The 72,089-nt window shown below is 37.4% G+C and overlaps 1 protein-coding gene across 1 annotated transcript; it reads right to left on the bottom strand.

Moving 5' to 3' along the window:
* Positions 1–43,460: 43,460 nt before the first annotated feature.
* Positions 43,461–49,212, bottom strand: Ptgs2 (prostaglandin-endoperoxide synthase 2). The gene is made up of 10 exons (XM_026392882.2): positions 49,161–49,212; positions 47,859–47,975; positions 47,610–47,753; positions 46,850–46,993; positions 46,256–46,437; positions 45,660–45,743; positions 45,309–45,555; positions 44,728–45,014; positions 44,001–44,148; positions 43,461–43,870 (listed from the first exon to the last, which is right to left on the bottom strand). The coding sequence occupies exons 1-10, from the start codon at positions 49,210–49,212 to the stop codon at positions 43,461–43,463; spliced, it is 1,815 nt and encodes a 604-aa protein (XP_026248667.1).
* Between the last annotated feature and the right edge of the window lie 22,877 nt (positions 49,213–72,089).

The following is a 72,089-nucleotide window of genomic DNA, read 5'->3' as shown; positions in this document are numbered from 1 at the left end:
AGAGTATTAGAGGATTAGAAAAGACGGAAATTGAAATAAGGGTTATTGTTGATCTATGTACTTGGGTTCCCCCTACGATTCTGGGATAACATAAATAAATGAAAATAGAATTTTTGTTTTCCTGCTCTTTTTTGAACATAATGCCACTCCTGACTGAACCACACGGGTTAGAGTCTCCCTATTCACTATACCTTAGCTTATATCTCTTAGCCTATTTCCTGATTCCCATTGTCCTGAGCTTCACTGAATCCCTGAGCCTCCTATTTCTAAGTACAGATAGAGCTGACCCTTACCCTGATCCTGACCCTACCCCATTCCCAAGCCTTACTTTTTTTTCACAAATGTAATGTTGAAATTCAATAACACGGTTTAGATGGGGTAGAGAAGAAGGTATTTGTAACATAGGTTATTGAACAGGTTCTATAAATCATGTTCCTTTTAGGTTTTATCAAAATACAATCTAAAATTCTTGTCAGTGTATCCAGACTGCCACGTGACAATACTTATCTTTTTCTATTTCTGTTGGATTTCTTCACTTATTATCATTTCTGATGAATCAGGGATGCTTCTCTGTAATTTGGAATGTGTGGCTAAAGTAGCATTTCCTGAGCTCTCTGGATTTTACCCTTGGCCATTTTGATGTCATCAACAGTAAATTGGCCCAAGATTTAAAGCTTAGTAAAGAGCAGAACCATCAAATTAGATTTGAGGGCTGGTAAATCCCAGTTTAGTTTGGTTAATTTTTTAAAAAATAAGGTCACTTATTAATTCTAAACAAATAATACTAATGTTTTGGTTTAGATGTGGTGTCCCCCAAAAGCTCACATGTGAGACAATGCAAGATTTGGAGGAGAAATGATTGGGTTATAGCCTTAACCTAATAAATGAACTAATCCTTGATGGGATTAACTGAGTGGTAGCTGGAGGCAGGTGGGTTGTGGCTGGAGGAAGTGATTCGTTGGGGGCATGACTATGGGGCATGTATTTTGTATCGGGAGAGTGGAGTCTTTCCTTCTACCTTCTGATCATGTGAGCGGATTCCCTCTGCCACACTCTTCCACCATGATGTTCAGCCTCACCTGGTGCCCTGAAGAATGGTGCTGAACTTCTATGGACTGAGACCTCTGAAACCATGAGCTCTCAAATAAACCTTTCCTCTACACTTGTTCTGGCCAGTCCTTTTAGCCACAGCAGTGAAAAAGCTGACTAAAACAGTTAATTACAGCTAACTCACATCTGGGTTTTATATAGTCAAAGTTCAAGCAACAAAGTTAAAACAAAGTTCAAGGAATGGATTCAATAAAATTAGATTATTTTTTTTCATTATCACACAGTGAAAAGTCCTATATTAGGAAAAAGTCTTTATCGTTGTTTCCAGAACAGCCTGAAAAACCTGTTTCTCAAAGCTTTCTCCACTTAAACTCTCTCTCTCTCTTCTTTTCCCTGCACCCATTTCAAGAATAAAATTCTATGTAAGCTTCTTTTGAGTTGGTACCTTTTTTTCAGGGCTGGTTTTCTGTAATTATAATATGATTCGATTTTTAACCCTACCTAATTAGGGGTATTCAATATTGCCTATCCTTTTTGGGACATTCAGTAAAGCTGGTATGCGATTGCTATTTTAGGGCAGCCTCACTGGCAGTGGGGCAGTGTGTTTATACAGTCTACTTTGCTTGTGCCTCCATTAACAGAAGCCAGAACCACTCATGTGCTCCTGCAGGAGATGCCAAGGCCCTCTCAGCTCTGTTCCTAAACTTATCACCAAACAAATATAGACCTTTTCAGGGTAGCTCTTGTGGCTCTTTCATTTTTCAAATACTTTTCTGAAATTCTTTATCTCCGTGACACCAAAACAATCACACAGTGAGTCAGGAAATCTCAGGTTAGTTTTTACTTTCTAAATAATAGACTCCTCTGATTATGTGTTTCAGTTTTGAATCAAAATTATTGAAAATGTCCAGCCTGAACTGAAATCTATAAACCTTCATTATTCTTACTCATTGAAACAGGATCTTTTCACTTTTAGGCAACATGATTTGATAAACTTATTAAATTTTCTTTCAAACCAGTTACTTTTTTTCTCTTGAGAAAGACATTATTATTATTATTATTATTATTTGCTTAAAGATGATTTTATAGAAGTTAGTAGGAAAAAACAAAAATGTCAAAGTGTTTTTTACTAGTTTTTTAATATTGGGATCAAATGATATAGGTTCAATGTAAAATATAATTGAGAATAAAGCTGAGAATAGAAACAAGCTTTTATTCCAGGCTATCTACTGGAATGAAGTCAAATAAATAAAAATTCATAATGTAATTCAAGAATTAAACAGATTTCCATTCCTTCCTTCGTATTATATTATATTCTTGAGAAAACACTAGAAAAATAAAAGAATGAAACAAAAAAAGGGCTAAAATTTTTTTTTCCTAATTTTTATAAACTAAAAAAAAATGTTTTGAATGTTAGCAGGGTCCTTGAATGGGTCCCAGAATGTGACAGGGAAGGGACATTACCAGGACAAGGAGCAGGGTAACTGATGACTATATTTGCTGCTGGAATAATAGTGAACTTAACAGTAACTTAAACAAGCTCAGCTCATTTCTCTTTTTCCCAAGGTTTCAAGATGCAGATTCATAGCAAATAAAGCAGCTTATACTATGAAGTCACCCAGGTACCTGAGTTCCACTGCTGTGGCTTTCATGTTGTGTTCCAAGGTGACTTTCACATTTGACCAGCAGGAAATGGAAAAGTAAGTAGGTTGGATTTAGTCTGTTTCAAAAAAAAAAAAAAATACACCTGTAGTTTCACACATGACTTTGGTTTACATTCCTTAGCCAAAACCTAGTTATGTATCATACATAGCTAGAAAAGAAGCTAAGAAACACATTTTTCAGCTCAGAGAACATGTTCCTTCCATGTTCCCACCTGTGTCATAACATGGTGAAGAGCATTGCCTGCTGAGAGCAAAGGATGGTGTCACTCTCATCTTATAAAGCCACTAATCTCATCATGGGCCTAACCTCCATAACCTCATCTAACCCTAATTATATTCCAAAGGCATTATCTCCAAATACCATCAACATATGAATTTAGGAATTAAGTTTCCAACATAGAAATTTTGCTGGCACACTTTCAAATCATAGCAAAATGAAAAAAACTATCCATCAATTGATCTTTCTATCTACCTGCCTACCTAAATTTTTATCACAGTCGTTGCAGGTTTTTGAACAATACATTTCCCTCAAAAACTTGGTATGTTTCTTGTGTTTTCAGACAACCACAGACAAGCTTATCATGTGATTGAAATCTCTCATGTCATATCTTCTGCCTTTTGTGCTCTGTCCACATCCCACGTCTAAATTGAGGTTGTTAGAAAAAAATCTTGCGTGGGGATACCACACTCATCCAGTTTTGTCAGTGACAAGTTTTTCTGTAAGCAAGTTCCCATCATCAGCCTGAGAAATCTTAATGAAGATGATTGAGAAAGGTTGGGATACAGTTTATTTTCCTGTATGACACCTCTCTGGGGTCAGAACCACCTTTTGTAACTAGAAAGTGTTCGTGTCCCTCTTTTGACTTTGCTAAAAGAGGTAAGAAGCTGTTGACTCATAGTGATATGAGTTTTTCCAATTATTTCCACTTTTTGATCTCAAGAACCATACTCTTGGATTTCTTTCTACCTCTCTGGTCTTTCAATTTCAGTCTCTTCTGGGAGACTCTGACTTCTTTTTTTGATTATCTCTTCAATTTGGAATGCCTCAGTCCTCAATAATCTTTCACTGCCCACTTCCCTTTGATTATATCTTCTCCATTGATTCAGTTACCATCTTTTTGCCGATGATTCTCATATTATCTAAAGTTCTTTCACCCTTCACTTTTTGTGGATGATTTTCACTCAGCTTCTGTTGCCACATTTTTCCAGCCATGTCTTGGTACAGCCATGTCTTGGCACAGAGACTGACAAGTGACAATACTTACAAGACTCCTTTGCTTCTAGAGTAATTTATGTGAATTAAATTCCATAAAACAGATACACAAGCAAGAGATTTAGAAGGCAGAAGCGGTGATGACTAAATTCTTGCTGCTTTGACTATTTTTTCTGCAACATTGTGAAAATACGGCTTTTGTGCCTGAGCATTCCAGGAATATGGATGTTAGGTATGGCAACAGCAATGGTAACTTCCTGGTTGTGGTTTCCTGATTTCTGGATCACAAGTATGGGCATGTGTTCCCTAGTAGCAGCCTTGTAATTTCTTCATAATTTCTTTGTGATTTCTTCCTGTCCAAAGTAAACGATTTTCTAGAGGATCAATTCTGCCTAATTCTTCAACCCATCCAACAATTTGTTCAGCATGTAATTCCATGGGTTTCATCATTTTCTGCTTAAAATAAATAGAATGATTTCTGTTCCTTGCTACCCATCCTTTGCCCTGGTCTCTGTAGCACTGTGGATGGTGAGGCCTGAGATTAAGAGAAACCCACTGATAATTCCTCTGAAGGGTCTAGGGGTGTTCTATTCCAGGCTTCTCTCCTAGTTCCTGGTGGTCCCTTGGCTTATGGCAGCATGATCCTAATCTTCATGTGGCATGCTCCTCGTGTGTGTGTGTGTGTGTGTGTGTGTGTGTATGTGTGTGCGTGCGTGCGCGCCCACCCTTAAATCTCCCCTCTTTATAAGAACACCAGTCAGATTTGGTTGCCACCTAGCTCTGCTCCAGGGTGATTTCTTACTATCTCAAAGATCTTGTTTCTAAATGAAGTCATATTCTGAAGTCCTGGGGATTCAGACATATGAATTTGATGGGAGAGACGCAAACCTATAGCAAATATCAGTTAACTGCAAATAGAACATCAGCCATGTAGTGGAGTTATCTGTTAAGGATAATACCAATCTCCTAGGAATATCATGAGGATTAGAGGTATAATGTTTGTAAAACATTTAGAACAAACCCCAGAAAATGAAAAGTTCTCAGTAAATTAGTCAAGAATCCTAGCTGCTACTATAAAATAAGAACAACAATAAGTGTATTCAATTTATTCATTAATTCGTGTATATTAATGATCTCTCATCTGTGTTAGGCCCTGTGTTAAAAGCAGGACTATAAGTATAAAGCAAATTAAAAGTAAATATTTGTTGAATGAATGAGCTTACAGCTTAATGAGGCAGAAAGGCGTGCAGATAAGTATGGGTCAGTGAAGCAAGTGCCAATAGGCTTCCGCTTCATGTCCTATGGGGAGAGCTGGAGGGCCAGGCTTGGCTTTCATAAGAAAGGACAGCTGCATGTTGTGAGTGCTAGAAAACAGGCACAATGACACTGATGTCTTAAATCTTACTGTCAGGTTGGTCTCTCACAGTCAATCAAGCTGGAAGATTCTCAGATATAACCTGAAATACATAATGTATTCTGTGGATCCCGGGGAACATTGTAGGGCAAAAATGTGCAGGTCTTGGGGCTCTTAATGTCCCCATTCCTGCTCCTGCTGTACCTAGAGCTACTCTTCTTTCCTTTTGATTGATGATATTCTATGTTCTCTCTCTCAACTTCTGTCTCAATGACCAAATTCCTGCTTTAAAAATGTTCACCAACCATTAATATAAATCATAAATTAAACATGAAAGCATAATGAATCATCTTTATGAGTTTGGCTTCTGAGAGTTAAATTATGAAATCCACAATAAGAAGCAGTCAAAATTATTTAGAAGAAAGAGAGTGGTTCTGGGACTTGAGTAAGAATTTACACAGCCCAATAAGTAATATTAACACTTCTAAAGAAATAATAGTTTTCTCAGAAAAGACCAAGGAAATAACTGGTAGTAGACCATGGGAAAATGACAATCAGAAAACTTCTCTATCTCCAGGCCTGAACAAGAAATCTTACTCAAATGAATCTACCTGATGACAATTTGCTGGGCCCCAAATTCTTTCCTCTATTGACATTTCTATCTTAACCCAAAGAGAAGGGATTTTTCTTTTCATATTTCTGATTTCTTCCCAAGGAAAAAGAAATTGCTAACCAGATGGGCTAAAGCCATCTTTTGCTAGGGGACATATGAGGTCTTTGGAGTTCATTTCTGAGAGGTTTATTTGACTTGCATGTGGGCTCTCAAAGTTATCAGGTTGAACCATATGAAACTTCTGATGTTCAATCACTTTCAACTTATAAGAGTAGGAGTTCCACATGGTCCAATATAATACTTGTTAAAGGAACCGATGCTCAAACCCTGATTTATCTATCCCCCAAAGAAAGCACTGCCCATTCTGTAAAATGCCTGCAATTTATTGACTGAATATTTTTGAGAAATGTGTATATGGCTGGGTGGAGGGCAGAGGGAGTAAGATGATAGGAAATTAAATAGTGTTTATTGCAGTAAAATGGGCTGGAGAGATGGCTCAGTGGTTAAGTGCCCCTGGGTTCAATCTCTAGTACCAAAAAAAGAAAAAAATAAATAAATAAATAGTGTTTATAAAGACTGGAAAATAATGTGTAGGGTGGATTAGAAAGAGGCTTATCAGAAGCAGAGAGACCCAGTTATGAGGGGCCAGTAGATCAGGTACAAACCTTAAAGGCAAGGGTCTACAGAGACTAGGAAAAACTCAAGGGGAAAAAAGATCAGGAAACAGCTTTTCCACTCTGCTAGAAGACACTCAAAAGACCACCTTGTCTTTTGGATGCAATTCAATTCAGCCCTGTTTTTTTGTGTTTTTTTTTTTTTCCTTCCTTTTCTTCTTGTGATGCTGGAACCAAATCCTGGGCTTCTCATGCACGTTCTCTCTCACTGAGCCACACCCCCTACATTTTTTTTTTCTTTTATTACAATCAGTAGACAGATCAGAGAATCCCATTTCCTTACTCAGCTATTAAGTAATGAGAATGATTCACTTCTCTTCCATTTACATTTTCTCCCTAGGCTGTCTTTTCCAGTCCTGTTAACCTGCATTGCCAACTGAATGTCAACGACTAACAAATCAGCATTTCCCCGGTATCTCTTTCCTAGCCACAGGCTTCTTTCCCTTTACCTAACTGATAATAGAATAACTCCTCCTGGTTGTCCCAGAAGCGTCTCAAACTCAATATTCGCAAAGTTGGAACTCATAGATTTCCCCCACTAATTTGATCTTCCCTATATTTCTTTAATGCAGCATAGTAGGGATTCATCTCATAAAATTCCTGCTTCTTCACTCTGAACATTTAATATGTCCCTGTATCCTGTTCTTTTATCCCCTAAACATTTTCTCTATTTCTGTTGCCAAAGTTTAGTTAGCTCACTAATTTTTACAATGTCCTTTTTTATTTATTTCCTTTCTCTATTTTAAAATACACCGAATTAACCATTACCAATTCCTCCCTTAAAAATCATCAGAGGGGTTGGGGATACCGTTCAGTTGGTAGCGTGCTTGCCTTGTAGGCACAAGGCCCTGGGTTCAATCCCTAGCACCACAAACAAACAAACAAACAAAAAAGAAATCATGAGGGAATTAACTTCAAATTCCGTCCCATGGGTTATTTTTACCACCTGCTTACCATTTAATTGTTTTGATTCATTCCCTCCCATTCTCTTAGCTGAATTTTTTCTTTTGTGATTTCTATGCAAAAAGCATTGTCAACTCTCAAGTACACCAGACTTTGCCATGCCTCTGGGTATGTATATATATCTTTCCTCTCCATTTGCAATATTTCCTTCACCTCTGCCATACCTCATACCTGCCTTGTTCACCTGGTTCTCTTAGTCATGCTGAAAAAAAAAAAAAAGACAACTTTTTCCACCTTCTTCTTGAATCCTTCCTATAACTCTTCCTCCTTCCCCCACTATTTCCCTTTTCTATCCCGATGATATTATCTTACTATATCTACACTGTGCTAATCACCTTGTAGCAATACTTTGCCCTATAGATTGTATCTTTTGATACAATAAAGGAATAAAAGAATACAGGAGTCTGAGCCAATTTTACTTCCCTTTTACGATCTAGAACCAGTTTTAAACTGTCTGAACAATCAATGAACCTATATCAACATGTTATTACCCACAGTTCATAGTTCACATTAGGGTTGATGCTTTGTATTGTACATTCTATTAAGTTTGTTTGTTTATTTGTTCTTTTTAGATATACATCACGGTACAGTGTATTTTGACATATTATACATATATGGAGCATTCTATGAGCTTGAACAAATTTATAATATATATTTATGTACACTTTTGCAATAAATATTCTATTCTGGTGAGGGATGTTGATCAGAGAGGAGTCTAGGCAAGGGAAGAGACAAGGAACCTGTGGGAAATTTCTGTACCTTTGATTTTGCTGCAAACCTAAAAGAAAAAAAAAAACACCTTAAAAATAAAGTCTATTTTTTAAAGAAAGCTATGAAAAAAATTGAAGTGTAACCGATATTACAAGAAATATTTGAAATGCTCACAGTGTTATGATTCACAATGAAAATGAATTAAATAATGTCTGACAAACTTTATGTTCTTATTTTTGGTGTTTAAATAAGACAAGTGTTGGGTTTTGTTTTTGGTACTTTTCCTTATAATTATTGAGAATATATTTAATGTTCACAACAAAAAAGGTGAGAGTAAAATTGCCTACCATGGCCATATTTTAGAACCATGTATATGATAATAAGGTGGTTACTATGGTTTGGATATGTATCTCCAAAAAGCTCATGGGTTAGGCCATGCAGGAATGTTTAGAAGTGAAACAACTAGATTATGAAAGCTGCAACCTGGTTCATTCGTTTGATGAATTAATAATTCAATGGTTTACTGGGTGGTAAGTGTAGGTAGAGGAGGCATGGCTAGAGGAAGTAGGTCACTGGGGGTGGGGTGGGGGGTGCCCTTGGGGATTATATTTTGGTTTTGGCTCCTTGTTCTCTCTCTCTCCTTCCTAGTTGCCATGGTCTGAGCAGTTCCTTGGCCATCCGTTCTTCTATCGTGTTCTACCTCACGTCAGGCCCAGAACAATGGAACCAGTTGCCCATAGACTGATCCTCTGAAACCATGAACCCAAATAAACTCTTCCTCCTGTATTGATCTGGTTGGATGTTTTGGTCACAGTAACAAAAAGCTGACTAACACAGTGGTTGATTGGTCAGAAATTTGCAAGAGCATCAAGTGCCTCTGGTTGCTTGCTATTCTCATAGTTAGTCAGAGATCATTATGCTAACTTCACGCATTCAAAAAAAATGGACTTTTGTCCTTTCTTTCTAAAAAATATTCCTCTTTTTTTTAAAAAAAAAAATCTTTATTTTATTTATTTACTTTTAGTGGTGTTGAGGATCAAAACTAGGGCCACACATGTGCGAGGCGAGTGCTCTACTACTGAGCCTGAACCCCAGCCCCAACTTTTGTCCTGTTTTTTGAATTTCAAAGTTGCTGTGGAGGATTTCCATCTTTGGGTATACAGAAATATTTATTGATCATTAACTACTATATTTGATTGATTGGTTGAGAATTAGACCAATAATCAAGTTTTTTTTTAAATCAATTCATTTATATCATCCAGAACTCTTGAATCCAGGGAGAGATTTTTTTTGTTTTGTTTTGTTGTTGTTTTAATAAATGTTGGGCTTTCCTTGCCAGTTCATAAAAAGATAATTTGTTGGGGCTGGGGATGTGGCTCAAGCGGTAGAGCGCTCACCTGGCATGCGTGCGACCCGGGTTCGATCCTCAGCGCCACATACCAACAAAGATGTTGTGTCCGCCGAGAACTAAAAAATAAATATTAAAAATTCTCTCTCTCTCTCTCTCTCCTCTCTCACTCTCTCTTTAAAAAAAAAAAAAAAGATAATTTGTTAGATTGCTTAAAAGTCAAGACTTCACAATTTTATTATTATTTTTCATTTTTGGGGGGCAATTATCATTCTTTCATGTGTTATAGAGCTACTTTTCATTTTTCTTTAGTTGATATGCTCAGTGAGTTACTGAACTGCTGATTGAGAAATGAAGTAGAAAGGGGTCTCTTATTTCTTCTTCCAAGGGAGCACTGACCTGGTTGGAGCCAAGTCCTAGACATTGTTGAACCACCCTGTGATTGGAGTTATGGTGTATTAATAGGTCCTGCACCCAATTATGAGACTCCTTCTTCCTCTGATTCCAGGAAATAAGCCAGGGAAATTGTTAAGAGATCTTTTTCAGTGGGAGTCCTCACCATCCCACTTTCTTTCTTTGTCCTTCTTAACACCTACAAGAACCTCATCCCTTTGGTTTTTTTGTACCAAGTAGACAATGTGATGTTAGTAAGACCTTGAGATGTGGGTTTGTACCTAAACTGATGAGAAAGGCACTTTGCCAGGCACATTTACTAACCTGAATAACTGGATGTTTCTACATTAGAATGCAAACACAGGTCCATTTTATAAAAGCCAATAACTGTTTTTGATGTTTTCCATTGACCCATGTGTGTATTTTCTTCTTTGTAGACATTATTAGAGAAGCAATGACTGGTCAAACACTAGACTGAAGCAGTCCTGGGTCTCTTGGCCATGATACCATATAAACAGTCTCCAAACTCCCATAATCACTCTTCACAAGCTGTTTGTTTTAGGGTTTTATTTTTATTGTTACCATTATCATACTGTCAGCACTATCATTATTATCACTGGGATATCACCCACTGTTCCCATGGTTGATATTGCAGGAGAAGAATTAAGAAAATTTTGCAAGACACCAGGATCTAAAATGGTTTTAAATGGAAGATTCCTGGGAAAGGAGCTTGACAGGGTGATATTGGAGATGATGATGATGATGATGATAACAACAGCAGCAGCAGCAACAACCACATCAATGTTATCTTCTAACATTATGGTATTTAGCATATATGAGACACTATGGTTAAGTGAAAACACTGACATATCTACTTTTACTTGGAGATGAAGTATCATTTTTGCTTATATTTATATCTTAATTAAAATGATAAAAGTCTTTGAATTTCAATTCTGCCTCTAGCTTTGTTTGCTTTTAAAATTTATGGTTTTTCCTTCAATACATAGAATTGAATATCAGAACCCTAAACATTTATTAAAATGAATAAAAATCTTACATTCATTATTATTCTATGCTTCAAAGATTATATATATATTTTTTTCTGGATTATTTTCCTAAGAATAGGTAATCCATCTACTGTTAAAGGCATTAGACCATATTCAGTTAAACCATATTTCAGATTTACTGAATTGATCTTTGTAACTGGCCCACATTGGAAAAACATTAGCATGCTATTCCTTTCTTCTTGTATCATCATACATCTAGAACACAGTTTATTTATGAACTCACCAGGAATAGTTGGGCTTTTCTTAATTGGAAGTTTGTTTAATTCCTATAAACAATGAATCACATTGCTGGATATGTTTTATATTTTACCTTTGATCTCATCTATTTTATAGCAGTTAGACAAATTTAATAGTCTCTCTGTGTTCTTGTGTACCAGTAATAGGAGAAATGAGGTCAAGTGATATTTTATTATTCTAGAACATGATAGAACTATTTCTTACAGTTATTTCTTTGATATCATGATGCAGATACCACAACCCACTGTTGCCATGAGGAGCAGAGGAGGTGACCCAAGGTCAATAATGCCATCTATAATAAACTGTGGCAAAAAGTAGAGAGTATTCAAAAGTGGAATATAGAAGAAGAGAAATGAAGGGTTTATTTTAAATGAATTATATTTTTCAAGTTCTTCATCTCAGAAGACTCTGACATGGCCCAAATCTCTGCTGCTCTATACCAGTACACATTAACTGCGTTTTTGTTCAATAAGGCACTGCCCATATTAACTGAATATTATTGATATAATGCAGATTCATTAGATATTCATTTCTGAACATTATAATAGTGACTAGATGGAGAAACAATTGTGAATTAGATTTAAAAGCATAAGCTCAACTCTAGTGTACTTCATGATTTATAAAAGATCATCACTGTTATTTGCTAAGCAGCTAGGGTAATGTTTGTGTGACTATATTTCATAAATCATCTTCTCTATTACCATGAATAGAAATTTTTACCTTGTTCCCCCCACAAAGGATTTGATTTATTTGCAAAAAGATAAAGTTAATAAAATAGAAAATCACAGCAAAGGGAGAAAAGAAAACGAAAAATGTTCTAACTATGACAATCATTGTGGTTGAATTTGACATTTGCCTAGCATATAAAGGGAAAAAAAGAGAAAAATATGGTTAGTTACAACAGGGCTTCTCACTCTTTATTATATCATAGCATGAGCAGAATGATGCAATTATTTTAAGGGACATGGTTGAAAGCAGAGGATCTCCAAATTACCTGAAGGCTGAAAGGGTGAATATTTTCACATGTCTGTATATATTTTGGGATACATAATTTTCTACCATGATTGGAAAAATGGATCATGTGGCCACGCACAGTGGCACATGCCTATAATCCCAGCAATTTGAAGCCTGAGGCAGTAGGATTGCAACTTCAAAGCCAGTCTCAGCAACTCATTGAGGCCTCAAGCAACTTAGTGAGACCCAGTCTCAAATTAAAATATAAAAAAGGCTGGGGATGTGGCTCAGTGGTTAAGTCCCTGGGTTCAATCCCTGATATAAAAAAAAAAAAAGTGTTATATCGTTTAGAGTATCAGAACAAAAGTGTCTCTCTCCTATCTTCTCTTTGGGAAAAATGAATTTTCTAGGTCCGAATTCCAAAATACAATATATATCTTATTGATTAGAAATCAAGAGAGATGTTTGATTTGGAGTTAATATTCGCATATTCATTCACTTTTGATGATCATTAGTGTAATGATTTTGCATTAATAAAGAGGATTTTTGTTTGCATGGTTGTTTGGCTTTCCCTGTTTCTAGGCAGAGTCTCGTCCTACGTGGCAGGTTATGGCATCACCCAGCTCTCCAGAGGAATTCTCGGAGTAATCTAGCTAGGGTTTCCCTCCCCACCTCCTAATAGAAGATTCCCTTGGGGAGCTTGAAGATCAGCCAGTTCTTCCGGGATGGCAATGGTGTGTGTGTACTCTGCTATTGCATGCCCTCCCAAACCCTATGAATGGTTCAGAAGGGCAGGGCATTGCAACTGGATGCCTGCAGGAAAGGGTGACAAATTTTCATGTGAATGTAGACTTTCGCATAATGAGCCCATATATCTACTTCCAAGTTATGCAAGTTGTAACGGGCAATATTTTGGAAACAAACACGGGTATAATCAGCTACTAAGATACCTAAGCAGAATAGGTGGAAAATGTCCTTCTCTTAGAAAGCCATATGCAGGGTGTGGAAAGGTGTTCCTAAAGTGAGGGAGACACCAAATCCTGTTGCCATGCAGTGCTGTAAAAAGCAAACAGTATGCACACTTCCAAGGGCTTTTGTTTGAGGAATCCTGACTGGGATGAGCCCAGCAGATACCACAACTCCCTGTTGCCATGAGGAGCAGAGAAGCTGACCCAAGGCCAGAAAACTCATGTCAGCAGATAAGTTGGCTGAAAGTTAAGGCAACCTGATGGTAAGTGTTACTGTTTATTAGGTAGATGGTATTTCCTCCTGGGCAAGTTTTTAAACTTGAGATAGTGTACCATTTTTCTAATTTCTTTAAAATATATTGTTTGGTGAATTATATAACTATATTCATTCCTGTGAAATATCTACTACTTTCATGAATCATCCTAATTTGACTGTATAAATCACTCTACTGTATAGAATTGATTTTCAGGGTATGTGAGGCTGAATTTATGGCTCTGAAGTCCCTATATGGAAGTCCTACTCCTAGTATTTCAGAATATGATGACTGATATTATTTACTTCTTTTAAAGCCCTACCTTTTAAAGCCTTACCCTTTAAGGTAGGGCTTTAAAAGGAGTAAATAATATCAAATGAGTTTGTTAGGTCCTAGCCAATATGACTAGTGTCTTTATGAGATGGTGCGGTTGGGACACAGACATTTTGTGAGCACAGAGGAAAGACCATGGTGAGAAGCAAGGACCATCCATCAGCCAAAGAATGAGGCTGCAGAAGAAACCAAACCTGACAACAAACACCTTCATCTTGGAATTCTAGTTTCTGGGGCTTAAAAAAAAAAAAAAATTCTGTTAGTGGTATTTTATTACGGCAACCTAGCAAGCTAATAAAACCAGCGTGTGAAATAAAAAATGACCTAGATAGTATTTTTTAAAAGAATAATTTCTGCTTTGGAGAATAACATCATGACTTTCCCCTAAGTTGTCTGAAGATCCAAAGCGTCTCCATTGACCTCTGAAGGCTCTTTCCTTCTCGGTTGTAGGTTTCATCAGAAAAGGAGCTGAGCCATGCTCTTGTTTTCTGGAATTTTCTGGGCAATAGCATGGGGCCACACTCTGTTGGTGCCTCAGTCTTCACCTTAATTAATGATTTTCCATAAAGGAGAAGAAAGCAAATTCTGCAAACTATGAAACCAGAAATCTTTCTCTCAATTTGAATCAGGAGCCTAGAAAAAAATTATTGAAAAGAATCTTGGGTGTAGGGGTATTTAAAAAATGGGCCATTGATTACAGAAGTTTAGTTTAGCATTAGACAAGGAAAAGTCATTATCCTTGTCATTCACTCTGGGAAATTCATTTGATGATGTTGATACTTGCTCTGCCTTTGACTTTTAGATCATTCTTTTCTTGCTCCTCTGACAAGAGCCTGTGTGCCTGTCTCCTTGGTTTCCCTTCGCCAATCTTCGAAGAAGTTGAATAACTGTTACTTTGAATAAATGCACTTATTGACACAATCAAAACATAATTTTTTCATTGAAAGAGACTCTAAAATTTACTTTTCTGACAATCTTCCTGTACCCCTGTGGATGTTGTGGCGATCCCATTCCTTTTCTCCTTAGAGCATCAGGGACTCGTAAACTGGGCAATGACAGTGTGAGGAATCTCCTATCCTGTTTGATTCCTTTTGTTGTTGCCTTTTTTTTTTTTTCTTTAGGGAGAAGCTTTGTACTGAGATGAACATGCACACATAAGTGCTGAGGGGAAGAACTGGTTAGAAGGGAAGTGGTAGAGACCAGAGAGAGAAGGTGTAATGGATGGTGCTGGGTTTGGAAAAGTGTGGGAATCCAGGTTGAAACTAGATCTGAATAAAGTGGGGGTGAGTGCTGATATTTCAGGAAACAGGAACAAAGGAGGCTAGAGTGGGTGCAGGAACAGGGACATATTCTATGTGATAGGAAGAATGTGTAGGAATTGATCTTTGCTGGCCTCTATTTTCTCTATTAAGTTGGAAGTAGGTCATCCTCAGGGAACAAGGGGCAGCATAGGGATAGGGCAGAACCTTAAGGAGAGAAAAATGTGCAAAAGTCCTCTTGGAAAGCAGAAAGTGAGTTGCTAGGTCAAATGATGAAGCACTGTGGGAGTACCAGGAACTCTACACTCTCTGCTTCCTTTGAATCTGGTGATCATGAATTTGCAAAGGCACCAGCTCTCTCTTGTGAGGCTTTTTCATTTAAATTTTAAGTTCTGCTGCATGAGTATGAAGGAAGTACAGAGAATTGGTGGAGCCATGTGGAGGAAGTTTAGAGTAAGTTGATAGTTTCTTCTAGAGATTTTTCAATAAAAATGGAATGAAAAGGAGGATAGAAGAGTTTAAGACTTTGGAAAAAGAATGGAGGTAATGGATTTTAAATTTATTCTGAAAAGAGAGAATACAAGATGGAAGGGAACTAAGGAAAGGAGAGAGTAGAAGTGTTAAAGGATTGGAAAGCCCAGGCAGATTCAGGAATGATTCCATGCAGGTATTAACAGTCTGGGAAGATAGGAAGATAAGGTCACAGAGCATGATGTTTGATTTAATAGTTTGATGGCTCTATGTAGGTGATCACCATGGGAGTAGGAACTGAGATAGAGTGAATGAATGCCATACTTCCGGTGAGGTTTGTCCCCACCAAAACTCATGTTGAAACTTGATTGCCAATGTAAAGGTGTTGGGAGATGAGGCCTTTATTCTCATTTTTAAATTATTATTAGTTGTTCAAAACATTACAAAGCTCTTGACATATCATATTTCATACATTTGATTCAAGTGGGTTATGAACTCCCATTTTTACCCCGAATATAGATTGCAGAATCACATCGGTTACACATCCACTGATTTACATACTGCCATACTAGTTTTTGTTGTATTCTGCTGCCTTTTCTATCCTTTCCTATCCCCCCTCCCCTCCCCTCCTCTCCCATCTTCTCTCTCTACCCCATCTACTGTAATTCATTTCTCTCCCTTGTTTTTTTTCCTTTCCCCTCACTTCCTCTTATATGTAATTTTGTGTAACAATGAGGGTCTCCTTCCATTTCCAGGCAATTTCCCTTCTCTCTCCCTTTCCCTCCCACCTCTCATCCCTGTTTAATGGTAATCTTCTTCTCATACTCTTCCTCCCTGTTCTGTACTTAGTTGCTCTCCTTATATGGAAGAAGACATTTGGCATTTGTTTTTTAGGGATTGGCTAGCTTCACTTAGCATAATCTGCTCTAGGGGCTGGGGATGTGGCGCTCGCCTGGCATGCGTGCGGCCTGGGTTCGATCCTCAGCACCACATACCAACAAAGATGTTGTGTCCGCCAAAAACTAAAAAATAAATATTAAAAAATTCTCTGCAAAGCAATAGAGTCTCTGTTCTTCAGTAGCTGACACTCCAGGGGAGGGGGAGAGAGACATTTAAACAGATAGATAGCAATCAGCATTATGAAGAAATTAGCCCCCCAATCTGGGTAGGTTATTTTAGCCAGTCAAGTTCTCAGTGATTAAGTGACGTATGAATAGACTCTTGAAAGAAGTGAGAGTCATGTGGGCATCTAAAAAAACAAAAATGGTGTATCAGAAAGAAGCCGTCCATGTAGATATCCTGAAATAGAAGTGCTTGGAGTGTTTGAGGAGCAGCAAGGAGCCCAGGTGGTTGGAGAATAGTGAACAGGAAGGAAGTTAGTAAAGGTGATGTGAGAGAGGAAGTCATGCAACAGCTCACCAAGGAAGGTGACCTGGAACTTATGCTAAAAGTGATGGAAATTCTCTAGTGACTTGAACAGAACTGTGAGGAGAACTGAACCTACAATGTAAATCTGTCTACCCTTTTGATTTTTACAAATTGAAGCCTCTGGTATAAATCTTCCGTCCTTTCCCAGCTGTGTATGTGAAGAGAGGTATCGTAATGTTTGTAATTTTATGGAGTGAGTTTGAATGGAGGGAGAGAACAGGGAAGTCTGCAGGCCAGGATGGGTTCCATTCTCTCTTAATGCACAAACACACCTAAGATAAAAGATCATTAAAAAAAAAAAAAAAAAAAACTTCACTCATTGCTGACAGAGAGATTCTACTTACATTTCTTTAAGCTTATTCTAAGAATGTTGATATTAATATGCATGATAGATTATGCAAAGAGAACCTGCATTTCCTCTTTCCACCCCTGCTCTGGGTCATATTACAAAGCATTCCTGAGATGACTAACAACAAAGAGTACTATGCTCCAAATTATTTTTTTTCCCCCCACATTGTGGACTGACTTCTCCACGTGGAAGAAAAGATAATTGATGGTATTTCCTGATTACATACTCCATCTCTAAGACAAAAATAAAGAGAACTCTTCTCGAGTTTTAATTTTAAAATTCCAAAAGGAAAACTTCCGGTTGGCCTGGCTGGGATCATGTTCATCCTTGGCTCAATCCCTGTGGCTAGAGGAATGAATGAGTCATTCTGACAGGCCAGGTCCAGATGGGGGCCCATCCCAGCCCTGGGGAGAAGGTACTATAATGGACGGCCCAGGAGGAAGGGAAAAGGAGACGGGACAGACAAATGTAGTATCTCCTATGTATGGTAAGTAAAACTATTGACCATCTAAAGAAAACCCACTTCTCCAGCCGTACTATGTTCCACTCATTACTTCAAATTTTATTCTCCAGAAATACAGTAGAGTAGCTCAGAGAATAAATTTTGAGTTTAGCAGATTGAGGTTTGTAGAAATTTACCATTTACTAATTATAGGATGGGTAATTTTTTTAACCTCTCTGAGCTTTAGTTTCTTGATTTCTTAAGTCGGGTAAATTAGAAACTAAAGAAAATAACACAAGTTAAACACATAAGGTGGCAGGTATAAGATTTTAGGGAATGGATAAGTTATACACCCCTTTTCTTCCTACAGATTTTTTTTTTTTTTAATCAGAGAGATGCCCAGGAATCAGGACAAAGGAAACACCTCTTTTAAAATTGCCAGATCACATTCATCCCTAGGGCTAGGGATGTGGCTCATTGGTTGAGTATCCTTGAGTTCAATCCCCAGTAAACCCCCGCCCCCTCACCTCCAAAATTGTCAGATCACATCTTTCTGGTCAGAATTCTGCAAAGGTTTCCCATTTCACAGAATAAACCGCAAAGTCATCACAGTAAACGGCAAAGTCATTATAGCCACGCAAGGCCCTGACATCATCTTCCCCACCCGACCCCCGCCCAAGCCCTGTCACCTCTCTTCCTTGTCTCCTGTGGTTTCCCGCTTGCTCATTTTACACAGTCACACTGGCCTGGTCACTCTTCCTCAAACTTTCAGGAAATCTCCTGACTTAAGTCCTCTTTCTCTGCTTTTCCAACTGTCAAGAGCACTCTAGGCTTGAGCCTGCACATGGCTTGCTCCCCAGGAAGGGAAGGAAACGGACCTGGGTGAGTCTCTGACAGGCTAGTGGGGAGGGAAGCATTCAACATGAAACCAACGCAAGATAGGATCTTAAAGTGTGATGAGTGTTGTGGTAGAAACGTCTATACTCCTAAGGGGAAACCATGGAGTATGGGATTCTAAAGGGAAGGAAGACAAGAGGAGGAAGAAGATGAGAATGGTATGCAAATACCTAGAAAACACCGATCATGTCCCATTACCCAGCACAGCAGTGATGGAGCAATAATGAATAGCCACCCAAGAGCCAGGGAGACAGGTGGGAAGTGTCTGCAATGTCTAGTCACACCCCTGTTGCCAAAGATGGGAATTCAGGGGCAGGAATTCAGTATGTGTGGAAATGCAATTGAAAGGGAGCCAGTCTGATAGGATAAAGCATGATTTACTGAGAGCTAATCTTTAGGGCTTCTCATTAACCTTGCTTCTTAGGGAAGATTGTCCTTAGAACAAAGAGGGTCTCATTCTTTCCCTCTCTATAAGAATACAAATAAGTAAGGATGACATTATTTTAGGCATAAAATATTTGGGCATTCTCAAAATTACTTTTTAAAACTCTTTAAAGCTTTAAAAACTGTATACCAATTCTTGTTTACCTTTTCCTACTAGTGACATCTTATGCTAATGTATGAAATGTCAAAACCAGGAAACGTATACTCTTTTGTTGTTGGGGGGGGGGAGGGTTATGTACCAGAGATTAAACTCAGGGGCACTCGACCACTGAGCCACATCCCCAGCCCTACTTTGTATTTATTTAGAGTCAGGGTCTCACTGAGTTGCTTAGCTCCTTGCCATTGCTGAGGCTGCCTTTGAACTTGCAATCCTTCTGCCTCAGCCTCCCAAGCCACTGGGATTACAGGCGTGCACCACCACACCCAGTTCACTTATGTGTGTATGTGTGTACTGCTTTGCAATTTGATACCATGTACAGGATTATATGGTCACCATCAAACTGTTCTATGAGCATAAAGGAATACCACAAACTTCTCTTTCATAGTCACACCTTTGTAGTCCTGCCTCTATCCCTGAAAGCCTCTGATCTATTTGCCATATTTAGAGTTTTGCAATTTCAATCATGTTATGTAAATGGAATTATACAGTATGTGACCTTTTGAGATTGGCTTTTTTCACTAAGTATGGTAACTCTGAGGTCCATCCTAGTTGCTGCAGATAACAAAATCTCATTCTTTTTTATTGCTAAGTCGTACTCTATTACATGGACATACCGGAGTTTGTTTACCCACTGATCCATTGAAAGACATTTTAGTTGATTCCTATCAAATTTATTTTTAAACTTAGCAACCCTCAGATCAAATGAAAGCATTTTCATAACTTTCAGTACATCTCAGCAATGATTGGATCACTGGGAGTTGCTGAACAAGATGAATGCAGTTGCAAGTAGAAACAGGTGATTCATGAAAGCTGCTACCATGTGTCACTCTGAATAAATATGACTTTGCAAGGATGACTTTTAAAATTTCCTAAACACTAATTAGTTGAGAACTTTTGCTTCAGAAACACCCAGCCCCTGTCTACAAAAAAAAACTCCTGCCAAAGATAGAAACAGATCAAAGATTGCATAAAGTACAATTTATTAGTGATTTATGAACACAAGTGTGCCATGAGCAGCAGCAAGATAGAAGGTTCTCTGATCCTCAAGACAGAAGGAAGGGTCTTAAATGCTAATGAGACAAAGACCTGGCACTTCTCAAAAGGCACTAACTTGTTCAATGTCCGTGAAGAAAGCGTCCAGACAGCAGTATCAGACACAATGTGCTTTGCGGCCTCACTTTTCTTTGATGGGGGGTTACTAGGGATTGAACCCAGGGCATGGGTACATGTTGGGCACACACTCTACCAGAAGCTCCACCCCCACTCCTCATTGACTCATGACTTTGTCCTCTAGGGCTTGGGATGGATGCCAGCCAGGGCCACCTGGGGGACAAATGGTGGTGGTAACCAAGATGGCTTGAGTCATTCCAAGCTGGACTCCAATCCCTGAATTCTAAATTCTGTCCAGACTCCGGAGGCTGTGAGAGGAGCGAACCAGAAATGTGGGCCTGAGGCAGGCCGGGTTGGTCCAGTTGTTACATAAGAGTAAAGAGGAGAAGTGATGGGGGAAACGGTAGGCAGGAAAGCAGAACCTCACCTTCCCCGGGGTTCTGAAACAGGAAAGGTGACCTCACAGGCAGCACCTACACTTCCCTTTTCCCTCAAGTCACTGGTGGCTTCTCTGTCACTATCATCTTGTGCCTAGATCATTTCATTACCTATTTCACAAAGTTCTCTATGAAAAGAAAAAAAAAATAGTGAAGTTCTATGTCGGAATAAGTTCAGAATACTGTGCCTTCTTAAAAAAAAATAACTAATTTCTGTACATTGGTAGGTAGCTTTAGCCCACCTTGGGTAAATAATTTGCCCTGCCCTACCTTCACTTTCAGCTGACAAAGGAGAATCAGCAACTTATTTTCCTAAAGACAATGAAATGGATTTAAAAAAATCCTTGAGTTGCTCTTTTCCTTATTTCATTAAAGACGTGTTCTGTCAAAATATTCTTTGGGAAACAGATTTTCTAGATCTATAGATAAATAGATACATTCTAAACACAGTCCTTTGTCTCCCTTAGTTCACGATTTTCTGGAGGGGAAAAAAACCTTCCTGAATGTTTACAACATCAAGCATATGCCAATGATATTATGCAAGCAATTAAAAATAAATACCTATTGATTCTCTTCCTGATTCTTTTCCTCAGAAAAATTTTCCATGCTGATCATATTCATTTTATGTTGCTATAAGAGAATACCTAAAACTGGGTAATTGATAAAGAGGCTTATTTGGGCTCATGACTTTGAAGACCAGAAAGTTCAAGCTCTGGTGGCCATAATGGGTGAGGGCCACTTGCTGCTTCACCTCATGCTAGGAAAACAGAAGGTCAAATGATGCTTGTTAAAGAGAGATCATGTGTGAATGAGGAGAGCTGCCAGGCTCACAATCCACTCCTATAAGAAATAACTCATTCTCAGAACTAATCTGGTTTAAGAAAACTAACCTAGTCTCAAGAGAAAGACATTAATGCATTCATGAGAGTAAAGCTTCAAATTATACTACAGAGCAATAGTAACAAAAACAGCAATGGTACTGGTACCAAAACAGGCGGGTGGACCAATGGTACAGAATAGAGGATACAGAGACCAATCCACAAAATTACAACTATCTTATATTTGACAAAGGTGCTAAAAGCATGCAATGGAGAAAGGATAGTATCTTCAACAAATGGTGCTGGGAAGACTGGAAATCCATATGCAACAAAATGAATTGGAATCCCTTCCTCTCGCCATGCACAAAAGTTAACTCAAAATGGATCAAGGAGCTTGATATCAAAACAGAGACTCTGCATCAGATAGAAGAAAAAGTTGGCTCCAATCTACATATCGTGGGGTCGGGCTCCAAATTCCTTAATAGGACACCCATAGCACAAGAGTTAAAAACAAGAATCAACAAATGGGACTTACTCAAACTAAAAAGTTTTTTCTCAGCAAGAGAAACATTAAGAGAGGTAAATAGGGAGCCTACATCCTATGAACAAATTTTTACTCCTCACACTTCAGATAGAGCCCTAATATCCAGAGTATACAAAGAACTCAAAAAAATTAAACAATAAGAAAACAAATAACCCAATCAACAAATGGGCCAAGGACCTGAACAGACACTTCTCAGAGGAGGACATACAATCAATCAACAAGTACATGAAAAAATGCTCACCATCTCTAGCAGTCATGCAAATCAAAACCACCCAAAGATACCATCTCACTCCAGTAAGATTGGCAGCCATTATGAAGTCAAACAACAACAAGTGCTGGTGAGGATGTGGGGAAAAGGGTACACTTGTACATTGCTGGTGGGACTGCAAATTGGTGTGGCCAATTTGGAAAGCAGTATGGAGATTTCTTGGAAAGCTGGGAATGGAACCACCATTTTACCCAGCTATTGCCCTTCTCGGACTATTCCCTAAAGACCTTAAAAGAGCGTACTATAGGGATACTGCTACATCGATGTTCATAATTGATTTATAATTATTCAGGGTTTCTTTAAATCTTTTTATCTTTACGTTAGCATCTCCAAAATTTTTCCTTTTCTACAATTATGTACCCACACACCCAAACCTACACAAAGGGTTAGAACCACTGAGTTGATTGAAGGGTAAACATGACAAGATCTCTCTGGTGACTAAGTGAAGGGTAGAATTGAGAGAGACAAAACTTTAGACAGGACAATTGTAATTAAGGAATTGAATGATAAAAGACTGAATCAGGCAAGTAGAAATGGATAAAGGTGCATATGAAAACATTTCAGTAACCATATCAGCAGAACCTGGGAGATATTGGGAATAAGTAAAAGGTAATACTCAAGGATGATTCCAGATTTCTAGCTGAGGTGAGTGGGTTGATGATAATGCCACCCATTGAGAGAGATGATATCAGAGGAGGTGATGTGGGGGTGGGATTTGGTTAATTCAGTTTGTGCAAGACCCAGGTGAGCAACAGAGAACTGGCTATATGTGGCTGAAGTCCTGGTCTTCAGATTTAAATTTTAGTGGTGCGTCCCCCAGTCTATACCCCAAACCTGTAAACATCACTCAAATGAAGTCATCAGTCTCCCTCCAGAAGCCCTTCCTGTTGCTCCTTCTGGTTACCATCTAGTGATAGAGCTGCTTTTCACAGTCTTATGAGTGGGAAAATATGTAGAGTTGATTTATTTCAAAATTAAGTTACTTTTCTGAAAAAATGCACAAAGTTTTATTTTCAAATAAGAAAATCTTTTTGTTGCTGGGAACCGAACCCAGGGCTTTGCACACGCTAAACCCATGATGTACCACTGAGTTATCTCCACAATCCCATGTAATGAGAAATTTCATAATTGAGAAAATTGTGCCCCATGTGCCTACCCTCCAGAAAAAAACTCTAGCTCTTAGTTTTTTGATTCTGGTATTATCTTACTACTTTTTAGATATTATGCTTATGCTACGTCTTGTCTTATTCATTTTATATGTTTTCTATTAATTTCCTACAATGTTCACCTGTTTTTAGCTCTCTTACAATCTCTCTGCTCATTTTCTCTCCCATCGTCCTTAATATCACCATGTAACTATTAGGCTCAGACCCAAGCAGTGTACTTACAGTTTAATTAGCTTGCATGTTTACCATGAATTTGATTTTTTGTTTAGCTGAAATTACTTTGCTTTTTCATTTAGTTTTTTTCCTATCCTCTATTTTTGCAAATATTTCATCATGTCTAATAAATTGCTATCAACATTGTTTTCCAAAATCTCAAACTTGTCAGATAATCCCTGAATTCCATGTTTTACCAAACCAAAGCTCTTTGTTCTTGTTTCTATTTAAATGGTTGCTTCTAGGTTGCTAAGTATCTCTCATCCTGGGTCTTTAAGCTTCACCATCAATGAGAACCTTCTTTCACTTTCTGCTATTTTGATACCTCTTTTAATCTGACCACTATTTTCTTCATCTCTATTTTATGTTCTATTTTACTGTAGCAATCTTCTAAACGCTTCTTATGAATATGTAAGTCTTCTTTCTTTTGACTTTCTTTCAACTTTTACTCCTCTCATATCCGAAAAAGTTTGCTTTAGACTCACATTTCAGAATTTGGCTAGTTTTACCATTTTCAATATTTTGTGCTCAGAATTCAAAAGATATGTTTCCACTGGATTCTGATGTTGGTACCACTCCTGAGAGGCCCACAGTCGTTCTTTTAATAATTTATTTTCCGTCCTTTCTCTGTAAACTTTAGGTTCTCTTCTTTATCTAGTATTATGAAATTTCATGACTGTGGTTTGGATCAATTTCATTTTCTACGTATTCATTACCTTATTTTCACTATAAGTCACTTTAATTTAAACAAAATTTAGATTTAAACCAAATTTCCTTATATTTTTGGTATTTCCTCTTTATTATAAATTGTACTTACTGGCTTTCTCTAGTTCTTTCATCTTTTCTTTCATTTTTTCTTTTGTTTATTCTACTTTTCTTTCTTTTATTCTGATTTTCAAAAGATTATCTTGAGTTTAGTTTTCTATACAAACTTGTTCCTCTTCTCCTCCTCCTCTTCTTCCTTTTGCTTTGGTGGAGCTGGGAATTGAACCCAGTGCCTTGCACATTACAGGCAAATGCTTTACCTCTGAGCCACATCCCACATCCCCACAAACTTCCTTCTTTACTGATAATATCGTATGTGTGGGCACCAAGTTTGGTGACACACCTATAATCACAGCTACTCAAGAGGCTGAGGCAGGAGAATCACAAGTTCAAAGCCAGCCTGGACAAAGTAGAAAGATCCTGTCTCAAAATGAAATGAAAATGGGTGTTTTTAGCTCTCTTACAATCTCTCTGCTCAGGAATAGAGCAATTTTATAGCATATGCCCTGGGTTTAATCTTCAGTAACAAATAAACCATCAATAAATGTTTGGAATGTTTGCTTTCCATGAGTTCCTTTTAAATCGGTTTGGTTCATTTTCATAGCATGATCCTTTGTTTTAAGAATGTTAAGACTTCCTTTCTGGACATGTTCATTAAATCTGAGTTTTTAACTAAGTGGGGTTTTTGTTTGTTGGTTTTCATATCCAGCATTATCTCTTTCCATTTTGAGGTTTTGGGTGGGTTTGTCCTTTTGTTTCCTGATCAAAGCTTTTCTCAAATTGTTAGTAGATCGTTGAAGAGTGATCATGTAGTGACCTGGCCTTTTGTTCTGCCAACAAAAAACATAAGTATCTGGTGCATCTTTCTCTGGTGGGGTAGGCTGTGTCTAGAAAAGAAGATTCCAATGTCTTGTTTAGGGGGCCTGTGCTTATTCTGAACAGGAGATGAGTTGGTATCGTACCATTTAGAATGTGGACTTTACTATTTTTTGGATATGGGGCCCTGCTTTTTACCTCTTCCCTCTGGTCTCTGGAATCTAGAGTCAACTTCTGAGAGTAAGCCTGCAGTCTCCTGCGTGGGGAGTGAGGACTGGGTCTGTGGTTCATGGGCTGCACAGGGCAGGGGAGGCTTGGGTTGGTCTCAGCCCCTCTGCCTTCTCCAGGGCACCTGTGCTCCCTGCTGCCTCTTGGATCCCCGCTCCTCAAGGGGTTGCACCTCTGCTCCACTTACACAGGGATAATCTCCTGATGGATCCAGGGCCTGATTGTGAAATGCAAAACTGTAAGCTTAGTCAAATAATCTTAGACCTTAGAGACAAGGACTTTTTAGGAAGATTTAAAATCCCCCACTTATAATAGTTTCACTTAGATAAGATGAATAACTTCTAGAGATCTGAATAATTTCTATAGTTCTGTTGTATGCATGGTGACTATAGGTAATAATAATACTCAGAAATTGCTGATCTCAAATGTTTTATAACACACAGAATATACCCATGTGAGGTGATGGATATGTTAATTAGCCTGATTGTTGTAATCACTTCACAATGTGTGTGTGTGTATACATATATATATAAACATCTCTTTGCACACCATAGATAAATACAATTTTTATTTGTTAATTATACCTTAATAAAAGCTGTGTGTATGGGGGCGGGGGTAAGAAATCTTAATTTTGACTAAATAAATAAAAAAGTAAAATTTGTATTTTAAGTTAGAATAACATATAAATGTTCTTGTATACCAAAATATTTTGAATATTTATCACTGGATGTTAAGAATATATGATAAATGGACTGGGGCTGGAGCTCAGTGGTAGAGTGCTTGCCTAGCATGTGTGAGGCACTGTGTTCCATTCTCAGCTCCGCATACAAATCAATAAAATAAAGATCCATTGACAACTAAAAAATATTTTTTAAAATGTGATAGGGAATTAAAAAACTGTAAAGAAGACTGTAAAGAAATTGAGGAGTAAGGGACTAGGCCTTCATTAGATAAGAGTGTAACATGGTATGAATTCAAGTAGGAGAGAATTGTTGGTACAGAATTCAGTAGAAAGATCACAGGTTACATTGTATGCACTCATACTATTCCTAATGAGTTAACCTGGAAAGTGGTGGGTGGTAGCTGAAGGTAGTAGAATTTAAAAGTCATTAAATGGTTTAGCTGAATTTTCTAAAAGGTAGACAATAATTGTGGGAAGGTGCCCAACTCCGAGCCTTGTATCAGAATCCTCAAAGTTTCATTAAGGATTGTCCAAGAGTAAGATGGACTATAGAGTCAGTAGCCCACACCTTTAGAATTTGCTACTTTATTCAAAGAAATATACCCTCATATTCACTGGTAACTAAAACTTGGCTATTTATAACTAGAATCTTTTAGGATTAATCTGGGAGGAATAATATTTTTAACAAAGGATCATCACATCTTATTTATTTGGTACCAGGGAGTGAACTCAGGGGCACTTAACCACTGAGCCACATCCCCAGCAGTAGTTTTTCTTTATCTTATTTAGAGACAGGGTCTCACTAAGTTGCTTAGGGCTTCGTTGAATTGCTGATGCTGGCTTTGAACTCAAGATCCTCCTGCCTCAGCCTCCCCAGCCACTGGGACTACATGTGTGCACTACCATACCCGGCTCCTTGTATCATATTTAATCTAACTGTATTTCTCCTCTGGTTAGCTTTATGTATGTAGTACATTTTATGTCGTATTGAAAATCTCTACTTTCTTTATTATCTGCTTCTTTCCATACACACCTACTTGGGTCAGTGAATTCAAGGAAGATGAAAAGATGGGGAGAGCCTCTGAGATATGGCAGGCAACATTTTAAGTCTAAGACATTTTATAACCTCCTCCACACCCCACTGATTGACAGAAGCCCTTTGATTATTTCCATCCCTACCAATTGTCTTGTCTACCCAGGTCTGGCTGACCCACTTCCTGGTTTGATGGATTGTATGGGAGCCAACTAAACGCCCGGCCCGCCTGCCAGGTTAGTCAGATTCATTCAGAGGAAGTTACTTAAGAACTCCTTATATTTATGTTCCTTTATAAACATTTTCACTCCCACCCTTTACCTAAACCATTCACACTCTCTCCACTCCCTAAGAAAACAATTATAATAAAAACAAACTTCTGTGTTGGCTCTCCATGGGTGGTCCTATGTTTGTGATCAGTGCCAACAAATAATGGAGATTCTAAGACTGGGTTTTCTTTCTCCCCCTCTCATCACAAGCAGTGAAAATAACAAGAATAATCCTGCTAGCCTCCAGTGCTCTCCAATCCAGAAATTCATTTGTTTTTCTGATCCCACATTCATATTCATTCAATATTTTGCAGATACCATTTGCTCTCTAACAGGATGCAGAAATCCTTGTAGTTTGCATATATTGAATTAACTGCTTAAAGCTAAGGAAACATTCTGAGGAGTCCATTTGCTACCCAAATCATTTTAATTCTGCTGTTGTTTCCTAAATTAATGAAGATGCAGACTGATTTGCATAAGCACACATTTTTAAAAGAGCAACACATACTTTTTTTAATAGTATTTTTTATCTTTCTACAAATTAGACTCATTAGTTATCTGGTATCCCCTCAGTAATGTATTTTTTTTTCCCTTGATAAAATATAGGCTTTAATTTCTTAACAGTTTCACAGATTCAGGGGAATTTACTTAAATTGCTGTTCCGGGAATATAATCTCCAGTGGATCAGAATTCTCTTTTATATTTTATGAACAATATACTGCAGACACATGGACACAATTGTTTGTTGAGTCACTTTTTTTAGACTACAAACAGGACAGGTCTTCTCAGTGTTTTTAGTCATTTAGAGGTATCAAATTCAAATTTCATGAGATTTCTAGTCCCTGCGAATGCTAAGGAGATGACTAGTAGCTCAGGGCTCCTAGGTAGCTTCTACTTTCTCAAAGTAGACCAACTGATGGAGCAACTTGTGCGGTTCAGGGAGAGAAGGCAGAAGTTTCTCAAAGCAAAAAGAGCTTGGCAGCTGATGGGATGGTCCCCCCAGTCTCCCCCTTTACTCACATACAATAATCTACAATAACAGTCCCATCTTTATGACCTCATTTAACCCCTAGAGCTCCTCTGGTTTGGTCTGAGGCAACCTCACACTGTCTCCCAGTTTCTTAAGCAGTTGGTGCTCAACAAACTCACCAGCACCATGAATCCTCAGCATGGAAGTAGGGGTCCTTGGAGAGCCAGGCCTGCCCAAAAAAGCTGGAGTGGGGGCTGCTCTTGGGTCCCATATGGTTGCCAAATTTGTTGCCAAAAGGTTAGTCCTTGTCCCTGATGCCAATCCAATAATGAGGACACAGTTTTGAGAAAAAGGAAAAAATGGTTTACTGCTTTGCTAGCAAAGGAGAAACACAGGGGACTCCTGTCACAAAGGCTGTGATTCTGGGCTGAAACTTTCTAATGAAAGTTTTATACCTAGAATTTTTTAAAAATAGAGAAGTGAAAATATTAATTTACTATATTAATTATCAAGCCATTTATGACAAAAGTTGACATAATTTAAGCATGTGTTTTAGGTAGTTTTACAATTAAATAAATCTTTTGCTTTTAGATGTCTTTCTCTATAGTGCAATATAATAATAATAAAAAAAGTTTAAGATGCCAGATTGTCTAAAAAAGGGAATACTTAAAAAAATTTTGTTAAACTTGTTCATGTTATTATCACATTTTCTATTAAAATAATCTTTTTTAAAAGGCCATAATATTTTATTTAATTCAGAGCATTAGGATTCCTTAATCTGGCTCTGACTACTGGCAGAACACTCCTGTTCTTGAGCTTTTGGGTCACAAGAGCTTAGGCATCACAGTGATTCACATGGCTGTATTTAGAAAAGTGTGTTTTAACAATACATTGAAAGCATTTAAAGTGACATGACCTCTTTATGCATGTTCCAGTGGAGGGTTCTCATAAGGAGGATGATCTACAATAATAGTCCCATCTTTATGACTTTGTTTAACCTCTACTACTTCCTTGGATGCCCCATCTCCAAATATAGCCACACTAGTGGTTAGAGCTTCAGCATCTGGATGTTTAGAGGACATAAGGCTTAGTCTATAACACCAACATTGAAATTTATAGAGACAGACCAAGACAGTGGTAGAAACTCAGGATTAAAACAACAATAAAAAAAAACCCTGAAGATTACTTGATTAATCATTCCTCTGATTTTTTTTTTTAACCCAAACCTTTTAAATAACTTGGCAAAGTGAATTCATGGCAAAGTTGGTTGCTTGATTCTCAGCTGAAAGCTCTGTGACATTACTGTCCTCTCTACTTGAAGTTCTAAATCCCAAGTTGCTGCTGATTTCTTTTCACTGCAAGAGAATGAAGTTTTATGACAATTTTTGTGCTGTGGTTGTTTATTTTTTTAGTCATACAGCTTTGATCGGATTCTCAAAGTACTCTATGATGGGACAAGGTCTGCACACTAAGTAGGCACTCTGCATGCAACCAGAGGGACATCCTTTCACACACACTGGTCCTGAGAAACTGGCTTCATTTTTGAGAAACCAGCTTCTAAGGGGGTCCAAAGGGAGAGGTGTGACCCTTGTCCTTGGAAAAACCCACAGAGCACTCCTAGGCACATACCCACCCTGCTGAGTTGTTTGTAAATAATAGGGCATTAGGATTCCCTAATCTGGCTCTGACTACTGGCAGAACACTCCTGTTCTTGAGCTGCAGGAGAGATCTGCAGCGCCAGGTGTTCCTGACTCAGGTGAGGACCCATAGCAACCCCCTAGTAACCACCAATCAGCATGAAACATGGAAAATACCTGAAATGCCAGCTGACCCTCCCAGTAGTTTGATTGATAACATTAGGAAACCATGTAGTTTCGAGTGTACACTCCTCATAGCTTAAACCAATCAGTTCAAATATATCCACCTCTTTGAACTAACCAATCACCCTTACCCAGCTTGTTCCCGCCAGTGAATGTGCTAATCAATGTTAAGAGTTGTTGTTTGATTTTCCTGAGATGAAATGATTTGCTGTGTGATGTTGTGACGCATAGAGTATCCCACCCAAAAACCTATAAAATCTCACTGAAAAAAGGACTAGGGCTCACTCCCTGGGAACGCTGTGTCCGAAACGGTTGTGAGTCCAGGCTCCAGTTTGCAATACTGTGATTGCATCGGATTCCGCTCCTGGAGGTCTACTGGGGTCCCACGAATCTAGCATTACATCCCCCCTCCTTTTTTTTTTTTTTTCTACAAGTGGCATATTTACTCAAACACCAGTGAAGAGTTCCCATTACTGAGTTTAAGAACAGAAAAATGAATACCACCATTCTGTTATAAAAGCTTAAAGGAGGAGCTAGAGAGAGGTAAATTTACTAAGCACATGATTTTTCTGACTCCAGCAACTTTTTTTTTGTTTGTTTGTTTCACCACGCTGTGATAACCTCTAAATTGACTTGCCTCCTACTTCTTGGATCTTAATATAGCTATTGGATATTGGGCCCGAAATAACCAATCCATTTTTCTGATTCTTATTCTAAGCTGATATTATGTTGGGGAAAAGAGGAGGAAGTTTGGCTTTGCATTTACTTTGAAAGTAGACAAGTGGAGGCATTCATTTTCTATTTTAATCCCAAGCAGAGAATTACACACCCTTTTAAAAAAATCCCCCTCTAATCTGCGTAATATAGACTAGAGTTGATCCCAACAGAGAAACAGAAGAGAGAATGCGTACCTTTGAGGAAGACAGTTCATCAACTGCATAGCTAGAATTTGCAGAGAACATTTTTAAAAAGGTGAAAAAAAAATCTAGTGATGGCTTATGGGGGCTTAAAGACTAAAAGCAAGTACTTAAAACAAGATCTTAAGATGAGACAAATACCTGTAAGTAATAAGGGCCTTGAAGCAAGAAGCCCCACTCTGTTGCTGAAAGCTTTATCTTTGTCCCCAATGCCAATCAATGTCGAGTGAGAAAAAGGGGAAAAAGGATTATTGCTTTGCTAGCAAAGGAGAAACACAGAACTCAGAGGCTGTGATTCTGTCCTCAGCAGGAACAGGGGGCTTTTATAGAGGTGATTCAAATGTTAGGTGTAATTCACTTGTTAATTTTGGAGACAGTCATTTCTGAGATCTTATGGTTCCATCCCCAAAGTCTGTATTGCTTTCTTCCTATGGTGGGTGTGTACTCAAGGATAGATAAATCTGCCTAGGATGGGGAAGAAAGGTGATCCTATTTCTCCTGAAATTAGGGACAGGGAGAAATTAGGGAGGAGCAGGGAGAGAGGAGGAGCAGGGAGAGAGAAAGAGAAACATTTCCATTTAAAAAATAAGTTGTAGTGGCAGAGCATCAATGGCTATATTCAAAGCATAAAGTAGACCACTGTCACAACTCTGCCAGTCTACACAGGACACCCAAAGCAGATCCAAAAGGCACCCTCACATTAGCATGTAGCAGAAGACTGAGCTCTAAATGCACAGTATGATATACTGAGTAACTTTCACATCTGTCTTGTTACAGGAGGTGGGTCTTATCACTCTCAAAAGTGTTCTCTGCTTGTCCACAGGATCCTCTTTTCTAGTTCCTTACCACTGCCTATGAAAGATGACCTCAAACTTAGTGGTTTAAAACAATACAAATAATCTCATGGCTCTGTACTTGAGAAGCTCAAAATGGATCTCATGGAGCTAAAATGCAGGTGTCAGGCATACATTTCTTTCTGGAGGGTGTAGGGACAATGAGTTTCCTTGCCTTTTCTAGTTCCTGAAGACTTTCCCCATTCCCTGGTCGCTGGCCTCTTCATTTTCAAAGCCAGCAATGGCTGGCCAAGTCCTTCTCACATTGCATCATTCTTAACTCCTCTGCCTTCATCTTCCATGTGCAAAGATGAGTGATTATACTCCCCCCACCGTAATCCAATACCATCTTTTTATTTGAAAGTTGGATGATTAGCTACCTTATTTCCATCTGCAACCCTTTTAGCTTTGTTAGGTAAGCGATGATAGTTTCAGTGATTAGGATTTAGACAACATTGAGTAGGGGGCATTCTGTCTGCCACAACTACCAAGTTAAAAAGCGCTCTAGGTAATGTTCCCTTTGCTTCTATGACAAGGTAGGCCTTCCTGAGTTGTACAGTCTATTGTCTTCAGCCTCTTATATCGACTAAACTAACTGAGAAATAAAGAAGCATATTAAATTACCATAGAGTATGTAGATGTTAAGTAAATTTAAGGGTCAGGTTGGAGGAAAGAATCGTATAGACTTCTCTTAAATATCTCATAGCAAAAGTGAAGAACATGAAAGAGCAATTCCTAGTTCTTTTTTTTTTTTTAAGAGAGAGAGATAGAGGAGAGAGAGAGAGAGAAATTTTAATATTTATTTTTTTTTAGTTCTCAGCGGACACAACATCTTTGTTTGTATGTGGTGTTGAGGATCGAACCCGGGCCGCACACATGCCAGGTGAGCGCGCTACCACTTGAGCCACATCCCCAGCCAATTCCTAGTTCTTAATGTCTCAGAAAACGGATATTAAGGTCTCATGTTACTTTTCCTTTCTCAGATTTATTTTCTCAACGTACTATGATTATAAATATTATTAATTATATGATTGGACAAATTAAGGAATAGAAATAATCGTTTGCCTTGAGTTATGTTTGAAATTAAAAAAAAATAGTTACCTTAGATTTAATGACTGACCTGAGCTAAAAATTCAGAAGGCATCCCGTTCCCTTTTTGCTTTTTAAAGGTGAGGAATATGGGGATTTTATCAACTGCACTGTTAGAAAGTGACAGAATCAGACTCTGAGCAGATTTGCCTGGCTCCACAAAGTCCGTGCTATGGCTGCCATCCTCTGGCCAGTTCACTGCCATGCCATTGTCACCAGGAGTGTGACTGTTCGATTTGTAAGATTTGAATTAGGCTAGGAAGCCAATATTTACTGTTTTATAATTATTAGGATATCTCGATTTCAAGCAATACTGTAAATTACAAAACATAAAGCACAAGCCCTGCTCTGAATTAATCTATTTATATAAATTATGATAGAAATCACCTTTTAAAATGAATAAAGAGAATTAAAATGAGAAAAGGAGCAACCCTATCTATATCTGCTGTTAAATGTTCCCAAATTAGAGATTTAATAGTTACACCATTTCTAATTTTCAAAGGCTTTTTCTTTAAAGCAGTCTTTTATTAACTTAAAGATCATTTCAAATACTCCAATACTGAGAACATTGCTTAGTGGTGATAAGACAAGTCTGCATAAAATATATCATGATAGTGTTATAAAAAATTTGCATTTTAAAGGGTAGGTTTCAGGGTGTGGATTTTAGGAACATTCTTGTTCTATGCATCATCTCCACCTTTTTTTCTATTTAAGGAGCAAGATTGTTTACCTGTTGGTATTTTTTTCTTGCTTCTTTCAGAGTACTGTGTAAAGACTTCTTTCAGACACTCCTTCAAAAGCCTGCAAAGTGTACCCCACCCTGTTTTGTGAATGCTGTCATCGTGAACAGATTTTGGGTACAGCCAGGGAAAAGTCACGCTATCATGCAACTACATCACCCACTAGGAACAATAGGGGACAAGAAAGGGCAAGTGAGTGCCATCCAAGAGTCCACAGGCACAAAGACCCAGAGGCAGGGGAAGCTGAGGCAGTAGGGCCCAGGCTCTTAGGTTTCTGTGATGGGTGAACTTCGTAGAAGTTGATTAGGATGTAAACTGAACATCACTGGTTCCTGTGTCTTTTCATTGAAGTTTTCTCCATAGGCAATGGAAAGTTCAGCTCATAGGCAATTTGGCCATGTATTTTTTTCTGAGCAGATTTACATGGAATGTTAAAATAAATTCTACTTAATTTAAGGCACTAACAATTAATATAATGAGAACAATTATATTCTCATAATTGAGATCATTTTTGAGTATCTATTGTGTTTAATGAAGGCTCCCCAAAGTGATGCTTGTGTCTATTTTTAAAAAACAGAATGATTTATCAAACTTTTTATTGTTTATAGAAAACAGCTCACTTCTCCTTTTTATCAGACTCTGGCTGAGTTCTGCAAAAGTCTGCATTGTTATTATTAAGGACAATTGTGATTTGCAAGTTTTTTTTTTTTTTTTTTTACTGTTATCAATGATTATGTTTTTTTTTTCTTTATTTTTTATTTTATTTTTTTAGTATTTCTTACATACATGACAATAGTGGAGTGCATTACATTCATAATTGTTTTGCATTACAATTCTTTATATATATGTATATATATATATATATAGAGAGAGAGAGAGAGAGAGAGAGAGAGAGAATTTCTTTTTTTCTTTTTTGAGAATTTTTAATATTTATTTTTTTAGTTCTCGGCGGACACAACATCTTTGTTGGTATGTGGTGCTGAGGATCGAACCCGGGCCGCACGCATGCCAGGCGAGCACGCTACCGCTTGAGCCACATCCCCAGCCCCAGAGAGAGAATTTCAGTATTTATTTTTCAGTTTTTGGCGGACACAACATCTTAATTTTATTGTTTTTTTTTTAAAGAGAGAGAGAGAGAGAGAGAGAGAGAGAGAGAGAGAATTTTAATATTTATTTTTTAGCTTTCGGCAGACACAACATCTTTGTTTGTATGTGGTGCTGAGGATCGAACCCAGGCCGCGCGCATGCCAGGCGAGCACGCTACCGCTGAGCCACATCCCCAGCCCCTGCATTACAATTCTTTGTTTTTTGTTTTTTTTTTTGTTTTTTATATTTTGCAAGCTTTTTAAAATTAAAAATGCCAGCTTTTGTTGAAAAAAATAGGGGGGAAAGCCTATATTTGCAAGCCCTAAGTCCCTACAGTTTATAATATTAATTTGTTAATATATAATTATTGGACTCCTGGTTTCCAGTTCCACATGCAAAGAGTTGGAAGTCACTACTATGATGTAACAAGTAAAAAACTGAACCAGGGCAGTGATCTGGATGCCCAGACTGGGGTGACCATCCAGACTGTGGCAGCAAGGTTCCTCTTTTGCAGTCATAAATTCCTCCTTATAGGAATCTTATGCCCATAAGGCCTTCTGCTGATTAGGTGAGACCATGTTATGGCAAGTAATATACTTTACTCAAAGTTCACTAAGTTAAATGTTAGCTATATCTAAAAAAATACCTTCATAGAAACATCTGCACCAATGTTTGAACAAATGGGCACCATATCCTAATCAACTTGACATAAAATTAACCATCATTGTTGGTCTTTTAAATTTTAATGATTCTAGTAGGTGTGTAGCATTATTTCACTATCATTTTATTTTGTATTTGGTGATGAGTGACATTGACCACATTTGTACTTACTTATTGGACATTCATGATTTTGCTTTGTAAAGTTCCTACTTAGGTTTTTTGTTTGTTTGCTATTGAATTGAAGAGCTATTTATATATTCCATATTCATGTGCTTTGTCAGGTGTGTGTAGTATGACTGTTGTCTATGAGTCTGTGACTTGTCTATTCATTTTGCTATTTAGTCTTTTCTTAAAGTATTCTTTTTAAAAAAAAAAATTCTTTTGTAGTTATAGATGGACAGATGCCTTTATTTTGTCATTTTTTTATGTGGTGCTGAGGATTGAATATAGTGCCTCACACATGCTAGGCAAGTGCTTTTCTACTGAGCCCCTTATTAGTCTTTTGATGGGTAATTTTGTTAATTTTTCAGAGTTAATTATATTCGCATATTTTTTCATTACCTCAGTAAAATACCTGATACAAGCTAATGTTATAAAGGAAAGAGGTTTTATGAGCTAAGGATATAGCTCAGTTGGTACAGTGCTTGCCTCACATGCACAAAGCCCTGGGTTCAATCCCCAGCACCATCCCCGTCCCCTAAAAAGTTTCAATCAAAAGGAAAGAGGTTTATTTACCTCAAAGTTTAGGAGGCTCGAAGTCCAAACAGCATGGTGAAAGCTATAGTGAGGGCCTCATGGAAGATGGTGAGAAGCTTGAGAGAAAGTGAATAAAGCCTACAACCCTCTTCAAGGACTACCGAAGGGCCCCATGAGAAATATTCTAATCCTTTCTGAGGCAGCATCCTCAGTGACCTCAGGACCTCTCTTTAGTCATTCCCAAGGTCCACACCATTTTCCAGTATTGCCACCCGGGAAGCAAGCCTTCAGCCCATGAACCCCTGGGGGACATTCAAACCATATCCAAAGCATAGCACCCACTTAATTACTGCTTTCTTTTATTGCCAACACTTTCCAAGTCCTATCTAAAATTCTTTGCCAACTCTAGATTAATGAAGATATTCTTTCAATTTTTTTTCTAGAAGCTTTAAAGTTTGAGTCTCTCTCTCTCTCTCTCTCTCTTTCTCTCTCTCTCGTAGATCTGATCATAGACTATCTTGAATTAATTTGTATGTGTGTTGAGTTAAAGAAAGCATACTGCACAAACCCATTCTCCCTCAAAGAGGACCTTGCATCTCTCTCTCTCTCTCTCTCTCTCTCTCTCTCTCTCTTTTTACAGTTTTATTTTGAAATAACTAATTCACAGGAAGTTGCAAAAAAAAATATGTAGAGAGGAACCATGCAGATTTCAGAGCACCTCCCCTAATGTTGACATCTTACATATAGTACCGTATCACGTATCAAAACCAGGAAACTGACTTTGGTACCATCCATAAAGCTTACTCAGGTCTTAATATTTATACACACATTGTGAGTGTGTGGTCCTCAGTCACTAGGTCATACATGCAGCTGTGAGTAGTTACCACCTCTAGCATGATACAGAACTGTTCTACAGCACAAGGCGCCTCATGTTACTCCTTTGTAGACACTTATCCCCCATCCCTAATCTGGCAAAACTAATATTTTTTCCACCCATATAGTCTGATTTCAACAACATTGTATAGTGGACTCTCATAGTATGTAACTTTTCTTGGGTAGGGGGCAGTGATTGAACCCAAATGTGCTTTACCATGGAGCCACATCCCCAGCCCTTGACCTGAGATTTCAATACTGAGAATAACACAGCGAGGTAAAAATAGGCAGGAAAACCAATTTCTAGGTAGAGGCCACATCTTGAGAATGAGTGCTAGGGAGCATATCACAAGAAAGGCAATGTGACAAGAGTAAGGAACAAGGTGGTCCTGGGGCTTGGAGATGCTGTCTCTCTCTCTCTCTCTCTTTTTTTTTTTTTTAGAGAGGGAGAGAGAGACAGAGAGAGAGAGAGAATTTTTTAATATTTATTTTTTAGTTCTCGGCGGACACAACATCTTTGTTTGTATGTGGTGCTGAGGATCGAACATGCATACCAGGCGAGCGCGCTACCGCTTGAGCCACATCCCCAGCCCCTGGAGATGCTTGCTGAGGGCCATTGCCAAGTAGGATTGACACATCGAAATTTCCTTGCCAGCGTACCCCATGTTGCTTAGAGGACATTCGCTGGGACATTGCATGTATGCTTTAGTAAGGTGACCTTGCTCAAGGACCAGGGCAGATCCGGGTTTAGAGCTGATCAGGTTTTAGGGAGTATCCCGTCCTTGGGTTTAGGGCGTTCCCGGTTTAAGACAAGTTTAAGGCGTTCCCGGTCCCGGTTTAAGACAATATGGGTTTTAGGGAAGTTCGAGGTTGAAGATTATTGCTGCTGGGAATAGGGCGTTCCTGCTGCTTGAGTTCCCGTGAGATTCAAATGGTATTGGGAAAAAAGCCTCGTGGAGTAGGTGATTTGGGCAGCGGGAGAACAGAGATTTCTCCTGAATGTGTGTGGAGGCCGGTGTGAGTTCGGGAATAAAGAATTGCTGTTTGAATCTACAAAGCTGTGAGTGGCTCGTGATCTTGTGCCCAGCCAAGACTGCGGCAGATGCTGTCTCTTCACCAAAACTTGTGTTGAAATTTACTTGCCAATATAATGGTATTGAGAGACAGTGGGGCCTTTTAAGAGGCTTTTGGATCATGGGCCTCAAACTTTGTGAAGGGATTAATGCAGACCTCCTCCAAGATTGAGTCTGGTATTGGGACTCCCCCTCTCTTTGCACAAGCCCACTTGCCCTTCTGCTTTCCATCATGGGTTGATGCAGTGTGAGGCCCTGACCAGGAGCCAGACAAATGCCAGTGACATGGTTTTGGACTTCTCAGCCTCCAGAGCCAACAGCCATATGACCCAGTCTCAGAAAATCTGTTATAGCAACAGAAATGAACTAAGGCAGGTAGGGGATCAAAGTAGATGGGATCAGATATGTAGACAGGAGATAGACAGGTTCTCCTATGGTAGGACAAGAAGTTTAGCCTTTGTGTAGTGGGAAACCACTGGAAGATTTTACACATAGAGAAGCCACGATCTGATTTCTGTTTAAAAATGATTACTCTTCGGTGGTACATGCTTATAATCCCAATGACACTGGAAGCTGAGGCAGGAGGATTGCATGTTTGAGGATAGCCTCAGCAATTTAGTGAGATTCTGTGTCAAAATAAAAAATAACAAGGGCCAGGATGTAGCTCAGTGGTAGAGTGCCTCTGGGTTCTATCCCCAGTACCATGAAAAACAAGAACAGAAATAAAAACACCCCAGGAGAATAATCCCACTGCTAAAAGGAATGATTTGAACAGAGAATAGAAGAGGGAGAACTGATGAAGAAGAGACTATGAACTACCTAGGTTGATAGCATGGAATTGGAGAAAAAGGTGATAAATTTAGGATTTGTTTGTAGGTTGTAGTCAACAGGATTGTTACTGCTGCTGGATTGGCCATGGGAGTGAAGAAAGTTTTTTGCTTAAAAACTAGGAGATGGTAGTGTCTTCAATTTTGGATAATTACTATTTTAGGGCATATGGTCTGGGAAGGCAGAGAAATAAAATAAGCTATTAAATGTATGAATTCAAGTGGAGAGGCTGTCAATGAACAGTTAGATGTTGATCCTGGAGTCTTGGATATAGAATTGATTATTGTTTCAAATTATGAGGTTGGATGTGATTAATCTGGAAGAATGCAGAGTAGAAAGGGAGCCAGGCACTTCAATTTGTAGTAGAGTTTGAGCATAAAACAAAACCAACCAAACAAAAACATGGCTGAGCAGCAATACTCTTTGAAGGTGGAGAAAGACCAGGAGAGCATCATACCATGAAGCCAAGAAAAAAAAATCCATAAAGAAGTAGACATTTGGAGCTGGACATGGTGGCACAAACCTGTAATCCCAGCAGCTCTGGCGGCTGAGGCAGGAAGATCACAAGTTCAAAGCCAGCCTCAGCAACTTAGTGAGGCCCTAAGCAACTCAAGAACAACCTGTCTCAAAATAAAATATAAGAAGCTGTGAGGGAAGCAAGGAGGCATGGGCGTAGGTAAGATGGTGAGATGAGATGGTCATCATTACCCTAAGTACATGTATGAAGACACGAGTGTACATGACTACTTTGTGAACAACCAGAGACATGAAAAATTGTGCTCTCTCTGTGTACTATGAATTGAAATGCATTCTGCTGTTTTGTATAACAAATTGGAATGAATAAATAAATTTTTAAAAAAGAAGAAAAAAAAACACTGGGGATATGGTTCAGTGGTTAAGTACCCCTGGGTTTGATCCCTGGGACCAAAAAATAGACATTTATGTGAAACACCACTGAGAATTCTACTGAGAAACTTAAGGAGAGTGGCTGAAATTTAGAAAATTGTGCCAATTAAGTGCAACAGAGGGAGAGTGAACAGGGAGCAGAGGAATCTTAGATGTATACAGAGGAAATGAAGAGATGAAAAGGATCCTACATAATGACGTGAGGAGGTTGATGGATCCGAAGGTCTCAGTGAAATCGGTGACTTAGATGTCAGAGTGTGAGTACAACAGTATGTGAGCTGCAAGAGTTGGTAGTAAAGTTGCATACTTGAAATGAAGACTTTGAGGGTAGTGTGTAATGAATGATGATGTACATGTGATTATGGGAAATATGGGAAGGGCCAGGGAAGATGTTAACCGTGCGGTCCATCTAGACATTGAAACCACCAAGACTTTAAAAGTAGGAGTGCAAAGGAAGCCACGGTGTAAGGTATGGATATTTTGCCATATTGAGCAATCTCTTCCTTCCTGAACTTCCTTTTTATTTTGAATCTCCTTAGTAACATTTGTCTTATTCTTTGCCTTTTGTGGCTTCTGTTTTCTTTTTCTAGAGGAAATGAAAACAAGCTTGTTGCTTTCTCCAACAGCACAAAACCCATTTCAACACAGGTTTTCAATGAATAAACAAAATAAATGATGACTCTCGGGGCCTCTACATGACTGAGGGCAGAACCATTTCATTGAGGGCCAGCCTATTTTCCAATCAATAAGACACAAGACAATGAGTAAGGATCAGGTTTCAGAGAAATCATGTGCCACACAAAGATAATAACAGTCTAACATTTATTTTCAAAAGAGATTTTCGATTTTTTAAATAGTACAAAAATAAACTGTCGTTTGTCTCAAGACATGATTTACATAAGTTACTTTAAATACACATTTGTCTAAGGCACTGAAACATTCACACAACCCTAATTTTCAGGTACAGTCAGCAGGTTGATGTTTGTAACAGTCAAGTTGGTTTGTCCCTCTCCCCCAAAAAACCCACCAAAAAAATCCCAGAAGTTAGCAGTTTATAAGCTTTTCGAAGATGACTATTTATCTTCAAAATGTTTTAAGCATAAAAAAATCCCAAAGAAAAATTTTCCTGAGTTATTCCTTGTAATTGGTGCTTGATTTCAAAATACTAAAACCATTGTTCTTTGCACAGAACATTTTCAATAAATAATTGTTGAATGATTGAAAAGACCCATCTCTATGGCATATCCCAGTCAATGAGGCAATGTTGTCAGTGCTCTGGTGCATAGGGAAATCCTAAAGTTGAAATTCTAATCTCATAAATATCTTAATCTCAGAATTAGGTTCCTGAAAATTTATTCACAATTCTTACTTAATCCCAATCATTTACATATTTCAGAGAGGTAATCACAAAATATATTGATTCTGACATAATAAAAAAACAAATGATTGCAGGCTTAAACAGTCTATAACAATAACATCCTAATTAAACATAAATAATAATCCTCAATAAATATACAGTACCATAAAATGTCAGCTGACAATGAGATGTGGAAAACTATTGTCATCATTATTATTTTTACTATTAATGCTCAACTACTTGTTTTTTGGACATTCATTAGTACAGAAAAGTAACTTTCTTCCTGTGGCCTGTGGAGAATGCCTTACAATTCTAAGGTTCTAGCCTCTTTGTAGGTTCTTGGTTATAGATGGTTAATGTTATAAATAAAATTTTCTGCTATTCACTTAAAAGTAAATATATTTTTTAAAACAAGGCTCTTTTATTCCTACTAAGAGGAGCTTAGTAGTCCTGAGCTGAGGTTTTCCTGAAATGTGCAAAAGTTCAAGTAAGACAATATTAGAGTTCAAAGAGCTCTGATCTTAAAACGAGGAAAACAAAAATAGAAAAGCTGAATCAGAAGTTACTTTTAACAAAGTAGCTACCAGGAAAAAAAAAATCTAAAGGAGCAGCATGCAGGGCTGGTTTTGATTCAAATGCCCAAGGCTTATTGAGATTTGTGTGAAATGGATTTAAACGTTTTGAAGAGGATTGATGGGGCAAATAAATTTTGCACTGTGATACTGACTGCTAAATCACTGTACAAAAGAAAATCTAAGATCGGAACTCCATTTAACTCAAAGCAAAATCTGTTGAGTACCATCCTGCAGTACAAGGATAGAATAAATTCTGCTTCAAAAGTTTAAATCCAAATTAGAATTTGAATTTAATTTTCTTCCTTTTTATTGGTTATTAAATTTAATCAATGTATTTGTTGTGGTACTGGTGATTGAACCCATGGATACTCAAGCACTGAGCTATACCCCCAGCCCTTTTTATCTTGTGACACAAGTCTCACTAAATTGCTGTTTCACCTAGATCCTTCTGCCTCACCCTCACAAGTCCTAAGATTACAGGTGTGTACCACCATGCCCAGATGTTTTTCTGCTATAAATTCAGCATGTTATTGTTCATAAAAATAAATTCTAAAATCTTTTTAAGATGGAACTGGACTCTTAAAAGAGTCAAGGGTCTATGGAAACCAACTTAATAAATGAACTTAAAATGAAGTCGTAACAGTCGTAACAGTCACATTATAAATGAATTTGCACTCCTAGTGAAAACCCCAAAATTTGATATTTTGATTTAAAAGGAGGTTGTAACAGTCATGTTGGATTTTTTCTCCTAGTGAAAAAGCCAAAATCTAATTTTAACCAGTAACTATAATTTCTACTGGTTTTGGAGATTTAAATCTGATTGCTTCTTTTATTGATATGAGTACAAGTTTGACAACTTTAGCAAATGAGCTGTTAAAAGTGATTCTACCCATGGATTTAGATTCAAATTATTATTTCAAGGCTGCTTTAAAAAGACATGAAATTACTCGTAGAGTCTGCTTTAGACATTCATTTAAATGTCTTGTACCCTTGTTTGATAGATGAATACCCAAAAGTCCTTTAATATTCCAACCCTAGTTGCTCTATTGCAGCATAAAAGGCAGATTTAAAAATAATGGCAGTGTAGAAACTGCAGCATTTCCATCTTTAAGTATTTGAATGATCAAATACCTTGGCATTTGTTCTTATTAAAACATACTATACACTGAAATTCAAGTAAAAACATGTCAAGTCACTTCCCATTGTTTTCTAAAAGAGAAGAATGAACTGTTTTTCCCCCTTAAGTGGAAGAAAATAATCTTAGAAGTAGTGACACAGTAATTTCCAGAAGTGTGACCCCTTCCTCTCTAATAAGAGTACTTCGGCCTTCTGTTACAGAAGATGGAAAGTAACATAAGGCGTTTTATAAATATATTAATATAAATATTAATTATTTAAGTTAAGGAATGGTCCATAAATAAATAAATATGATCAATAGACGTCTACAGTTCTGTTGCACGCCCTTTCAGTAGTACTGTGGGATTGATGTCTTCTAGTCTGGAGTGAGAAGCACTTGCATTGATGGTGACTGTCTTGGTGAGCAGTGGATCCTGAACACTGAATGAGACGAAGGGACAGCCCTTCACGTTATGGCATATGAGGGACTGAATAGAGGCAGTGTTGATGATCTTAAAGCCCACTTCTCCTCCAAAAGTGCTTGGCTTCCAATAGTGAGGAGAACATATGGGATTACCCATAAGTCCTTTCAAGGAGAAAGGTGCTCCCATTTCCACCATGGTCTCACCAAAGATGGCATCAGGACGAGGCTTTTCCACCAGGAGGGCAGGATAGAACTCCACGGCATCAATGTCACCATAGAGGGCTTCCAACTCTGCAGCCATTTCCTTCTCTCCTGGGAAGGTGAAGAAGACAGAAATATATCCAATGTAAAACTAAGAATTTCATCCCTTCAGTTTGCTTTCAACTCCCCTGTTGTTTCCATAGACCCTTGATTCTTTTAAGGGTCTAGAAAATTGTATTACCTGTAAGTTCTTCAAATGATTTGTAGGGCTTCAGGTTGAAGCGTTTGCGGTACTCGTTGAAAGACTGGTATTTCATATTTCTGCTGTGGTCAATTGAGGCCTTGGCCACTGCTTGTACTGCAGATGGCACATTCCTGCCACCAGAAACCTGTGCAAAATGAATTAAATTGTTAAAAAACATTTTTAGGCATATTTACTCCTTTTGCTTTAAAAGCAGAAATGTTCAGAGTAGATAAGAGAAGTAAACTATTTTTATCTCTTGGAAAGATTCTTACATATACTTTTTTGTTGTTTTCTCTTTTATGGTGCTGAGGATTGAACCCAGGGCCTTGTGCATGGGAGGCAAGCACTCTACCAACTGAGCAATGTCCCCAGCCTGCTTATATACATTGTAACAGCAGCTGTGCTCAAGAGTCAAAGTGACAGTGGTCTAGAACTAACTTGCCTTTTAAAAGTTATAAAAATGAAGCTGATATTCAAGTCTGATATTCTGCATTTTTCTATAATCTGTAAGATTTATATAATATTTTAAGGTTTGGGTATGTATTATTATTTTCTTGACAACTGTGCACTAAAGCTTTAGATATCAAAGAAAATTTAGGCTTCTTATTTTAAGAGAATAATTTTAGTAGTAAAATAATTGATTTTTCCTTTACTAACTTCAAGAAAACTAATTTCTGTCAGAAATTCTAAAGTCACTGGCCAGTCTTGTTTCAGTAATGCTTACCCTGCCAGCAATTTGTCTGGTGAATGACTCAACGAACTGGGTAAGTCCATGTTCCAGTAATATGGAGTTGTTGTAGATAAACTGTTGATAGTTGTACTCCTGGTCATGAATTTGAAAGGTGTCAGGCAGAAGGGGATGCCAGTGATAAAGTGTGTTAAACTCAGAAGCAATGCGGTTTTGGTACTGGAATTGTTGGTTGAAAAGCAGCTCTGGGTCAAACTTGAGTTTGAAGTGATAGCCGCTCAAGTGCTGGACGTAGTCTTCAATCACAATTTTAATGGTCTCCCCTATTTGCACAAGACAAAGAATTAAAAATCTTAATGCTTTCTGATAATAAGCTTTCAAGCAACTAACATGCAATTTTGTTAATTTGCTATTCTTTGTTTATTTTTAAAATTAATATCAAATCAAAGGTAGTTATATTAATGATCATGCTCATAGACCAAATTAATGGTGTATGTTTTTTCATTTACAACATTCCTTTTGAATTACTCCTGCCCCCACAGCAAAGGTACCAATAAACTATACTTTGGGGATGAGGGTTTTGTTTAGATAATTTTAGATAATTTTCTCTTGCTCACCTATTAATATTAGTCTGCTCGTCTGGAACAACCGCTCATCATCCCACTCTGGATGTTCCCGTTTAAGCACATCGCACACTCGATTATGTTCCCGTAGCCAAATTGTGGCATACATCATCAGACCAGGCACTAGACCAAAGACCTCCTGCCCCACAGCAAACTGAAGGTGTTCAGGGACGTGAGGGGGGTAGAGCATCTCCACCTGAGTGTCTTTGACTGTGGGAGGATACACCTCTCCATCAATCACCTGTAAACAGGAATAAACATTAATAAGAGTTTAAAAAAATGTTTTTATCACTAGCGATAAAGTGTAAGAGTCATAACTGATTTTTAGTAGTCAAGGGCATATACCTGATATTTCAGTTTTCCATCCTTGAAGAGGCGCAGCTTATGTTGTCTATCCAGAGTTTCACCATAAACATGACTTAGGTCCACCTAGAAAATTATGGAATATTTTCAATTTGCTACTGTTGAACAATCTTATGTTTTATATAATTTATCATTAAATAACTTGATCATTTAATTCTTTAAAATTTTAATACAGGAAATTTTTTATAACCACAAAATATTAAAATTTGTTTGCACACTGAAACTACAAGCCCCTATGTCTTGTGTTTAAAGGTATTAGTACCCATACTGAGCTTAAGAATTTTATATGCTTCACTATAATCATATATAATCATAACCCTAGAAAAGTGAATTGATACAAAATTCTTGTTTCACATGACATTTCAGTGCTAAAGTTTAAAAATACATAACAAAAAACTTCAAATAAAAGAATCTTTATGTGTGTGTCTGTGTAAATACTTTTACTAAACCAGTAAATTAAAATGGAAAACTCTACTAAGGTTTTTATAGACATTTTATAAAATGAGGGTGAATTATTTGGTATGGTACAAACGTTGGCATTTATTATCTGCTACAGTTCTGATTTAACTCAGTCTTACCCCGTGGCCCAGTCCTGTGGTGAAAGCTGGTCCTCGATTCCGATCTGACTTAAAAAATTGATGGGTGAAGTGCTGAGCAAAGAATGCAAACATCATATTGGTGCCTTGGGGGTCAGGAATGAACTTTCTTCTTAGAAGAACTTTTTCAAACACCTCTTTAGAATCAGGAAGCTCCTTCTTCCCTGAAAAATGAATAAAGCCAAGATAAAAATCCATCTACATATTAAAGGGGACAGACATGACTGTCACTTTGATGACATTCACTTACAGGGTACATACAATTGTCAAGAGGACCATAATATCAATGAAAATTCTAAGATATTGGAGAAACTTATTTCTTAAATAATTTTTTCTATTTAAACTAGCATTAATTTGGTTTTAATAATATAATTATTAGGACATTATACCAAAATGGTCATTTAATTTTATGGAAGTTTGCAGATTCATTTTTTTGGAAAAAAAAGTTCTATGGTTATCCACATAAAAGGAAAAAAAACTATACTGTTGTTAATGGAAGTTTAGGTTTGAACTTTATAGGTAGTGATCCAATCTCTACTACAATTAATGCCTCCATAATCATTTATTCTCACCCACCTTTCACACCCATGGGTGTTGGGCAGTCATCTGCCACTGGAGGAAGGGCTCTGGTATAGTAGGAGAGGTTAGAGAAGGCTTCCCAGCTTTTGTAGCCATAGTGCACATTGTAAGTTGGTGGACTGTCAATCAAATGTGATCTGGCTGAAAGTTAAAGAAAAAAATATTTTATTGGTCTCCATATGCACAACAAATCAATGTTCATTTTTATTTCAAAATGTGGAAGGTAGTACAGAAATTAAATTCAATTCCAAAGATACTCTAAAAATCACTACATTTCAGTGTAACTACCAGTGAAAATGCATCTTTACTAAAATATACATGCTTTACAAGAGTACTATGCTCTAGCAATCTTATTTCTCCAGTAGCTTCAATTCTCTGCTCAAGAGACCTATAATAAGAATAGTTGTGCATGGTACTACTTCAGAAGTATAGAATTTCTTTCTGAACCAAATCCAAATTATTCACTTATGTGAATGTTATTGGATATATATAGGACATAACAAATAAACTATATAAACTGGCTGAAATAGTTAGAGGGATGGAGTCTTCTGAGTAGAATTGACTACAGGACAGAACTGTATCAACTAGATGGGACCAAATGTCGATATTTCTGATCTTTAAGCAGACAAACTAAAAAGTTACATTTAAAGTCATTTTGACAGGTTGGAAATAGGTTTTTGGATTGGGTTTAGTAATCTTCATTATTATCAAGTATGTTTCTTTGAGGAAGCTGAAAACCTTAGAGATTTGTACTTACAAGTCAGCACATATCTCATGATTGAATTTCGCAGGAAGGGAATATTATTGACAATGTTCCAGACCCCCTTGAAGTGGGTAAGTATGTAGTGGACTGTGTTTGGAGTGGGCTTCAGAAGTAGTTTTATTCTGGTCAAAAGTTCAGCTGTAAGAGAGCAAGAGAGAAATGAGACTCATCATAAGACAAAAATCTATAATGATACCTGTATGTAATCCCAACACATATAAAGAAACTCAAGGGGAAACTTACGTGTTGAACAATTTTCACCGTAAAATCCTGTCCTGGTACAGTCACACTTATACTGGTCAAATCCTGTGCTCATACATACACCTTGGTTTTGACATGGGTTGGAACAGCAAGGATTTGCTACAATATAAAAGTAAGGACAGCACATCAATCATTCTTCAGTGTCTTAACCTTGACTTAAATGTTTCATATTTTAACTATGGGGCATCTTTACAATATTAAATATAAGAAATATTTATTTATTTATTTATTTATCAAGAAATTAGTCATGGAATACAATTTTTAAACCCTTCTCACTGAAGGGTTATGCTAGAAATACTAATTTATTATTATTAACAGATTACTCAACCCACATTTCTGAGGTTTCTTTATAATAACTTTTTAGACTTTCAAATTAGTGTTTCTAAAAAGCTAAAGCAGCACTTTCAAATGGATTTATCTAGTACTGTAATTATCATTAGTAGTGGTAGTCCCATGGATTGAACCCAGGGGTGCTTACCACTCAGCCACATCCCCAGCCTGTTTTTATTGAGACAGGGTCTCACTAAGTTGCTTTAGTCCTTGTTGAATCGCTGAGGCTGGCTTTGAACTTGCGATCTTTTTTGCCTCATCCTCCCGAGCCTCTAGCATTAGAGGCTTGCTCCTGGCTAGATTAATTGAAATTTAGCAAACTTTCCAAAGTCAAAACAGCTTTTACTTTTCAAATATTTTGTTTTAAAAACATAATTTGAGTTTCCCTGGGGCCGGAAAGCACTGGCCAGAGCATTAATTAAAACAATGGTTGCTGGCCTGCCTGGCGCAGTGGTGCACGCCTTAATCCCAGCAGCTCCAGAGGCTGAGGCGGGAGGATTTCAAGTTCCAAACCAGCTTCAGCAATATAGCGACGCCCTAAGCAATTTAGCGGAAAAAAAGCATCCTGTGGTTCAGTGGTTAAGCCGCCCTTGGGCTTCAATCCTCAAAAACAGAAAGAAAGAAAACACAAAAACACAATGCCTGCTGTTTGGTAACAAGAGGTGGCACACACACACACACACGTTTCACAGGTATCCATCAGATCCCGTCTTAAAATGACAACCTGCACATTAGGATCCCTATTCCTGTCTAGTGGATGAGAGTGAGTCTTAGACCGGTTCAGGAGCTGGTGCATGAGATCAGACTGGGTGGCAAAACGGGGATACCCTCCCAGTTCTTTTGGACTCAAGTTCAAATTCACCCAGCCCGTCTCTTCAGGAGTGGGCCTGCCGAGATGGACCGAGGTCTGAGCGGAAACTCAGCCTGGGCGCGGGCAGGCCACGCGGTACTCACCTGCGTGGCTGATGGCCAAGGCGGCGCTGAGCAGCAGAGCGGCCCGGAGCATCGTGGCCGAGGGCGGGGCGGTGCGCGGCGGGCGGAGCTTGGCGGTCGGGTCGGCTGTCGTCTGGAGGTGGCCCTGCGGGAGGCGCCGCTGCGGAGATCCCGGGAGTGCTGACGCTCACTGCTCAGGTCGTTTGACAACTGAACGCTGGCGGAGAGACCCTCCCTTTTATGCCTGCAAACCAAGCCCACGTGACGTCATGCGGACTTTTTCCATCGCCTGGTCTTACTCTCCACCGCCGTTTTCCCCTCTGCACTTAAAAAAGTTGCGTAAACCCGGGTGGGTCAGGAGTTTTACTCACGCAAAAAAAAATAAAAATAAAAAAAAGTCGGAAACACGCGAAGCTGCCCTGCGCCGCCCCAAGGTGGGTGCGAAGCGAACTGTCCCCCCTCGTCTCCTATTCTTCCCACCTCCGGGGTGTCCTCGGCCCTCCGCCCCCCCGGGGGCTTGGCCACGTTTCTTTACTTTTTTCCGGTTTTGGACCGAGCGCTTCCCAGAGCGGGTGCCGTGACCCTTCGCCTTGGACGGGATGCCGGAGCCCGAGGAGGACGCGGCTTCCCCTGGGGAACCGGAGCGCCCCGAAGCCCCAGAGCGCAGGGGATCGCCTCTCCCTTGCCCAGGTCTCTAGTCTTTGGGGGACCTAAGAAAGGATGACACGACTCATGCTGTTTATTGACCAAGCTTAACCAGTTGTATGTGGAGCACATTCATAAGTACCTTTTATTTTTGTTATGTTGAACAGAATGTAATAGCTAGGCTAAGTGTCCACAGCTCTAATTTCTACCTAAATTTCTTTTTAAAATGAGGGTTCTTCCTTTGCTTCTTGTAAAGAAGGGAGAAAGGAAAAAAAATTCACTCCTCCTAATCAATTACCGTGTAAATAGTCATCATGAACTCCAGGGTTTCCCAGCATAACATTTCCTGCCTTCTAATGGATAATGGAAACAGTTATACCCCAAATCTGCAGGAATGCTAAGTGCCCGGAAGCATTTGCTTGAAGGTATTTTTTTTTCTCTTTTTACTGAATGTTTTTTCACCATTTCTGTCACCAGCTTTTCATAGCAATTCCCAATAAAAAGTTGATGAGTTGTGACCATGGATCAAAGAAAACATAACTTTCATTTGCTTTTTAATTGTCTGGGCTTATTAGAGTTAATTTTAAAACCTCATTTTGGAACATAGTTGGATGAGAAATGTATTAGATGAAAAAAAAAGGTGATTTTGACAGTTTTGAATTTCATTTTCCCTTGTTTTTCCTTACTATTTATCTTTGGTGGTGGTCAAAGAGAGGTATATGAGTTTGAAGTATTAAACCAAAATAGGTAGAGAACAACAAATTCAGTTAAGCCCTACTTTCTTAGGATGAATAGAAAAAGATTGAAAAAAAAAAAAAAAACCCAAATCCAAATTACACCAGATTCATCGATGTGTAGAAGTCGTAAGAAAAGAAGAGAGGAAAATTTTTTTGTTTGTTTTACCATTTTGCTTAATGTACACATTATCTGATGCTACAATGAGACACAAATGACTAAAATCCTATCCCATCCAGAAAACTTGTGTACTCTTCCAGTCATATTGGAGCTCCCCATTGTGGCACCCCATTTATTTGTTGCACTGATTCCTATATACAATTTCAACCAGTGCACAGAACATTTATTTTAATAATTCCTTTAAAAATTCCTATTTTTCATCCTAACTTTAAATGAATAAGGTTGCAGCTACTAAAAATTTATTTTTTTACATTAAATTTTCAGTTTTAAAGCTACTAATCTTATCTTGATTAGATGCCTGTAAGAAGCCATACCCTGCCTCTTAGGGTGGGGCACTCTTGTAAACCCAGAAGCTGCAAAACCTGAAGCAGGAGGATCACAAGTTCAAGGTCAACCTCAGCAATTTAGTTAAACCCTAAGCAATTTAGGGAGGTTTCCTAAACAACTTAGCCAGACCCTGTCTCTAAATGAAAAATAAAATGATGGGCAGATAGCTCAGTGGTAAATTGCCCCTGGGTTCAATCCCACCCTCATCCTACAAAAAAAAAAAAAAAAAGAAAAAAGCTCTAGAAGAAACCAAGACTCAGTTTTGAAAGGAAGTCCAAATATGGGCTTGGGGAAAAAAAAGGGAAAGGTCATTATGTAATTTAACTAGTGTGACACAGATAAAATGAAATGAATAGGTACATTTTGAGATGCTGGTCACAAAAGGCATATTGAATATCTCAAATCAATTCAAGACTGCTAAACATTTTATATGGAAAAGCACAATGATTATTTTGTACCACACAGGGTAAGGTTTTGTTATATAAAAATTATAGCTCTTAATTTTGTATATATATGGTGTTTCTGTGTATATTTTAGGCACTTGTATGTATCTGTTGTATAAGACTTCTTTTATTGATCTCAAATTTGTTGGGAAACTTTCAGTATGAAGGAAAAATAAAGAATATTTAAAAATCTTCAGGGCATTCTGTTGAGTTTTACTGCCCCCTTCTGCTCCTTGAGTTTTTAATCAACTTTTTTTTTTCATAAAATGCTGGGAAGATTGCTAGACAAATTTTATCTGTAATTTCCTAATGTTCCTAAACATTGACATTTGCAGCATTTATTTTAGATTTAAGTTTTGTGTATACTGAAAAGGAATGAAATATGTATCAATTGAAGTAATGTCATTCATAATAAGTAAACAAAGAAAATACAGATTAAAAAGAGAAAGATATGCCACGCTAATACAAATCCAAGAAAACTAGAATAGCTCTATTCGTTTTGGACAAGGCAGACTATAGAGCAAGGAAAATTATGAGGAATAAGGGGAACTTCATGTATAATGGCAAGATAAATTCTCCAGCGATATGGCAGTTCTTGGGTATATTGCCAAATGAGATAGTATTAATGTACATGAGGCAAAACTGATAAAGCAGCAAGAGGAAGTAGATTATGGATATTCCAATATCCCTCTTTAAAAAATGACAGACCTATCATACAGTAAGAGCATAACTGAACTCAGAAAAACTGTGACTCAACTGGAAATAATTGCTATCCATACACTCTTTAATGCAATGAACGACAGAATACACATTCTTCTCTAGTTTAAATGGAGTACACAAAAATATAAAACAAATTCTGGGCTGTGAATACACCTTAATACATTAAAAAATAGAAATCATACAATCTATACTCTCTAGCCACAGTATTAAGCTACAAATAAATAACAAATAGTTAGAAAATCCCTCACAGATTTGGAGATCACATAGCACACTTTAAAATAACTCAAGGATCACAGAGAATCTAAAAGAAAATTTTAAAATATCTTGAGCTAAATTAAACTACAATTTAAGATACGTAGATTGTAGTGAATACAATCCTCAGAGAGAAATTTATAGCATTGAATGCATATATTATAAAAGAAGAAAGATAAAATCAATAGTCTAGGCTTCAATTTTAGGAGAGTCCAAAGAAGGAGCAATTAAATCCCATGTAAATAGAAGAAAAGAAATAATAAAAATTAGAGCAGATATTAATGAAATTGAAAGCATGGAATTAATAAAAGTTGACAAAACCAAAACCTAGTTCAGAAAGACTAAGACAATTGATTTTATTAACCAGGGTAACTAAGAAAAAAAAAAGACAAAATTTTACCTTATCAGAAATAAAAGAAAATATCAGTACAGATCTCATGACTTTAAAAAGATAAAAGAATACCATAAACAAATCTTCACCATAGATTTGATAAATTTGAGTGTATAAATTTCTTTAATTTTTTTTTTAGTTTTACATGGACGAAAGATCTTTATTTTATTTATTTATTTTTATGTGGTGCTGAGGATCGATCCCAGTGCCTCATGCATGCAAGGCAAGCGCTCTACTACTGAGCCACAATGAAAACCATGTAAATATAGTCAACTGATTTTTGATGAAGGGGCAATGGAAATTCAAAGACCATATTTTCTTTTTCTTTTAATATTTTTATTTAAATATGACAACGGAATGCATTACAATACTTATTACACATATACAGCAAAATTTTTCATATCTCTGGTTGTGTGCAAAGTATATTCACACCAATTCATGTCTTTATACATGTACTTTGGATAATAATGTCCATCACATTCCACCATCATTTCTAATCCCATAATGAGTCTGTGTAGGGTCACTGATCACAACAACTGGTACACATTCTGGTGAAGGATGCTGGTGGACAGGAGGTGGTGGGTGCCTAAGAACAGGGGGTGTCATAGGGACTCTTTGTACTTTCAGCTCTGAAAAATAATCTTTATTAATTAAGAAAAATGACCCTGGTCCATAAATAAGGGCTTTTGATTTTAGCTGCTCTCTTTTATCTACTCTACCTCTTACAGATGTTACACTTCATCTTTTAGGGATGTCAGGAAACAATCTCCTCTGTAGGAGGCACAAGCCTGTTTTGCCGAAGGCAATGCATATTTGTTCCTGGATTATTCACTATCTCTGGGGAAAATCTTCAAGTTTGAATGCTGTAGTTTAAGTAGTGTCAGATGCTCAGCTGGGGCCAAGATGGAAGTCTTCTTCCTTTTTAACTGGAACCTCACTCTACCCTAAGGGCTGTGAGCCCCTTGCAAACATCTCAAGAATTTTCTCCTTAGCTCACCCCAGAGACAGCTTGCACTTGAAGCCTCTATCTCTGGGTCTCCAATCTCTCCCTCCTGTCCGAGAGGTTCTCATTCTTTCTAGTAGCTTCAAGACTCAAGTTAAGAGTAATAGACATGCCTCTCTCCATCTATGGAGAGATGTGCCTTTATTTATCAGCTCTGACAAATAAACTCTCATGTGTATCTCTGGGGGAAAAAAAAGAGTAACAGAAACTTCTCAGAAGAAGATATACAATCAACCAACAAATATATATAAAAAAGTTCAATATCTCTAGTAATTAGAGAAATGTAGATCAAAACTACTCTAAGATTTCATCTCATGCCAGTCAGAATGGCAGCTATTAAGAATACAGACAACAATAAGTGTTGGTGAGGATGTGGGGAGGGGGGGGGAAGGCACACTCATACATTGCTGGTGGGACTGCAAATTGGTGTAGCCAATCTGGAAAGCAGTATGGAGATTCCTTAGAAAAGTTGGAATGGAACCACCATTTGACCCAGCTGTCATGCTCCTTGATCTATACCCAAAGGACTTAAACACAGAATATTATAGTGATGCAGCCACATCAATGTTCACAGTAGCACAATTCATAATTTCCCAACTATGAAATCAACCTAGACCCTTTCAATAGATGACTGGATAAAGAACTGTGGTATATATACATAAAGGAATATTACATCAGCACTAAAAGAGAATATAATTATGGCATTTACAGGTAAATGGATGGAGTTAGAGAATATCATGCTAAGCCAAGTAGGCCAATCCCCCCAAAACCAAAGGCCAAATGTTTTAACTCATAAGTGGATACTAATCCACAATGGGGGGCAGAGCATGGGATGAGTGGAGAAAATTTGGATGGGGCAAAGGGGAGGGGGGAAGGGGTATAGGAGTAGGAAAGATGGTGGAATGGGACGAATATCATTACCCTAGGTACATGTATGATTGCACGAATGGTGTGACCCTACTTTGGGTACAACCAGAGAAGTCAAAAATTGTGCTCCATTGAATAGCATTTTGCTGTCATGAATAACTGATTAGAACAAATAAATAATTTTTTTTAAAAAAGAGTTTCTTGCTTCTAAAACTGTGTCTTTACTCTTACTTGACTCTCAAAACCATCTGCTCAATTTTCCCCTGAATCTTTTCACACGGCCTTAACAAAAACCAGGCTTTAATATTTACAAAAATTTTTTTCTTTAATATTTTCCAAAAAAATGAATAGGCTTATAATACGCCCATATTTATTATTTATTAGCATTTCCCAGCATTAAATGGGCTATGTATTTACTTGCATATTTTGTTTGCTGTCCATCCTACCAAATATGTAAATTCCATGAGGATAGAGATTTCGTTGGCTTTGGTTGCTGCTATATTCCATGTGCCTAGAACATATCCTGGTGCTCAGCAAACACTTATTGAATAAATAGGTGAATCTATCCTCTGTGAAATCAACTTCAAAAACCACATGAACTTCATTTTATCATATAATTATTTACTAAATATAGAATTTCTTTTTTTAATTTTTTTTTTTTTTTGAGAGAGAGAGAGAGAGAGAGAGAGAGAGAGAGAGAGAAATTTTTAATGTTTTAGTTCTTGGCAGACACAACATCTTTGTTTGTATGTGGTGCTGAGGATCGAACCCGGGCCGCACGCATGCCAGGCGAGCACGCTACTGCTTGAGCCACATCCCCAGCCCACTAAATATAGAATTTTCCAAATCAAAGGCATCATTAGTGAAATTCTTTTTGGTGACTGGCTCCCATGATTGGAGAAACTGCTGGAGTTATTTTGATGTGAGACCTGGAATTGCTGCTGCCACATTGTGCCTGAGGAACAAGTCAATTTATCAATGATATACTAAAGAGATACTAAAAGCAACATAGGTTCTTTTTTTTTTTTTTGTACTGCGGATTGAATTCAGGGGCACTTAACCACTGAGCCACATCCCCAGCCCTATTTTGTATATATTTATAGACAGGTTTTCACTGAGTGGCTTAGTGCCTTGCTTTTGCTGAGGCTGGCTTTGAACTCATGATCCTCCTGCCTCAGCCTCTGGAGATCCTGGGATTACAGGCATGTGCCACCATCCCTGACACAACATAGGTTCTTGATGGTACCATTGAAATGAAGTCCTAATTAATTTACCCTAGAGCTTGCCTTACCTATAAATTTCTTATTTAATGAATCATAATAGCTACACATAAGCCATTGGGTTGGAAATATGTTAATTTTAAACTCCTAGTTTTTAAGCATAAATATTAAAACTGATGTTGTTGGCAAGGTGGTGCACACCTGTAATTCCAGCAGTTTGGGAGGCTGAGACAGGAGGATCACAAGTTCAAAGTCAGCCTCAGCAACTTAGCAAGGCTTTGAGTAACTTATCAAGACCTGTCTCAAAATAAAAAATAAAACAGGCTGGGGATGTGACTCAGTGGTTAAGTGCCCCTGGGTTCAATCCCTGGTACTAAAATAAATAAATAAATAAATAAATAAATAAATAAATAAATAACTTGCTTATTTTTTCTATCTCAAATATACTCATCCCAAGTGCCTAGTACATGTACATAATTTATGATCTGTGCTCAAAAATGTTTCTTGAATAAATGAAGGAGACTATGAGGTGATGAAGGCAAAGGTTATATTAAGCAGATTGACTAAATTAAGTAATTTTAAATACTCTGTATTTGAAAAGAACCCACAATAAAAAAAAAATTAAAAGAATGACACTAGGGCAATACATTGACAAATAATTATAATATTTACTAGCTAAAGAACTCTTGCAAGTGAATAAAATATTGATTAGTACTAATCAATAAATAGGCAAAGTCAGGATCAACTAATTTAATGAAGCATTGCTCAGAACGCATACATATGAAAACTGTTAATCTTTTTACACATCTTAACATGCACAATTGTAGTGGAATGAAAATCCTAACTGTTTCCAGGAGTAAGAAGGCTAGCAGGCCTGGTAGGAACCCAGTCAAAGAGATGCTGAGGATGAGGTCTGGGAGACCGAGGCAGCTAAACCTAAGTGCTTAGTATTTTTATAGGAGTGGTTATCTCTTTGCCGTGGAACTAAAGGTCATTTTCATTTTCTATGTTTTCTAAGTGAATGCATATTGTCTTCATAATATGAAATATATATTAATAAATATTTATTTACAAACAAAATGTCAGCAAATGAATATGAGATAATCAATTGTATTCTATTAGATACTAAGAATTCCTGATTTTCTTCAAAGGTACAACACAGTTCTTGTTTCCATCTTCTTCTCAGGGACATCTATCTTATTTATAGAGCCCAATTTGATTTAATGTAAAAGACTGACATTCTCTTTGTATCAAAGACCTTTATCATTATTGCCAACATAGTTTAAGCAAAGTAGCACTTAATTAGGGGCTGTGACCATGTGACCTTGAACAACCCTTAACATTTATTATTCCTCAGTTTCTTTACCCACTCGTAAGTTCCTCTGGAAGAGAGGTGGACTCCTTGGAGATAATGGAAGCCGTAGAAACTTTGCATGTCTTTTCAATTTTGCTCTTCTGCTTTTGTCCTTTTAATTTTATACTTTGAACTATTCTCAGATCAACCCTTGGGCTGTTGGCTATTATAAAAATGTTTTATCTTCTGCAGAGATGACCATAAGGCTGATTAAACACTCAACAGCCCAGAACAGGTCTCCTTTTTGTGATTCAACTTGATTCCATTTTGGTACTGTTTGAAGAGCTGCAAATACTGTGCTTAAATTTAGGTCCTTTAGTTGACATTTAACTAAAATCTTACTCTGTAAGCCAGCTGTTTTCAGTTATAAGTGCTGCATATCATTTATTTTAGAAGCAAATGGAAAAAAAATCTATTTAAAGAAGATGTTTGCCCCCGATTTTTAAGTTCCTTACTAATTTCTTCATAGGAAAAAGAATTTTGAGCTGGGCCCAGTACACCTGCAATTCCAGTGTCCCAGGAGGCTGAGGCAGGAAGATAGTAAGTTCAAGGCCAGCTTCAGCAACTTAGAGAAGCTCTAGGCAATTTAGTGAGATACTGTCTCAAAATAAAAAACAAAAAGGGCTAGTGATGTGGCTCAGTGGTTTTCAATACCCCTTGGTTCAAACCCCACTACCAAATAATAACAATAACAACAACAGTAATTTTTAAAAACATAAGTAAAAATTATTAAAAAAAATTTAATGGGTAAGTTATATTCACTAGGCTACTTATCATTTCCAAAATTTCACTTGAAGAAATCCTTATACATTAAATATTACATCCATTTTATATTTCTTCATTGTGTGAAATATCCATTCTTTATGATTGCTGTATGTGGGCTGGGGATGTGGCTCAAGCGGTAGCGCGCTCGCCTGGCATGCGTGCGGCCCGGGTTCGATCCTCAGCACCACATACAAACAAAGATGTTGTGTCCGCCGAGAACTAAAAAATAAATAATAAAATTCTCTCTCTCTCTCTCTCTCTCTCTCTCTCTCTCTCTCTCTCTCAAAAAAAAAAAAAAAATGATTGCTGTATGTATTTTTTTTTCCTTTTTTGGGGGGATACCAGGGATTGAACTCGGGGCACTTGACAACTGAGCCACATCCCCAGCCCTTTTTTTGTATTTTATTTAGACACAGGGTCTCACTGAGTTCCTTAGCGCCTCGCTGTTGCTGAGGCTGGTTTTAAACTCAAGATCTTCCGGATCCTCTGGGATTACAGGTGTGTACCACCACACTTGGCTGTACATATTTTCATTCTCTTATTTTCTTAAAATATTTACTAAGTGTCTTCCATGCCTGGAAGATTTTAAGCTTATTTCTGAGTTAAAACCAACTTGGTTTTGAACAGACCAAATCAATTAAACGAAAGCCTGTTTTTAAGTGTAAGCATACCACCGGGGATAGATTCGTAGTACTAGCTCAATAGAAGTTTGGCAAATGAAAAATTGTGCATGGCTTTCATTCTCTTTCATTCTTGGAAACATGTCATTCAATTGTCTATTTTCATGATAGATGCTGGCAATTGTTACTGATGCCCCCAAATAAGGATCCTGCTTTGTTATAGAGAGGAAGGCAGAAGACAAACTAGTAGGAGAGAGAGATGCATATGTTTACAAATGGAGGCAAGTCATTTGAAGACTTGGACAAGGTTTGGTGACTGAGAATTATATGTTGTCCAGGGAGGGTCCATTTATTTATGAGGAGAACGGCACCCTATTATGTGAGCCATTATGCGAACAAATGAACCAGAACCATTGAAACACACCTCATGCGGGAGTGTCCATACAAAGACTCTGAACTTTGTGATAGAACAGTTGTAAAAATGTCAGAGCTAAGATAACAACTATGTCATAGAACAGCATCCCTTCCTTTGTACAGTTTGATTTAAAAAGACAACACTTTAGTCCTATTTCCAAGGAATTGTTAGTCTTTAGGACAATAATTCTTAACAGAGGAAATCATCCAGTGTCAAATGTTTGTGGCACTTTATCAGTTTAAAATCGTTTTAAAAACTGTAAGATGACCAGTGCTTTTATTATAACCATTGTTCATGTAGACTTGAGTATAATTTAATCTTTCAAGAACACTAATGCACATTTAAAAGTCTGTTATATGAATAACATTGTATAATCACAGTGGACCTCAGAGAGGAGTTAGGTCACACAGCTAGTGAATGAATTATAAAGCTGAAATTTAATTATTTACTTTGTGTGTGGTGTGTGTGTGGTCTTTACCATGTGTTAAAAACACAACAAAAGCTTCTGGCTGTTAGAATTTCAGAGATAGCTTGATAAATAAGTTCTTTAAAACAATATCTTCAAACAAATATAAGGTCTTCTGAGGCAAAAAAATGTTCAGGAACATTTAAATAAGGCTGTATTTGATAGATCTCAGCTAAAAAGGTTTATTTTTCCTCAAGAGATCTTTTTAATGCACATCTACACTAGAAAAATGATCCTGGTCAGCCCAAGAATAAATTCCACCTGATGTGTGACTATTTGGGACACATTGTTTCTGAAAATAAATTCATCCTGGGTGATTAATATTTTTCTTCTCACCCAGCCATACTTTATTCATAGCTGTCTCACCTAATCAGGAAACTCATGTCAGGTGAAATCTGACCGTGAGATTCTTTTGTATAAAGGAGAACATCTAGATTTATGACATTCTACCATGCTTCTGGAACCAACTAGGGTGATATCTTTGGCAATGCCTTTAATCTCTATGGGCCCATTTCTTCATATCTAAAAGGCCTTCTAAAGTTTATCTTAGCTTTAAACTTTTCTGCGCTGCTTTACTAGAAGTCAATAACTGAATTAAACATAAGAATTAATTTGAAAGTAGATGTAAATTAAGAAAACTATATATCTTATGAAGAACATGAAATACTGAGACATTTATTTACTTGTAAAGTTGAGATTAGAAAACTGCTAAGTGTAAAGAATGTCTACAACAGTGTTTACATCAAAGTAAATATGATGTAACTCTATTCTGATAGCATTTGGAAAGAGGAACAGTCACAAATGCTTTTAGTAGGTGAAGTGAAAAACATGACAAATATCTTTCATAAACCAAAAGAAAATTATCAGGGGATCTTCACCTAGTCTTTTTCATATTTATACTTTATTTTAATTTTTATATATGTGTACTTTTATTTTTGTGAAATGTGAGAACACTACTATATCTGCTGTTTTCTACCATATTTTTATCACTATAAAACTTTATGTGTTGGGGATATTTCCTCATCAGCACATTTTATCACCCTTTTTATTTTTTTCCTCTCTTTTTGATTTTTGTTTTTTCTTTTTAGTTATATGTAACAGTAGAATCCATTTTGATACATTTATACAAACATGGAATATATCTTATTCTAATGATAATCCCAGTCTTGTGGATGTACATGATTGGAGATTCACTGTGGTGTATTCATATATGTACATAGGAAAGGTACATCAGATTCATTCCATAGTCTTTCCTATTCCTATGGCCCATCTCTTCCTTTCATTCTCTTTTGTCTCATCCACTGAACTTCTTTTGAACAACTGCATGATACTCCATTATATCAATCCATGATTAGAATTTGTCAATTCCGTGAGTATAGACTTTATACTGTTTCTAGTCTTTTAATATTATAAATAATACTGCTAATAATTTTTTGTCAATAGTATTTTATCATGTATTTTACTCATCTATATGAATATAACTGTAGGAAAATCTCCTCGATATACAATTTGGTTTTATAACCTTCTATATAGACAATTGTAAAACCAAAGATAGATACAGTGATTGATAGATATTGGCCAATTTGTTGAAAGAATTCTTTATATTTTAAGAAAGTTAAAATTTAGTTCTGCCATATTTGTTTATGCATTTATTCATTCACTAATCATCTGCTGAGTCTAAGGAATTGTTTTATGTGTGCATCTATGTATTTTTCTCTGCAGATATAATAGTAAAAAAAAATACCAGTCTGAAAACAGATAGAGTCGTGAATGACAAATGATATGTTTATATAACATACACTGTTTGGAAAGTCATTTTTCTGCATCTATTTGTCTCTATCCTGAGTCTTATCTAGGTGCTCCTGTTATCTGTGGTAAATGCAGAGAACTGCCCTGATCCTTCTTGCAGAGGAAGGAACTCATTCTCTCAACTGCTGAGAGGATTGAGTGCTAATACTTTAGCTGTCCTTCCTGTAGTTCAAGGACCCCTTTCTACCCAACTCTACTCCTTCACCACAAAGGATGCTAGTCCCCCAGGGCATTCCTTCTTCACTAAACTCTATTTGTGAAAGTTTCCATCTTGAAACCTGCTTTCCCAGGCCCTGGAGCTAAGATAGTGTGCATCTGCTGAGGGACCCTGGACGGCGGGGTTGAGGCTTTTGATGGCTCTTAATTCCTGAGTTCTTGCAGCAACTCCTTCTCATGGAAAGCGGGGTGGGCATTCTCCCAACTGGAACAAGTTTCCCTGCAGAAGAGATGCAGAGAGAATGAGCTCCCTCTTCTTCCTTTCTGCCTTGCCCAGGATTTACCCCATGTGTGGCTCAGGCTTTCTTAGAATAATCTCTTGCTGGACTCCTTCCTGATGTATTGTTTTTTGTTTCTTTCTGACATTGTCATGTGTATACACACAGGTAAAATATGTTATTTATATTCACAGTTATTAATTATTATTCATTGACATACACATATATTTACATATACACAATTGTCAGTGCATTCATATCTGTCACACTCTTTTTTTTTTTTTTTTTTGTACCGGGGATCAAACCCAGGAACTCTGAGAATATTCCCAGACTTTTTTTTTTTTTAATTTATTTTTTTAGTTGTAGATATATCTTTATTTATTTATTTATTTATGTGGTGTTGAGGATCAAATCTAGTGCCTCACTCATGAGAGGCAAGCACTGAACCACCGAGCTGCAATTCCTGCCCAGACTTTTTTTTTTTATTATTATTGTTTAAATTTTGAGACAGGGTCTCCCTAAGTTGCTTAATGCCTTGCTAAATTGCTGAGGCTGGCTTTGAATTCACCATCCTCCTGCCTCAGCCTCCCCAGCTGCTGGGATGACAGGTACGCACCACCACACTTGGCTGTCAAACTCTTTTATGGCTTCTGTTTTGAGTATGAGGGGAGGCCTTCTCACTAAGCTCCTCTCTATTTAGAACTTACTTTTTCATTTTATTTACATTAAATATTTGATATTTTGAATAGCATGAGGAATTAGAAATACAGCTTGTTCTGTTCGACCCAAATAGACAAGAGTTACCCAGTACCATTCATTGACAAGTTACTACTTTTCACTATTATATAATGCTATTTTATCTCATATTGGCTCTCTTTGTGAATTCTGATCTTCCCATTTGCTGGTATCATGCTTCTTTAATTACTATAATTTTATAACATTTAAATATCCAAATAGGGTTAGTCCTTCATTACTTCTTAAATTACTTGGTATTAACTTTATTTTTCTACATGAATTTGTAGTAAGTTTCTTGCTTTCCAAAAAAGGGTAGTGGTCATTCATGTTTGTTTAATTCCTGAATTTAGTGAGAGTATGAGTATACTTACCCTAGAGGGCATGATGCAATTTAAGTTTGATTTTTTTTTTTATTATGTTAGGAAAAAAACCTATTCTTCAAGTTTTATGTAAGTTTTTTTTTGAATCACTAATGGATATTTAATTTTCTCATATGCCTTTTTGGCTTTTATAATGATGATGAAATGCCTTATTTCCTCTGACCTTTTAAATATTTCACATGGCAATTACATTTCTTAATGCTAAAAAATCTTCTTTGGGAAAACCCCTGTGAATCATGTTAAATTATTATTTTTAGTAAGTTGCTGTAGTTTATTATCTGTGTTTTACATTAACATTGATGCTGATGTCTAACATGAGTCTATGTTTTTAAAAAAACTTGTGTCAGCTTTCGTTATCAACGCTTTAATATATTTGAGAAATACCATCAGGAAGCACCGCTTTCTACCAGGTGCTTTCTAGGATCTCAAAATTCCCTCATCAACAAAGGTTTCACATGCCTGATTAGCCATAGAATATTCTGGCAATTAAATATATGTATGTAGATAAAGTATAAAACCCAAGATACACATGAAGAAAATGAAGTGAAATAATATAATAGTTTTTGCAGTTTTTCATACCTCATGATACTTATTCTCTCAGCAGCAGAAATAGCTGTGATTTTTTTTTTCCTTTTCCTTGACTTTTTGATACAAAATTTCTGTGACTTTTCTCCTCCATTTCTGACCATTCTTCATCACTCATCTTTTTAAGTTCACCATCTTCTATTCTATTACTCCCTCCAAACTTGGTCTTAGGCTTCTTTTCTCACTTTCTTAGCTTTTCCCCTAAATGCACATGTCTCAAATATTCTTATCTCTACCCAGACTCCTCACTGGGTTGCAACAAGAATATCCAAAGGTCTTTTCACTTGAATATTTTAATGACACTTCAAATTTGGCACGTCCAAAATGAAACTTGTGGTCAAGCCTCCTCTGCCCTCTCCATATTCACCTCTCCAAAACTGGTCTTTGGTCCTGCCTTTTAGTGAAATATAGCATGATCCTTCTTTTGTGATTTTACTTCCTAAATGTGATTGCACTTGTGAAATTCCTCTCATCCATGTCCACCATTAGCCTGGCTCAAGCCATAATCTCCTCTCACACCTTTTCTGTCTCAATTTTGCTCCCCTGTGTTGTATTTGCTCCAAGGTGAAGCTAAAATTATTCTTCTTAAATAAAAACAAGTCATCCTCCTACTTAAAATCCTTCAGTGTTTTAAGATGCTCTTAAGAAAAAAAATCTTCTCATTGCCTAAAAAATCTCTCTATGGCCCAGTTTCACATCCTTTTAGTTGTTATAACTGGATAAGTGCACAGACTCTGTCCTGCCAGGAATATTATCCTTCACTTTTTAAGAATTTTATTCATCCTTTAGATCTCATTTAGCATCCTTTTCTCATAAAGGTATTCTAATTATCACTCCTTGTGGCACTATATGCTTATTCTTCATAGCACTCATGACAGTTGTATTTTTACATTTATTTATGTTAATACTTGAATCAGATTCGTCTCTCCAACTAAACTGTAAGTTTCATAAGGAGGACACTCATGGTTTTATTCACCACTGTATCCTTAACATAATGTGGGCATTTCACTTAATGAGTGAATGAATAATTGACTGAGTGGTGCATGACTATGAGTTCTATCCATGTAGTTCTGTCCATTCAGCTCTCATATTAAAGTTTAATATCACAAGTATCTCATCCCAATACGTAAGTTTTCTACAAAATAATGGATATTGTGCAACATGAATTATACATACATTTACAACTATACACTTTTGTGATTGTATGGGTGAGCTTTCTCTGCATATAAAATCTGATTTTATTGAAAGGAGTTAAGTTGTAGAATCTTCTCCTTGAAAATGACATCTTTGTTAATTATCATTAGAACTGATGATTCATTGCAGTCCAATGGTCTATGGTCTACATTCAGAAGTCCAGTCTTGAGAAATAAGTAAGCAACTATGGTCCTAAAAAAAAATAACAAAAACTAACGATTTACACAATGCTGTGTATTTCCACTCTCTTCATTTCATGTGGCATTAATCAGAATCAACAATTTTTATGGTTCAGAAGTACGTCATTGCCATAATCACATTAACTTAGAAGGCAGCTTCGGTGACAACATATGTCATAGTGGTAACAAACATGAATATGTAAAAACATAATGTGGGGAGGGAAAAGATTTAGGCAGAGTAAAGCTTCACAGCTGGCTTCTTATCAAACTTCTTTCTCTCTCTCTCTCTCTCTCTCTCTCTCTCTTTTTTTTTTTTTTTGTACAGAGGATTGAACTCAGGGACACTCAACCATGAGCCACATCCCCAGCCCTATTTTGTATTTCATTTAGAGACAGGGTCTCACTGAGTTGCTTAGTGCCTCGCTTTTGTTGAGGCTGGCTTTAAACTCTTGATCCTCCTGCCTCAGCCTCTTGAGCTGCTGGGATTACAGGCGTGTGCCATCTGCCTGGCCAGTCTTCTGTTTAACTTGGGAGAAAATAATTTCTGTCTCATACAGTTGCTGTGATGATCTGTTAGCTCATGTTTGGCTTGATTTCTTTTGAACATATCCAGTTTATGGTAACCAGCTTTTGCAAAATTCTACAGATGAATCTAGTGAGGAGTCAAACTTTTCCACCTCTGCAGGGGCTTTTCATTCTTTTTGTGAACAGCTACTTAGTGGGAGTCGGTGCTGAGCTAGGTGCTTTGCATTTATTATTACTTTCAATAATTCCATAAGATTTCTGTGGTACAGAAATGTTAAATAATTGACTAAGATCCCAGAAGTAGTAGGTTTAGTAGATAGGTTATTGTTCAAAGGACAGATCCTAAAGTTCCTTTTCGTTGCTCTTCTATGTAGCATCCCATCCTCATAATTGAAAAACATGCTGGCAGTGTGCCCAAGTTCTGCTCCACGTGTCAGGTCCGGGGTGATATCTGAAAGCCATCTGATCCAGGCAGGAGGAAAAGGCAGCGACCAGGTTCTGGGTGGAATGATAGAAATGAGTCTCCCTCTTATCATTCTAGCTTTGAGGTAATGGGCAAATCTATTCATTCGTCTTGAGTTTTAGCTTCCTCAATTTTAAAACAGATAATATATGAGATGACAAGACTTTTCTCATGTGTTTTATAGTGATAATAAGAAAATATAATACAAAATCCCACATGACAACAAGTTGGTTGGTGTTACCGGGTCTTGGAGATCGGGGCACAAGTCAGCACCTCTCATTCTCGTGGGCACTAAGGAGTAAGACATTATCACTAATGTAAGTTATAAACACAAACCCTATGGCTCCTGGTTCACATGTTCATTTAGTCAGACATTATTCTAGTACGATAAGAGAAACAACTATGTATGTTTATGTGTGTGCATGTTTTCATTAGTTTTTCGACAGTTTTACTTTCTTTCCTCAGTGTTTCTCAGGACTTTAGAACTAGGCTGGTTAAATGAGCATTTAAATGCACTTAAAAAAAAGTCATCCTATAGCCTTTGTTTAAATATGAACTAAATTATGAGGCTGTCCGGAGATCTCTTTTAAACTGAAAGAAATAGTAATTTAAGATTCTCATTGTGTGCTAAAATATTGAAAAAAAAAAAGGGATGCTTGCTTTCTGGGAATATTAGTTGTTTCTGAGATAAACAGAAGTCACATCCTTCCTAGATTAAGAAAGAGGAAGGAAGTGAGCTGGAGGGAGGAGTGAAAACTAGAAATTTTATATTAACCAGACACATAATTTGATACTAAATTTATGAAGAATATGAGAGGAGGGAATTGTTCATTAAGGTTGTCATCTTTTGCGACGTGTTTGGTTAACTGAAGAGTTTAGCAATCCCAGGTGATCTGAGTCTTCTCTAGAGAAAGCTGTTTCTGGATCAGTTACCATCACCCCAGGAATCTAATAGCTTTGTGTGATTTAGAGCTGTTGAAACTTTTTTTGAGAAACTTCTTCCTCAGAAAAGAAGTTTTAAGTCCCAAATCTATTTACAAACAAAGTCTAGAGTAATGATTAAGACAGATTATGATAGATCAACAATTGGGATATGATCTTTAAGATTTTTCTGACTCATCTGTAATTTAGTTTATCCTCTCTAGAAAACTGTATGCAGAATGCCAACTAGCAACTCTCCCCACCCCAAGTTTGGTTGTTCTAATAGAAATTTTATCCCTACATAAAATATATGTTAATTTTTTTTTTTTTTTTTTTTGCCCGAAATGGTGAAACAAAGAGGAAAGACTGGTAAAGGTGTAACAGGATTGCACTTGATGCTTTGGCTATATCCCTTGCGACTTTGAAACTTATATGTTTTTTTTTTTTTTTTCTTTGTCCCAACCTTCTTTTCCCTGATCTTCTCTTTCCTAATCTTCTCTTTCTTGATCTCTCCTCCCTCATCATATTTTCTCTCAATCACCTCTTTAAACAACCCCCCACCCCGTTTCTGCTGATGGGCAGAATCACAGCCTCTGGAACAGGAGTCCCCATTGTTTCTCTTTTGCGAGCAAAGCAATAAACCATTTTTTTCCCTTTTTCTCAAAACCATGTCCTTGTAATTGGATTGGCATTGGGGACAAGGGCTGAGCTTTCAGCAACAAAGGGAATAAAAGAAAATATCTTACATTTACTAAAATGCTGATGGGTTGTTGTTAAATGATGCAACATTATAATATTGAATAGCAAAGGTGAGCATTGGCATTTTTTCTATTGTGGCTTAACTTTACATTAAGGAGGTTTTGGTTGATTATAAAGTATTGAGTCTGATTTATTATATAATATTGATCAAATGCTTGCTAATCTGCTTAAAAACTTCTTTCAATGTCAAAGTAAATATATCTTAACCTTAAGATTTTCTACATGATAATAAGCAAATTAATTTCTTTTTTTTTTTAAAGAGAGAGTGAGAGAGAGATTTTTTTTAAAAGAGAGAGAGGGAGAGAGAGAGAGAGAGAGAGAATTTCTTTAATATTTATTTTCTAGTTATCGGCGGACACAACATCTTTGTTTGTATGTGGTGCTGAGGATCGAACCCGGGCCGCACGCATGCCAGGCGAGCGCGCTACCACTTGAGCCACATCCCCAGCCCAAATTAATTTCTTTATACTGGGAATTGAAGCTAGGAGTACTTTGCCACTGAGCTATATCCCCAGTCCTTTTGATTTTTTATTTTGAGACAGGATCTTGCTAAGTTGCTTAGGGCTTCACTAAGTTGCTGAGGCTGGTCTCCATCCAACTTGTGATTCTTCTGCCTCAGCCTTCCAAAAGCAGCTGAGATTATAGGAATGCGCCACAACACCTGGTGCAAATTAATTTTAAAAACAGTTTTCTTTATGTATGAAGTTTAGAATGGGTTTAACACATGTTAACTACAGGGTGCTTCTCTTAGAAGCATTGCTAAAAAATTCAATTTTTACGTGCCCCAAAATGTATGACTTTGAAATACAAGTAAAATAGCAACACAATCTTAAAACAACTTGGTCAGGTCCTTATAGATGGTGAGTGGAATAATGAGAGAGAATTCAAAGGAATGTTGTTTGAAAACCCTGTCCTCTTACCAATTTGTTAATGCTGGGGAATTTGAAAGCAAGAGGTAAGGCTCTAATTGATTTACTGGGCAGTCTCTCAGCGTCACTATAGTCTGCAGAGGTCATGCTTAGCAAGAAGAAAAAATAGAACCTCAGGCCTAGGAGGAGGAAGTGCTAGGAAAACACTTCTCTTATTAGAAGGCAGATGCTGGCCCAAAGTGGAAGCTTTGTCATAAAACTTAAAAGGGCACAAAGTTGGGCATACATTACCATTGAATCTTGGCTCCCCCAGGTCACAAATTGATTTCCTTTGATATGTTCTATGTCATTTTTTAACCTTACTTTACTTGTTTAAATGCTTCACATTCATCTTAAGAAAGAAGTAACACAATTATACTTTCTCTTTTTTGCAAAATGAGGATTCTTGGGAAGGAACGTTTTGAGTATTAATTGTCAGGCTATATGAAACATGTCTAGTGCCTAATAAGAAGTTGGGGACTAGAAGTCTCTATTCTCTTTTCTCAAACACTATTTGACCAGCCAGTTTGGTTCTGAGTGAGAATGAGAAGAGTGAGCAGGTTCCAAATTGAGAAGCCTGCAGCTCTAAGACCTGTGTAGGCAATGCTTAGAACAGAGACTTGAAGGGACACCCTGCTGCAAAAATTGGCTACCCAAATGAAATGTTACCATAACTTGGAAATCATCTCCTCAACCTCAGGTTTCCATACAACCCTCATCCTTGCTCCTGATTATACTCACACTGGTTTTGTTTCCTCACTGATGTTTAGATCCCTGCCCTCCCCTCCATTCATATGTTGAAACCCTCACCCCCAATGTCATGTTATTAGGAATGGCATCTTCAGGAGGGTTCTGATGAGGGTTCTGCTAATGAGATTAGTGCCTTTCTAAAAGACTCCCAGGACTTCTGGCCTCTTCCACCAGGTAGGGCACAGTGAGAAGACATCAGCTATGAACCTAGAAGCAGGCCCTCCCTAGACACTGAATCTGCTGGCATTTACCTTTGGGCTTTTCCCAGCCTCCAGAACTGTGAGGAATGAATTTCTCTTTACAAGGAACTCAGTCTGTGGTATTTTGTTAGAGTAGCCTAACTGGACTAAGAGTCCTGGGCTTGTGCCCTGCTCTATCTTCACTCCATAGAATTGGTTTTGGTACTTGATCTGTCTCTAATCTGTTTCTCTTTTTGGAACTCCTCTTACCCCTCTTTGGACAGAAGTTGACAGAATGGGTAAACATCTTCCAGTTTCTCCCCAAAACATTGGTCCATGCCTCTTCTCTATATAAGAAAGTACTCCATGGGCTGGGGAAATAGCTCAGTTGGCAGAGTGCCTCCTATGCACAAGGCCCTGGGTTCAATCCCCAGCAGCACAGAAAGAAAAAAGAAAAAAAAAAAAAAAAGAGAGAGAGAGAGAGAAAAGAAAGTACTCCATACAATCCTTTGCTGCTTTTTTTTGAATGTCTGTGGAGGATTTTTTTTTTTTTTTTTTTTTTAGGACATCATTCATTGCTTCCGTGATGAAGTGCCAGTTTTGAAAAAAATATAGTGGACTGTTTTTGCCACAAAAGTGAGATATATCTCTGTTTTGCACCTGTTTCTCTTATCGAAGTCTTAGCATTGGTTCTGTCCTTAAACATATTGAATGCTCAATAAATCTTTGTTAAATGTGCAATTCACAAAAATTAACTGCAAGTATGAATGCGATCCAACTTGACACTTTTTAATTAGAATGCATTGTCTCTGTGAAGAAGTTTTTTCAATAATGTGTACTTTTCCATCCTCATTTGAACATGGTGGGAGCTTGGAAAATGGAAAATTCCAAATCTCAGGAAAGTATTTTTTGAAAACCACTTCATGAATAAAATTGTCTGCTTTTATTAATTTTAGTCAAGATTTTATTGCTACTGACATGTTCCAGCAGTCCTTACATAACAAATAGTGGAGAGAAAATTTAAAGATTTGCAGTGATTGTGGTAGCATATGATTTTAATGTAGCTCTGCATAATCTTTCTCACATAGGATATTTTGATTTGTCCACTCCAGTACAGTATATGTAACACTGAATTATATGTTACATGCTTCCCCTGCCTTGAGTTCCTATGTGACTTTGCTTAACTTTAGATTTTTGTTGTGTCCTATGCATGGTAAGATTATTATGACTTTTCAAATCTCTACAAATGCAGGGAGTTAGCTCATTGGTGAGGTCGTGCTGGTGAAAGGAAACTTGTTTACTGCACAAAATTAATTTAATTGGGATTTTTTTTTGAAGCCCTTGAACAACCATTGCAGTAATCAAAAGAATTCCTAATCTTAACATAATTGAATTTAATCTTTAATTTATCCCCTCTCAATATCCCTCCTCTGAGTCTCTATTCTGTTTTAGATCATCTTTTTGGGGTCATTGGCTAGGCATTTGAGGGATTTTTCTCTCTTAACTTTTCTCAGAAGTTAGAAAACCAAATTCTGCAATAAAAGTCTTACTGGAGTCTAAATGTAAATTTCCAGTTTATTTGTTGGTCTATGATGCATCTATGAAACATTTATTTGACATTATCTAGTGTCGTTCTCCTCTACCCAGAGCTAAACCAAATATACTCATTCTTTAAAAATTCAACTAAAATGTCACATTCTTCTGGAAGGTCTCCCTCATTGTGCTTTCTGCTCTCTTATTTCTCCTATGACATTCTTTCATGTGATGCCCTTGTCACCAGACCTATCAGTTATCATTGTATGAGGACAGATGCAATACCTTTTTCACCATTTAATTCCCAGACCAAATGCAGCCTGACACATAATAAGCATTCAACAATATTGAATGAATGAATAAATTAATGAATGAAATGAGTAAATTGAGTCTTTATCATCTTGATTTTTCTCTGGTACTCTTCCCTTTCCAGATTCTTACTGTGTCCTTGATCTTCTAGACTCTATCATTTTTATCTATTGGAAGACAATTCTGTTAAAGTCAAGAGATGAATGTTTGGTTCATCCCAAGGTATTTATTAAATGAATGAATGAGTGAAACAATCAGTCAGACCTTTTTCTAGATATTCATGAAGCCTGTTAATTTCTTACACATTCTGATCGTAGTTCTGTTTCTGAATTGCAAGCAAATGTTGCTGGGATGAACACAGTTTGCTCCAAATACAAGGAAAATTGTGAATTTCTTTGGGCAGATAATGAGTGTTAATGAGTGCTCCTATTTGACTTCCAGAAATTCAGGGAAACAGAAGCCTTTGCTAGGTCTGGAACTTTTGGTGGGGGTAGTAAAGGAATTATAAAGACGGCTGGGCTAAGGCATTTTCTCTTTATTTGGCACTCTGTCTCTTGGAATCCTTTATCATTTTCAGGCATCCATGGGTAAGTTCCTAACTATTCCTGTTTGTGAAAAATTCTGAAGGCATTGGAGTTGAGCCCAAGAGAAATACTGTATAGATCTCAGGTAGACTGGTCTAAATAGAACAGAATTAATTCACTAGTGTAGAATTATTGTGGCTTGCAGTCAAGACTTGAGCTAAAAATAGAATGGGTGTTTTTGGACTATATTGGACGTTTCTTGGAAATCTAGCTATGGTGGCACTCATTTTTACAAGTCAAGAGTTAGTGGATTTGGCTTTGATTACCTTTTCCAGGGGGATATAGCTAACAGTATGATGT

Source organism: Urocitellus parryii, chromosome 9 (assembly GCF_045843805.1).
Source record: "Urocitellus parryii isolate mUroPar1 chromosome 9, mUroPar1.hap1, whole genome shotgun sequence".
NCBI classification, from domain to species: domain Eukaryota; kingdom Metazoa; phylum Chordata; class Mammalia; order Rodentia; family Sciuridae; genus Urocitellus; species Urocitellus parryii.
The sequence above is the reverse complement of the archived record's forward strand: the minus strand, read 5'-3'. Positions and strand labels throughout refer to the sequence as shown.

Bases quoted from the DNA above. Each gene is read 5' to 3' on its own strand.
- Ptgs2 (XM_026392882.2), bottom strand. From the start codon at position 49,212: ATGCTCCGGGCCGCTCTGCTGCTCAGCGCCGCCTTGGCCATCAGCCAC. The intron at 46,994-47,609 runs GTAAGTACAAAT...TTTAACTTTCAG, and splicing joins CATGAGATATGTGCTGACTT to CCAGATCACATTTGATTGAC. The intron at 43,871-44,000 runs GTAATACAATTT...TCACCTTCCCAG, and splicing joins ATCATTTGAAGAACTTACAG to GAGAGAAGGAAATGGCTGCA.